Source organism: Scylla paramamosain, chromosome 5, assembly GCF_035594125.1.
Source record: "Scylla paramamosain isolate STU-SP2022 chromosome 5, ASM3559412v1, whole genome shotgun sequence".
Lineage (NCBI taxonomy): Eukaryota > Metazoa > Arthropoda > Malacostraca > Decapoda > Portunidae > Scylla > Scylla paramamosain.
In genome coordinates this window covers 15,714,192-15,771,691 of record NC_087155.1, presented here as the reverse complement: position 1 = coordinate 15,771,691, position 57,500 = coordinate 15,714,192, and the positions used below count along the sequence as shown (strand labels likewise).

General features: G+C 40.8%; 2 protein-coding genes and 1 long non-coding RNA gene across 3 annotated transcripts; 1 reads left to right on the top strand and 2 right to left on the bottom strand.

Moving 5' to 3' along the window:
* Positions 1-4,737: 4,737 nt before the first annotated feature.
* On the bottom strand, positions 4,738-6,414 carry LOC135100317 (uncharacterized). The gene is made up of 6 exons (XM_064003156.1): positions 6,323-6,414; positions 6,166-6,230; positions 5,801-5,869; positions 5,280-5,447; positions 5,035-5,166; positions 4,738-4,949 (listed from the first exon to the last, which is right to left on the bottom strand). Exons 2-6 carry the CDS (start codon positions 6,208-6,210, stop codon positions 4,839-4,841), a joined length of 525 nt encoding a protein of 174 aa, XP_063859226.1. The 5' UTR covers positions 6,211-6,230; positions 6,323-6,414; the 3' UTR covers positions 4,738-4,838.
* Positions 6,415-8,989: 2,575 nt separating this feature from the next.
* On the bottom strand, positions 8,990-10,748 carry LOC135100946 (elastin-like). The gene is made up of 4 exons (XM_064004565.1): positions 10,659-10,748; positions 9,656-10,288; positions 9,372-9,484; positions 8,990-9,239 (listed from the first exon to the last, which is right to left on the bottom strand). The coding sequence occupies exons 1-4, from the start codon at positions 10,746-10,748 to the stop codon at positions 9,128-9,130; spliced, it is 948 nt and encodes a 315-aa protein (XP_063860635.1). The 3' UTR covers positions 8,990-9,127.
* A 2,638-nt stretch (positions 10,749-13,386) lies between these two features.
* Positions 13,387-43,168, top strand: LOC135100316 (uncharacterized). The gene is made up of 4 exons (XR_010268603.1): positions 13,387-13,990; positions 35,015-35,089; positions 38,601-38,739; positions 42,057-43,168. It is a non-coding gene; the product is annotated as an uncharacterized LOC135100316 (long non-coding RNA).
* Positions 43,169-57,500: the final 14,332 nt, after the last annotated feature.

Below are 57,500 nucleotides of genomic sequence, written 5' to 3'. Positions count from 1 at the left end.
GAGTACCAGATATTTTATATGGAAAGGAAAACTAGTAGTGGTAGTGATAATAGTAGTAGTATTAGTGTATTAGTGGTAGTAGTAGTAGTAGTAGTAGTAGTAGTAGTAGCAGTAGTAGTGAAGACTAATGGTGAAAGAAATGTATTATAACAACAACACCCATCACCACCACTATCACCACCACAAGTAACCCCCAGCTCCCCCAACACACATACACACTCGCAAAAGAATGACGAACCCTCTTCAAAAAAAAAAGTAACCATCCATATAATATTAAAATAACATGTTTATGCGTCAGAGATTAAAACAGAAAGAGAAAAAAAAAGAAGCTTCGAGCCGGATTTCTGTTCGTGGAAACTCTATGTATGTACTCACCTTCCTCATATTACATTTTCCTTCTCCCATCCATAATACTCGAGGGAAATGTATCGGGCGCAGAGGTAATATAGCCAGCCAGTGGTTAGGCCGAGGAGGAAGAGGGAAAGGAGAAGGAGGACGGTTCAGGTCAGAGAGAGAGAGAGAGAGAGAGAGAGAGAGAGAGAGAGAGAGAGAGAGAGAGAGAGAGAGAGAGAGAGAGAGAGAGGTGATTAAGACCCCATAGGTGATCTACCTTATGTTCTGTTCTCGTATTTTCTTTCATTCCTGTTATTTGTCTCTCTCTCTCTCTCTCTCTCTCTCTCTCTCTCTCTCTCTCTAAATATCTATCTATTTCTATCCCCGTCATTACTGCAGAAGGAGAAGGAGGAGGAGGAGGAGGAGGAGGAGGAGGAGGAGGTGACAGTGGTTGTGGTAGCTGATTTTAGTCACCAAGTTTTCTGTTCCTGTTACTTGTTCTCATGAGAAAGAAAAGTGCAACTGGTAAAAGTGGTGGTGGTGGTGGTGGTGGTGGTGGTGCTGGTGCTGGTGCTGATGGTGACGATGAAGGGAATAATTGTGACTGTTATTGGTGGTGGTAGTGGTGGTGGTGGGGTTTGTGGTGGTTGAAGATAATGGTGATTGCAGCTTTGTGTGGTGTTTGTGTTATTTTATGCGTGAACGAGGCCAGTCAAAGGTACAGAAAGGGAAGAAGAAAAAAAAAAAGAGTAGCCATTTTGTTGTTCCTTTCTTCCCATAGTAAAGATAATGAACAGATAAACAAGTAGAATAAAATTTGAACCGTTTCAAGAGAGGAGTTTCGGGACACGCCACAAAATAAACCAGCGTTCATTGTAGCCCCTCTTCTCCGTTGATAATGAACACAAATGATAAATAAAGTAAATAAATAAGTAAAAAAACAAACTTGATCAGAAAAAAACGGTCAAGAAAAATACCCTATTTAGTTTTTTTAGAAATGTCCTGCGGCTCCTCTCTCCCGAAGCAGTTTAAATCATAGGTTGTCATAGGTGGCAACATAAGAACACGTATCACTTACTATTATTCCTCATCATACAAATGCGATGTCAGTTATTTTCAGCATTCACTTGAGACAGAATGACGTAAAATATTAATCACAGTAATGCCAAAGCGAGGCCAGCACGGCTATATAAAAAAGGGTGGCTGGATTAAAGAGAGAAACTGTGTGAGTGACATTCGTCGCCTCGTGATGAGTGAAGTGTTGGCGGCGTGAGGTGATGTGATGCTTGTCATTAGTGCAGCGGCCATTAGCGTGAGTTCTTGTCCTGCTTGTTCTTGTGTTGGTCTTTGATTGCTCGAGTGTTGTTGTTGTTGTTGTTGTTGGTAGTGATGGTGGTGGTGATGGTGGTGGTGGTGGTGATGATGATGATGATGATGATGTTGTTGTTGTTGTTGTTGTTGTTGTTGTTGATGTTGTTGTTGTTGTTGTTGTTGTGATGCTGGTGGTGGTGGTGGTGGTGGTGGTGGTGTGTTTCTTCTTCTTCTTCTTCTTCTTCTTCTTCTTCTTCTCCATCTTTTCTTCTTCTTCTTCTGCAACATCATCTATTCGACGCACATTCACTAAATCACTAAATTCACTCATCACGTGTATAGTACCACCATCACCACCACCGCCACCACCACCGCCACCGCCACCGCCATTATTATCCCCCCTTTATAAATCCACTGGAGAACAAAGCTTTCCCCCGCTAATACTTAAGGAGGATTAAGCCTGATATCACGCCACGCTGCCTTAAGACGTCTTGGCTGGCGGCTCAGCGTGAGGAGAGACAAAGCCCAAATTGTCCGCACTCAGCCAGTGATTCAGTCCGATCCTGGGTCCCCTTGGTGAGCTCAGAATGATAACGTGTGTATTAACGAGACGCTCTCATTGATTCCTTCACTGGTATGGTCATGCTCTGTAGCGGTGGGAGATATTGGTGATTGCTGCTTTTTGGTGTTGTGATTGTGTTATTGTATCGATAAGGGAAACCAGGCAAGACAATTTAGGGGAAAAAAAATTGTAGCTGTTTTGCCGTTCCTGCCGTTCCTTCCCTCGCCTCGAAAAGTGTTGGCTAACTAGATAACTACAAAGCTCTGTAAAAGAACAACTATTAGCATGCACACAGAAAAGAAAAAAACAGTATAATAGGAGGTTAATATCGTCTTTTCTAAGCTACAGAACTACATATTTAAGAAACCGTAATGTGAAAAGTGCCTGGGAGTTGTGGGTTAGTATGAGAAAACATTCTTACTTATTGCTCATCTGGAGGATCGAAGTTAGTGTATTTCTTGCGGATGGTCTAATTTTTTTTTCACCTTATTTTTTTGTTGTGTAATATGATGATTCTCTTCCTCTGCCTCTGCCTCCTCCTCCTCCTCTCACTGTTGTTGTTGTTGTTGTTGCTGCTGCTGCTGCTGTTGTTGTTGTTGCTTGTTTGTTTTTCTTCTTTTTTTTTTTCCTCGTCCTCTTCTTCCTCTTCCCTTTTCTTTCTTTCCTCCAAATAGTCTGTGAGGTGAAATAGCGCTGCTGCTTTTTTTTCTTTGTATTCTTTATGTTTCGTATTGATCCTCGTCCGCTTTCTCCTCCTCCTTCCGGTCTGTGCATTTCGACAGCACAAATTTATGCTAACAGTTATTTGTACAAAGCGACTCAGTAATGGAGACTTGTAGATATGAGAGAGAGAGAGAGAGAGAGAGAGAGAGAGAGAGAGAGAGAGAGAGAGAGAGAGAGAATTTTCTCATTTTATACCCTGCCTAGTTATTCATTACCTGTTAGATTTTTATGTAATCATTTATATTAGATTTCTTTTCTTTTTTATTCGGGTATTGAAATGTGACCTGTCCGGAAAACATATTCTTTTTCCGACATACTTATTACTTATCCATATCAGGTGCATATTTTTCATGTGATATTAATTACTATTCTTTCATTCATATTTTTTTTTATGATACTCTTTCTTTTCTACTTTTACTGATAAGAAAATGACACATGCTACTAGTGTGTGTGTGTGTGTGTGTGTGTGTGTATGTGTGTGAATGACCACATTAATCTTTCCTTCTCCAGACTACCACCGCGCTAATGCTCGGACAAAGAAACATGTGCATCATTATGAATTTGTAAACATTATAAAAGGCGATAAAATTTCACACTATGTTGGATAGCTTTGAGTCACTTTCACAGTTCACACACACACATGACGGACAGCTCTGTACAAACACTGCTGAATCACTGGATGTTACATTGATGGTGTGGAGATGAGTTAAAGGTCGACAATTTCTGTCAATGAAGAATACTTTTTTTTTTTTTTTATTGTACTACGATATTCTTTACTATATTATCCTTTATTTAATATTTCCAGTGTTTTTATTCGAAAGAGGCAACTAACAAGGGAATGAGTAGCGGCCATTCAACGTGAAAACTTACCGTTGTACCAAATAATTATAATCGAAGTACATTTTATCAGTTTGTCCTGTAAGGCTCCGTCCACACGACCGAACAGTTCCCGATGTGCACACCCTGAATGACCGTTTTCCGGGCAAAACTGACAGGCAAACCAATAGTTCCTTGCCAATGGTTGTGCTAAGACATCAGATAAAGTCGTCAGCCAGTAGTGACTCTTGCCATGCAGCAAGTCGTACACAGTGAACGGATAAGTCCGTTCGATAGCGTGGATGGATGGGACAGTGTACGAGTATATACGTTATCAGTAACTATCAAATGTTAATTATAATGCATTCATTATATATACGATGTAACTCCGGCTTAACATTCCTGTACCTGTACCAGTTAAATGCATTACCACCACATTCAACGTGGTGGCTTTAAAAATCAACATCCTGAATGTCTGCATTAGTTCAACTCGTTAGTTCAGTAGTCTCGGGACTAATTGTTGGTCGGTGTCCTGTAAAAAACAACACCACGGCAGTAACTTAGTAGCTATTCAACGGGCTTTAAACACCCAAGAAATATCTCGGTTATTACATGAAGTAAATTTATAACTAGCTATTCAACGGCCTTTAAACACACCCAAGAAATGTCTCGGTTATTACATAAAGTAAATTTATAACTACAGTCGAAATATCTCGGTTATTACATAAAGTAAATTTATATCTAAAGACTATAGTAAAAAGTGAACTTTTAAAGTCACAAAACATAAAAGTCCGGTATTCAGTTCACTAACTTCCGGTTTGGTTTAGAAAATACTATCGCAGCAGGAATTAACATACCTTTAGCGGCACTCGAGTGTTCATACACCGAAAACAGCATGCCTGAGTGGCACGAGAGGGTGTAGAACCTAGATGCTCCGAGGATTAAAGGAAATCTTAAATGTCCGTTACTCGGGGACTAAAGAAAACCTCAAATAAATGTCCGCTACCTTTATTATATAGATTTTTTATAGTTATATTTTTATCATTTATATTTTTTTCATTTGCATTTAATCAAAACCAGTTCTTTTTCCATCCTATTGGTAACCGTAAGTGGTGTGGGTGACAGTAACTGTTGTGAAGGAGTTCACAGTAGTGATGACACGCTGGACCAAGGTCTGGACGGAATGCACAGGAACAGTCCTGAACTGCGGAGCAATAGACAATCCGTTACTTATCGCCTCCTCATTTAATAATTCATTACATTCTTCTGTTGTGTGCACTAAACCTTACCTCATGGTTATATACGTGGTGACTGATCGTGTGGTACAACTCTTTCGTCTCGGTTTCTGTTACGAACGTCGTGAACACCGACACCGCTGTGCGTATTGAGTTCACCTGACTTGTCTGTGTCACCACCGAAATCTGAAATTTTATTTTTCATTAATAACTCATCAATGTTCATTCTAAGATGTCGATCAACGTTCAGTCGATTTCGGTATATACAAGTGAAAATGATAAGAACGATCAACACTTACGGGAGTCGAAGTAACGATGACAACGCTGGTTTTGGTGTAAGCATCGATAGGAACGTAAGAATACTCTGTGACGAGGTGAGTCACAGGTACCGGGTGGTTGACGACAGTGCTCACCCATACGTCAGAAGTCACGGGGATTCTGATGGTTTCAGTGGCCGTAATCGTAATCTGTAAAAAAAAGAAAACCGAAACACCGTAATTATTATAGGTGTATTGATGACCCAAAGATATCCGTATGAATGAATATAAAATACCTCATTGTGCAACCGATATTAACCAATGAGTAAGAAATTTAGTGATCCAAAAGCATTTGTTGACCCAGTGACCCAAAGATGATCGTATGAATGAATCCAAGACATCCTTACAGAGCAACCGATATTGACCATTGAGTAAGGAATAGAATAAATCGTTCTAATCTAATTAGCAATGACAAGTGGAATTTATTTTCTTTATAATTTATATTAGAATAATCTGAACGTCAAAATCTTCGCTTGTATACCGTAATAAAGATCGCAACTTACCGTCTCCGTTACAGTTACCACTACAGGTGGGACATACGGCGCATGACGCTCGTAACTCTGACCAGTGGCCTGTAGAGGGAAGAAAAAAACAGTAACTGACCAGTGGCCTATGGAGAGAAAGAAATCATAACTGACTAGTGGCCTGGGGAGAAAAAAAAGAAAATACTAAACACGATTCGGCATATTTCAGCCAAAATTACAAGTACGCTCGTACCTCTGAGCGGTGGCCTGTGAAAAAAAAAAATTTAAACAAGATTCGGTATGTTACAGCCAAAGTTACTGTGGAAAAAAATTTAAACAAAAATCGGTATGTTACAAAAAGTTACAAGTATAAAAACATTATAAGACCTAAATTCAATACATACGTGCGCCACAAACACCAATAACAAAGCAGAAACCACAGCGAACATGATGAGCGAAGGCTTGGATTCTGAAAACCAAAACAGAACACAACATGACAATAAAACACTAACAAAATCACAAAACACCACTATAAAACCTTCACAGAATTGCTACCCTCACCTTTCGGCGTCCAGGACCAGCTTCTTTCTGCTCTCCATGTTTCACCAGTCCGCCACGTCGCCTCGTCGGTCGAGCTGCTGGCGTTCGAGTTAGTCTCTTTGGCTTCACCTTATTTTTCCTCGTCCTGAACTTGATGAGAGAAGCGAGGATACAAGCATTTAATATTACGAAGATATAAGTTTGTCATCATATATTAGAATACCGATTTTTAAGATAAAATTGCATCCATTAACATATTACCTCAAACAACATTAGGAAACTTTCTGGAAAGCTATAGTTATCAGAAAGTTTAGGTGTTTAAATTGAAACTGGTTGAATGAATGCTGGTTTACGATGTGAATAGGTCATCCAGTTACCATCGTCCAGCCCTAACAAGCATTATCCATAAAAGTTACACCGAAGCCACTCTCTCTTTTCCACTGCACTAAGGAAGATTGCATTTCACCTCATGTGATGAGCAGTAACCAGTGACCAGTGACGCTTGTGTGTCCACCGTTACTCCTGTTTCCTTCTCCTCCTTCTCCTCCTCCTCCTCCTCCTCCTCCTCCTCTTCCTCCTCCTCCTCTCTTAGTAAGCTAGTTATCATCATGAACTACACCTAAATTTACATCACCACCAGTAATACAATTGTCACCACCATCATAATCAACACCACCTGCGAAACGAGCGCCACCACTCGTGGCCATAACAGTTGTTTGTTGCGAAACAAAAATAAAGTCTTAATTTCAGGTGATATAAAGAGCAAGCACGTTCAAGCAAGTGCTTGCACTCGCTCATTAAACAAATGTTACAGCTGCAGACAAACAAGTCTGTCGAGTTTCTCTGGATAGAGGTATATTTAACTGGAATAAAGCCGCTGCTATACATAAAATGTGTAAACGTTTCCATATATATTTATTTATTTCATTATTATTTTCATCATTTATTGATGCTCAGTTACTAAAATGACCGTCAGTGTTGTAAATTCCTTGTGTGCAACTATACACTTTGCACGTCAGTAAACAAGAAGCGTCTACCTTCATTGTGAAAGGTGTGAGAACTCGTTAACTTTCAGTAAACTGTAAACAGGTAGCCTTCACTGCTGGTGTGGTTATAGTCAGTCGCTCTAAACCGCTTGCAATGAATTTGGCTTTAATTCTTCCTGGAAGTTTTGTTTATGTCTGACCATTTTGTGCAAGTGTTTTGTATCAGGTACATTATCTAGCAAATGTGAATGAACTTTGCATCGGAGGAGTGAACATAAAAATATAAAAAAAATAAGGGAAGCTTCAAGAAGCGGTCAGACCGACACGTGGCAGTCTCTGCACGAACCATAGCTACCTGTTTCCACCTGTCATCCTCATCCATAAAGTTGTCTATTTTTTAAAACTCTCTAATGACTCAGGACTAATAACCTGATACTGAAGTGGGAAGTGGTAACGCTCTAATAACAAGCCATTATTGACCAAACCGACAGACATTCTTATCTATGTATCGGAATTCTATCATCTATAGAGAAGACGCGAGAAAAAAAAAAAAAAACGCGAATGGCCCCCTTCTATTTGTTGTCTGTTTTATAGCGTGACTGGAATAGTAAAGACGGAATACCGACAAAAAATTACCAATGATCGTTTAAGAATGGCTGCCATGTCCTTTCGAGACCGTGTTCACCCATGCACCAGTTAATCACATGCCCACTATAGGAATTTAATGATGGATTTAAATAATCAACGCGTTTTTTTTATAGCGTTAACTTTGCTGTATATCGTGGAACCTTTTCCGAAATATATCAAACCTCATTTTGCCATAAATGCAATAAGCTTTAGCACCTCACAATGCTCCACCGCCACATCCTCCCTTCGTCTAACCTGAGAGCAAGAAGCTTCACCTGCCTCTTAACCCACCATATTCTTCCTGCGTCTGTGCAAGTTATTACATTCCAATAAACCCGAGAATAGGAATGAAAAAGGTCGACATTTAGGAAACAAATTCAACCGACAGGAAGGGTCCGAGTGAAATGTTAACATTCAAGTGATTAACAGACTAGTGGTATTCAAATGTAGCAAAACTAGATTAACGTAGCTGTCAGGAGAAGGTTGATCTTATTGTAGCCTGCCTTGTACGCAGCTTTTTGTGAATTTCTAGCAGATACGCCGTGTTGGCTGTAGCTTCCCAGTGATCTGTTCCCAGTCCATCATTATAGCAAAATAAAAAAATAAATAAATAAAAAAATCTAGCCCCCCCCGCCAAAAAAAAAAAAAAAAGCGATCATTTAATTTCTCCATCGCATGAATTCCCGTAAGCACACCTTTAACAACTGATGCAAGTAATATAGGCCAATCCGATGGAAAGGTAACTTGTATGTAAGGCTATTGGCGTGTAGGTTGTTCTCGTGTTGCTTATCAAACTGTGTTCATGTGTTGCTTATCAAACCATCAGACACTACAGGCCCATTTTTGTTGTGCTCACGTGCTGCTTAACAAACCACCAAACACTACGGGCTCATTTATCTATACTTCTAGAAAAAATGTTTGTTCATCTCAATACGGTTCTCGAGAACCTCTCAAGTTATTCCTGTTTACTTTCACTTTAGTTTCTCGTAACTCAACATTAGATTTAAAAAATCTAGTTACTACTAAAGAAAACTGTACACACCATAGATAATTATGTATACATAAAACAGTCAAGAGGCATACATGGTTATATTATTGCAGGCTTACATAGTTGTATTACTCCAGGCTTATATAGTTCTATTGTTATCAACACTATTATTATTATCACTTATTACAATAGACTACACACAGCAGACTAGAATCGAAAAGTTATTTAATTATATCCACCATGAACATAAACAGTGCTTGTGGCAGTGTGGTAGCTCGTGACAGCCTCCACAGACGTGCTGATAACTGTTCTGATGACTGGAGACGTAACCGTCAAGCTGTAGATAAAATGTAAAGTTAGGGATATTCATATACTTGATGAACAATCAGAAGACCAGCTAGCTACACCAGAATGTGATTCGCTGTATACCAGAAAGTAATAATTTTGTATCAAGGTTAAACACACTTACATCCTCACATTAACTCTGAAGTCAGATTTAATTTCCGTGACAGTGACGTACGAAGAACGAACGACAACAGACGTGGTGATGGCGAGGGCGTGGTTAACGGGCGTGGGCACGACCTGGAGAAACGATAGCAGTTTTATCACCTTGCACAATACTTTTATCACCTTGCACAATACACACCGCGTATAACTAATAGTTCCACCCATAGCACTGTCATCCTATACAATGCGGAGCGCTTATCACTATTACAGAGAAATTGAATTAAAAATTTGTAAAATCGTACTCACCACTGTAGTGACTCTAGTCGTAGTGACTAACAAGAACTGCGTCCTGGTGACGGCCACGCTGTGCAAGACCAGGTCAGTCAGGGTCCGGAATTCGTCTCGAATGACAGTTTGGGTGAGAGTTGCTTGTTCCTGAATGACCCGGGAGGGAAATCCAGACCCTTTCTGGGGACCGACGCCGAACACACCAGCCTGCCCAGACACCTGACCGCCAGTGAAGGAGACGCCTTGTCCTCCGAGGAATGTTGCACCTTGCTGAGAAGGCAGCGAGATGAAACCCACCCTGCCATCGCCAGACACGCCACCGAAGCTAGAGAACGCACCCGGCACGACACCGGCAGCCCCCGGCACGACACCGGCAGTCCCCGGCACGACACCGGCAGCCCCCGGCACGACACCGGCAGCCCCAGACGTAGTAGTCACCCCAGGGAAAGTCCCACAACCATCAGCTTGATTAGACGCTGAACCAACACCCGGGAACTGACCAGCTCCACCTAGGTTACCACCTAGGACGAAAGTACCAGCCGGGGCGCCGCTGCTGCGGTCAACTACGCCAAAAGAAATAGGAACAGTCTGTGTGCTGCTACCAATATCAACTACACCGAAAGGACCAGCTGCTCCGGGTTGGTAGATCCCCTGAAATAGTGTAAAAGAAACGTAGTTTTATACACTAACTGCAGTATATAACTCGGAAGGATATTAAGACCAACCCTCCATCATTCCCTAGATTAATGACATATTACTTAATCGTCCAGTTCTTTGGTATGAAGGCATTACTTGATCATGAAAGGAATATGGAATACATAATTTTATAACCTATATAACCTAAAGCCACACTAACACCTCGTCCATTACTCACATCTTGCGATGAAGCAAGTTAGGAAAGCGCCAACCACAACAAAACGTTCCCCATACGTAACATCTGAAATACAGTTGAAAACTCCAATACACCCAAAAAAATGTTACGTTACTCCACTAACTATCAAGAGCACGAACAAACAAATACCCAGCAACCACAGCCTTTATAAGAACGAGGTTTGACTTCTGGAATGTCAGAACCTGAAGTAATTCTGAGCCTGCGCTCTGCCCTCGTCATTGCCTTCCTTCCCGCTCTTTTCTCTCCTCCCCACCTGCTTTTGCGTACGTCTGGCAGCGAAAATGTACAAGCAGGCAGTTAATCAGGTCATTACGAATATTTTCACACTACTGGGACGTGGTGCAGACAATCGGCTTTTCTTTAAAACTTAAAAACTGATGACGTTGAATCACTTAACGTATCTTTCTTAACACAAATTAATTATGAGCTTATTACTGTCAAAGAAAAGCCGTATTAGAATAACTGCATTAGAGTAGGAAGCCCTTCCATGAGAAATTAAAGTTACTTATTACCCAACGCAAGTCTAGAACTTCTCTTTGCAGCAGCACAATTGATAGTATCACAGAGGAATACTTATTATATTCCTGAAGCTGTGAATATGACGTGCGATTAAAACCTGTACCTTAATTGAGTTACAGATATTTAATGTAGTTGCACATATACCATTAAGCTAGGAAACGATTCACTGCAGGCACATTTCCAGCTTTCTTTCCCCCCTTTTGACTACAGTCCTGTGGTGTTGTGTTACTTGTGTCTGTCCAGTATGCACAGCTTGATGTGGAGGGACTGGCTTGTAATGTCTGCATGGGAGAAGATACGAGTAGCTGTCCTGTTTCTCAAGACTGGCAGTTATCTCATATAATTACCGGTCCATCCTTTGCACGCTGAACTGTTTGCAGAGGTGCTTTCTTAGTTCTGCCCCTCCCCCCATGCAAAATAGCTATCATCGGCCAGCCCCACTATGAGTACAATCGCTCTCGGTTTGTCTGTCCCTCCCTGATGAAAACATTGCTTAATTTCACTATTGTTTGTATTATTTATCTGTTGCTTGATGTGATGTGGATGTGCGTATCGTGTTGGGATCGTGCTGCTTGATGCGCTTACTTGTGAAATAATGGGTTTTCTTTTTCCTGTTTTTACAAGGATAAAAATATTACATACTAACGGTATTGTATCGAACTTTGGTCGAGCGAAATCACCAGATAAGGCCGTCTACCTGGTAGTTTGGCCGTTTTCTGCCGGTTAAGGATGGACGGCCCGTGTGTAAGATGACACTCAGACTGCCTGGTGTCCTTTGAAAACTGTCCTTATGAGAGAATAAATTGTTTTAAGAATACGGCCTTATAAAGCTCAGGGAGAGAGAGAGAGAGAGAGAGAGAGAGAGAGAGAGAGAGAGAGAGAGAGAGAGAGAGAGAGAGAGAGAGAGAGAACTAGAGGTTGTTGACAGCATTTATCGAAAACCTATAATTATTTTGGGCCTCGTCAAAGGTGCATATCCAAACAAGTCTTCCTTCCCGCGTGTTGTGTTTAGCTGTGGTAAGGAGGGAGGCCGCGAGCGAGGACAAGGGGAGGGGGAGAGGAAGATGAAAGAAACATCATGGAACACTGAACTTCATGGGAGATAAAAAGAAATAAAAGACACGAAGAGAGAGAGAGAGAGAGAGAGAGAGAGAGAGAGAGAGAGAGAGAGAGAGAGAGAGAGAGAGAGAGAGAGAACGTAGAAGCAAAGAAAAAAAAGCATCGTTAATGATTTCGTCATAGTTTCTCTTCCTCTAACGAAAAGAGTATTTATTATTTATACACAAGTCAGATAGACATTAAGAAACCGCTCCAACGTTGTCTTACATCGAGAGAAAAAAAAATAATGTAGAAACTAGAAAATGAAAGAAAAAACACATTGCATACAGTCTAAATTAAAGAAAAGCCTCATTACACACCCCTTACCTCAAATTAATCAATCAATCAATCAATCAATCAATCAATACAGTATCCAGTTAGTGCAATACTTAAAATAACTCATCATAATAACACGTAAGATCGACACAGTAAAAAAATCTCCAATGCTATCCACAAAAACAGTCCCCACATCGTTTAGGGAGAAAAAAATGTGAAATCTGGCGTCCAGATATTTGTCTCGGCGCGCTGGTGGTGCTTCGGTGACGCCAAGGAGGGCGAGGTGGTGGTGGGGAGGTGTAAGGGCGGCGTCGAGAGGCAAACAAACTCCCCTCCGGTGCGAGTGAGGCGTTCGGTTTCCTCTTTCCCGTCCGTGTCCGCAGCCAAGAGGAGATGAGAAAGGAGGGTGGCAGGAAAGGAAGGAGGGAGGGAAGGAGAAAGATAGGGAGGGAGGGAGTACGTGTCCGGTGGGGAGGTAGGAGAAAAGGAGGTGAGTGGAAGACGTACAATAACAGGTGGAGAGAGAGAGAGAGAGAGAGAGAGAGAGAGAGAGAGAGAGAGAGAGAGAGAATGTGTGAGCTCAAGATGACTCGTTTTCATGACATTTGTTGAATAGTAGTGCTGTTTCTTATTATTCTTATTCGCATTCTTATTTTTGTTCTTGTTCTTGTTCTTGTTCTTCCTGTTCTTGTTATTATTATCATTATTATTATTATTATTATTATTATTATTAGTAGTAGTAGTAGTAGTAGTAGTAGTAGTAGTAGTAGTTTGGTGCTCAAGTGACAGGTACGAATAAACGAAGTGTGTAGATTAATTACAGAAATATGCGTTAACTCTGGTATCACACCAATGTGGAGATGAACAAGGTAGAACACAATCACTAATCCACACCCAGCTTCATTCCATTACTCAGCCTGACGCTCTACCTACAGCAACAATCTCTCTCTCAACTTAAGCGAACTGTCTCGGGCACTGTTTCAATCGCAGTTCAGCCTTTACTATTATTTTATAATACAGGCGTCAGCGGTATTCTAGTTAAGACAGGAAAAAATATTATGGAGAAATGGTTCACATCCCATTTGTATAATCTATACGGTTTTTTCTCCCTCCTTTTGAAGAGGTGAAATCAGGTCGCTTCGAACCCTGACTCGAGACTTTAATGAAGGTTTGGTGTTGACGTCTTTCGATGTTGGCGCGGTTCAAGTGGTGGCTCTCTCTCTCTCTCTCTCTTCACGTTACCATGACTACACCAGTCTCAAAAATTTTAGTACATCCTTGACATCCTCTTGACATTACTCTTTTTCGCGTTTCGGATTTTCAGCGACCGGAGCCTGCACTCAAAAGCTTCAGTGAACTGCTCCATTAGCCAACGTGCGTCGTCCTCAGTGCAGCTGTGGTGGGGCCTTGCTTCCCTTGCTCTCCTCTCTCCGCGATGACTTCCTCATTCCTCTGCTGCCCGTCCCCCTCCCGACTGAATGAGTATCGGAAATCTGTATGGAGTGGTTTGTTTTGACTCCCCTCTCAACTATATCCACGCAAAGCACCTACGAGTATATTGCAACGACGTACGTATCATCGGCTCCTGCTCTACCTCCTCCTTTTCCTCTTCATTTCCTACTTCCTCGTCCTCTTCTAATTTTTCTTTTTTGCCATTTCTCCCGTGTCAAGGGTTTAAACTAGTCCGGATCTTCTCCAGCTACTCTGTTTCACCTCCTCGTTCGCCTCTTCCATTTCCGCTTCCTCTTCCTCTCCTTCGTTTTTCTTTTTTCGCCATTTCTCTCGTGTCAAGGGTTTAAGTCCGCATGATTCTTCTCCACTTCCACTGCTTCCCCGACTCTGAAATAGTAAATTTACTACCTGAAGACACGCAGATTTGGTACTAGCACTGTCACTGGACGATACTGCTAATTGCTGATTGCCCGACGCATTCTTGTCTATTTTAAAATCTACGAGAAATTGACTTTACATTCTTAACAATATCTTTATTTAATTATGTGTCGTCGGGTTATACATAAAGAAAATAGTCAGAAATCTTTGAGGCCGAAAACAATTACGATTGTAATAGTCGCCTTATCAACACTTAAACAGAAAATGTGAATATTGACATAGCTAAATTTTTTATTTAATAAGAAGTTATCGGATTGTACATGTATAGATAAACTGGTATCTTAGAATATGGAAACAATTGTGGTTGGAATAGTAGGTTTCCTTGCCACATTTGTAAAGAAAACGTAAATCCCTGTTCAGCCAATTAGCGAGTGAGAGCGTCGTCTACTGACAGTGTTACCATATTCACGTGTTCTTAGGTGATGAAATTGCTATAACAGGGTCACGTTGATGGAGTGTACTAGACTTATGGAGGTTAAATGTACTAAGTACTATCAAAGTTTTCCGTGGTTTTGGTTTAAAAATACACTCTCTTGCTTACATGATAAAGGTAAAGTGCCTCATATATCAATGTGTAGCTTTTTCTACTGGTGTTATTAATTCCTACGTGTAATAAATGGGGGAAAGAAGGCCGTAAGAGATACTTACCTCCGGAAGATGAATGTCAAGGAGTATTTAATGATGGCGCCGGTCGTATGTGTGCTGAGTGTGTACTTATGTAACCTTTCGTCCTTTTTGTTATACTAAGAATACTACGATAATCACGCAACATATAATTGCGTAAGATAACGTAACGTGACTTAATTTAGAGCCATGAGATTGTATTTATTTGTGTGCAGTTTTTCAGACCAGAATTTGTAATATATTTTCAGGTTATTATTATTTTTTTCTCTTTTCTTATATGACTTAACTGCGTGAATACTTTTTTTTCTGATTTTATATGTACACATACAGAAATATCTAGGATAGTGACTTTGCGTGAAAGCTGGAAAACCCGAAGACAAAGGGGTACAGAAACAAGGCGACGCGAGGGGAGCAGTACACGAGAGAGACAAAGGCGACAAGAATGAGGTGACGTGAGGCGAGCAGTATATGTGACATCCTCGCTGTGTTTATGAGGCAGCCAGGGATAGACAGGTATTGGATATTCGTCTGGTTAGGCCTACAGAAGGTCCACAAATATTCCACCACTCGCCTGTGTCAACTATTCACAATCCCTCCCTCCATCCCTCCCCCTTCCCTATCCATTTCCTTCACCTCTTCCATCCCAATGTGTCATCTACTGAGAGAACGAGGCGATAAGTCCAGTGCTTCATATTCACTGGTTCACTCGATACGCGCGGTTCACGAGTAGGATTTAAATCAATGATCCGAGCATCACGTCACTTGTTCCTTCGTTGACGTTACGATGAAGTGTCAAGTCTCAGTGTCTGTGTGTTAGTGCGGGAATGTGTGAAGTGTGTCGTGACTCGTGCCCTTTTATCTCTGAATGGGGTTAAGTAGAGTTCAAGAATTGTTTGTCATCGTAGCACAGACCTCCGTGGTCATGCTTCTTCCTAACGGCTGAGTTGAGCAGTTTATCGAGCGTCTGTATTTTGTAAGTATTTTTTTTTCTTTATAGCATATTAGTAGTTTCAAATAATACATGCACTATTATTATTTTTTTTCTTGTCTTTGACTTTAGTGAGGTATAGGATTTTTTTAATTAATACAATTTTTTTTTTTTTTTTTTTTGCTTTCGTTTAGTGAGATATAAAACTTTGGAATATTTGTGTGTTATATTGAGTGAAAATGCAATAAAACATTATTTCTCTCCCATCAAGATATAATTGTGAGAGTTTAATGACCAATCATTGTATTTTATATCAGAAGCCTATTCTTTTTTTTTTTTTTTTTTTTTTCTCCGGACGCTGTCACTGTACACGCACTGAAATGGTAGGAATAATTTTGATACTTTAACAAGTTGTTTCTCAAGAAAGCTATGAGGCAACACAAGTCTTTTATAATAAGACCCGCGTGGCTGCTGCAAACATGACCGCCTGGTGCTCGGGGGTTGATGGAAGGTCTTGACAGAGTGACAAGGAGAAAAATTGCCGTCATTTTTCAACACGATAATTGTGTCCGGGTTTTGACTTAGATGCGACTCGGCCAGCCTGTACCGATGGTGCCTCGTCACGCCAAGTATACACATATCTTAGTGCACAGAAATACTTAAGAAAACATGAGTAGTTTACGTGCACCATTCATTCCCGCGATATTATTAGAAAAGGTATCAGGTGTTTACTCCTCCAGAGGCCTTGTTATGGGTCAGGCTTCCCTCTGGTACCTCCCTGGCAGCCGGTGAGAGGCAATACGTAGGAAGACGAGCAGGTGTAAGGGCTCTCCTTCATCTTCAGTTTGGACTATTTTCGGAACGTGTTGTTGTAGTGTTGCGTTGTTTACCCACGTTTGTAAGGTAAAAATACGTCAGCCATAAGAAAGTGACAATTTTCTTTAATGAGGAATTCAAATTAAACATTTGTGCCGATGTTTTTTTTCTTTTTCTTATTTGAAATACGTTTTCATTGTATTTGTATGGAAAGTAATTCAGTCATGAGTAAATTGTAATCGTATTAAGGAGTACAATCTAAACAGCTTTATTATTGTAGATTTTTTTTATTTCGTGTGTTTCTCCATATATTTGTGGCTATAGCTAAAATACGACTTAACTCAGTCATGAGCAAAGGATAATCGTATCAATTAAGGAAAGCAAATTAGACAGCTTTGTCATTGGGATTTTAAGATTTCAAAGACGTATGGTTGAAATAAAACTTAATGCAATCATGAGTAATGGGTGATCATATTAATTAAGGAGTGTGAATTTAACGGCTGGATTACTTTATTAAATTCGTGTGTTGTAGCTTTCAGAAGAATAAATGTAGCATACTGTTGGGTGTTTGTGGCCATGACGGCTGAACTGAGGCGATAAATTATCGCGTGTTAGCCATTCCTGACACAAAATGGAATAATCAGTTTCATTATAAAAACCGCTATTAAATCTTTCTTTGATGGTTAGCCAGACAGCCAACCAGTCAGTCAGTCAGCCAGTCAGTCAGACATACAAGCAGTCAGTCAGCAAGTCAGTCAGATAGACAGGCAGTCATAGTTATAGTTAGTTACGTAGTTATACCCAATTGTAGTTGGTACATTTGTATTAGTTATAGTTACTGTTACTTATTGTTAGTTACTTCTGGTTAGATACTAGGTAGGTAGCTATTTTCTTTTTATTTACTTATTTATATATTTATTTATTTATTGCATTTTTGTTGAGAACCGTATGGAGATTATTTCTTCATTTGATTTCCACAGTCTTACACACAGACAAGAAGCTTCTTAGGCCTGCACGAGGCGCCCGCAGAGATGCTGAAAAGGCAGGGAAATTTATAAGGCTCATTAGTGCGGTATATAAAAGAAATGGAGAGATTATTCAGCAAATTACACCGATCAATTTTTCCCTCCCATACGCTGACTCCATACAAAAGCCCTATCAGCCCTTAGGTCATACGGTTCTCGTGTGTGTGTGTGTGTGTATTAGGAGGAGCTCTTCACTTCGTTGTTTATCATCTGAAATTTGTCGGTGGATGATGAACGAATTAAGTGAATGATACTAGTTAATTAACGGTTTGAAAATATATAAAAAGTGCGACAAAGATAATACAAAGATAATACAGTCAATTCATAGACTGATAGCCACACTCACAAACCTTGCTTCTTCCTTGTCCACCTGGAAGTGCCAAGGAGGGGAAGCGCAGCAAGGAAGTTTATTAAAGTATCGGATGCAGAGGTTAACCAGAAAGGAGGCAAGATGTTTTGTGTACTTTTTGAGAAACTCCAGTCATTGCAGTCGCGATCGAAAGTCGAGTAACATGCAACTTTCACTTAGTTTAAAGTGATTTCCTTCAGTTAAGTCTCCTTCAAGTAACCCGATGAGTGACTGTTTTTTGGCAGATCAAAGGTCGTGAGATTGAAAACGATAACAGTGGAAGCGAGTGTGGCAGGTTACTCGACTTCTGACAGAGACTGCAGTTTGAAGTAAAATAGCCCGTTGATATATAGACATATTTTATGAGCACACGCTGTCCACGTACAGATCATATGTACATTTAAAAGGCGTGACCTATACGTGGATATAGATATTTTATGAAACATGGCTTGTAATTTATCCATGTAAAGGTCACACATTCAAAGTTCATAAGCCTTACTATCGTGTGATGGATAGTTTGTAGTCGTAGTGTACATATTTTCCATTAAAGAGTTCGTGCATTGAAAGATCAACAATAGATAGGTAAGTATTTTATTGACTGCCTCTTCCAAATCATCCATTACAAATTGGCATTTTCAGAAAAAAAAAAAAGTCAACGGAAAGATCTAGCGGACTTGCCCGTCACTGCAAAAAAGGTTAAGTAGAAAAGAGATCCAAAGATACATTTTACTGACATCAGCTTAACCATTCATACATTCAGTGGGCAAGGAACTTTCAACAAAGAGTTCTAGTAGTAAGACAGGTCCATAGGTAGGTTAAGCAACAGAGTAGTCCATAGAAAGGTTAAATAGTAAAGTAATCGATAGAAATATTTTACTGTAATCAACTCAAAAATATCCGTTATAAGTTGATACGTTCAAAGCGCAAAAGATAATCAGCAGTCACGTAGCAGCTTTTCGTGTCACAGTAAGGAAGATTAAGTGTTAAAGTACTCCTTAAGTACATGCATTTTACTGACCATCTCAAACATATTCATTATAGGTTGATCCCTTCAAAGAGGGAGACATTCGCGTCGGGGCAAGGAAAGCTAAAGTGACGCAGAAGCTGCGTCGTTCATTAGTTGTCCTCTTGACCTTTGGCTCAGCGCGTGTGAGTGTCTCGTTAAATTGTTCTCGTATTTAGAATCGACCCATTAATTAAAGATGCGGAGTTGATTGGAAATAATAGGCTCAAGGACGCCCATTATAGTAATGCGACACGAAAGTATTGATCCTCCTGCCAAAGAACTTAACTTCCTCATTCAAGTCCATAAACTTAGACTCCCAGAATAGTGTGTTTCGAGCTTTTCCTGTAATGCTTCAGTTATCTTGTTTAAAAGTTACTCATGTTTCGTTTTAGGAATAGTAGCATCCTTTTTTTCCCCTTATTGGTCATTCGAGTTGATAATGCTGTTGCGGCTTACCCAATCAATACGTTAATCAATCAGTCGGTCAATCAATCGGTCAGTCAGTCAATCAATCAGTCAGTCAGTCAGTCAGTCAGTCAGTCAGTTATCTATGCCGTCCACGCCTCGCTATCTAAATTACGCCGTATCAGAAAAAGTAAAATAAATATTTACAAGGGAAATATTAAATCCTTTTCATAAACTCTTACCACGGGCAGAAAATATTGAAGGCTATTTCCAGTTCTGTGACGGTAAAGTTTTCCAGGAATGATGCGGCATGGCCTCGCGACGCGGCAGTGAAGGTTGGCACTTTTTATCGAGCCTCGCCTACGTACAGTGCGACGAAAAAAGCAGCGATTTCCTGTTGCTCTACGAGGGTCTTTGGTGTTCAGAGTGTTGTGGTGCATAACGCAAAACCTGTCACTGTATTTCTACGTAAATCAACAATACCCTGTAAGCAGCCAACCATAGTTTTTCTTTCGTGTTTAAACAAAGTGTTCAGATGTTTAAGTATTACATGTGCTCCCCGGTGCTGCTCACAAAATAGAATAAAATTTCTCCGGGGATACAGAAGTCGCTAGCACGTCATCAGAAGCAGGCCAAGAACTTACCGGAATTCCGCCCCTCACCCCGTCGTCCATCCCAGAGCCAGCCAATTAACCTCAGCCTAACGTCAACATGGGTTCATTAAGTTGATTAGCGACATGGTGCATTACGTAACACTCCGTGTTCCTGGCGCTCTTTGGTCTTTTAAATATTTAGTGGTACGTCTCTCTGGCGCGCCCCCGTCATTAACGAGACTCCTGGCCGGACACGCGCTTCGTTTGAGGGTGTCATTACGACACGAAGGGGCAGCGTCACTCCCGCTAGCAGGTTGACATTCAGCTTTTTCTCTCCCGCGCCATCAGATTTATCGTGTGGATCGTCAACGCTCGGTTGAACTTGGTAGTCTCTGCTAAACTTCCCAGTCTGTATGTAAGGAGCTCACTCACCTACACCGCTCTGCTCGTGTGTAGTGCACCTGACCCTGACGACTCGGTGATTAAGGCGCATGGACTTGTTAGTGTTATTAGAGAATGACAACTTGCTGTATATCTTCAAAGCTGCTGGCTGGTTCAATAGTTGACTGACTGACACCGAGTTGGTTGGAGCTGCCGTTAATTTTTTTTTTTATTGATTTTACATCCAGTTTCTTTAAGTTTATCAGGGCTAGGACGGTGCCTCCTAACCAGATCTTTGGATATGGCATTTGAGAATCGTTACCCAAGTGGACGCCCTTCCCATCTTCGGACCATGGTCAAGATTCGAACCCATGAGCCAGAAGAAACCTTGGACTTTTTTTTACCTCTCTCTCCTTTCGGCTTTCGTAGAATCGAAGCAGTTATTTACGCTTTTCATGTGAGCAAAAGAAACATTCCTCAACATCATATTTTTCCATGGTGAAGTTGATAGAAGAGAAGGAAAAGAAACATAAGCCAGGACGGAGATCCTTCTTTCAATTCCCCTCCAGCGTGTGCCTCACAAAGCCACCGTCTGAGCCTGGCCGGTGAAAGTCAAGAGTCGCACAAGATGAGGCGAAAGCGACTTAATCTTGAGGTGAAAGGAACTATATCAGAGAGCTGGGAGTCCTGAAAGATTTGTAGTGGGACCATTCAAACATGTGCTGGGGTTGCTACTGTTATGTGATACTGTTTGGTGGACACCCGACAGACAGACATACGAGTACCTAGATGAGAGAGGTGAATGGAGAGGTAACATCAACGAACAGAACAAACTAGGAATAGAATAAAGCTGAGATCAAAACAATTAGAAAGCTATATGAGTACAGACGAATTTAAGTGTACAGATGAGAGAGACAGACAGACAGACAGACAGACAGATAGACAGACAGACAGACAGAGGACTCAAAACTCTACAAGAACAAAGTATTAAGCGTTCCTAGCCGAAGCAATCCTTCTGGTGGCTCGGATTAATCACTTTTTTTTTCTGCAGGACCATAATTACTAAGTTACGGGCAGGTGCACTGAAGGCAAGGAGAGGAGAGGGACGGGAAGATGAAGGCCCAGCGAGAGAAGGCGGGGAGATGAAAGCGGGAGGAGAAAGAGGGCAGATGAAGGAGGGGAAAATGTTAGGGGTAGAGGAAAGAACATCTGGAGGAAGAACGGGAGGAAAGAGGAGTGAGAAGATTATATAGGAAGATGAGATGAGAAAATAAGGAGGAAGTAAGAGAATAGGGAGGAAAGATGGAAAGGAAGACGACACTTAGAGAGTAGGAGGAGGAGCGGGAGAAGGAGGAACGAGAGGATAGAATAATGAGGTAGAAACATATAAAAGAGATAGGAGAAGCAAGAAGATGTAGAGGAGAAACAAAGAAGAGAAAATAAGGAGGGAAGAAAGTGGAGAGGAAATGGAAGGCAGGGTAAAGGACATCGAGGGAGCAGTAGAGAAGGAGAAAGAAGAGAAGAAAGAAAAGGAGAACGGAAAGGCTAGATAGAAATATACAGAAAAGAAAAGAGGAGGAAGCTAGGAAGGGAGAGAAGAACCGTAAGTGAGTGAGAGGAAGAGGAGGAGGAAAGACTAAAAGACGTAAAAAAAAGAAACATAATGAAGTCTGGAATGATGAGAGGAAATGAAGAAGGAAATGGAAAAGTGCAAGAAAAAGTCGGAATAGGGATAATGAGTGAGGCTTGGAGTCAGCAAATAGGAGTGGAAAAGAGAGAAACATGGAATGGAAAGAATCAAAAGATGCAAGAAAATTGGAGCACTGGTAACGAGTGAAGCTTGATGCCAGAAATAAAAAAAAATGGGAAGGAAAAAATACGGAATAGGTACCAGTAGCGTAGAGAGACTGGAGGAAAAGGAAGGTGAGAACGAGAACAAAAAGTAAAGAGGGAAGGAAAAGGAGATGAAAAGGAAGAATGAATGAGAAAGGTACCAGTAATGTAGAAAAAAATAAAGAAAAGCAAGGTGAGGACAAAAAGGTAAAAAATGAAGGGAGAAAGTACCAGTAATACAGAGAAACTAGGGAATAAACGAGGAGGTGAGAGCAAAGAGAGAAAGAATAAATAAGAGAGGTAACAGTAATGCAGAAAAAAAAAGAAAAATCGAGGTGAGGAGGTCAAAGAGGAAAAGAAAATAGTGGAGGAGGAAAGAGGGGATGTTTGAGCGGCACCCTTGGGGCTGTCCCCTCGACTCGCCTCATTAGACACTGATTGGGGGATTACCTTCACACCTAACAGGTAACGTAACGAAATACAAGAGAGAGAGAGAGAGAGAGAGAGAGAGAGAGAGAGAGAGAGAGAGAGAGAGAGAGAGAGAGAGAGAGAGAGAGAGAGACTTATATATAATTGCCTGTTGTTTGTAACGAATAATATATGTTTTCTTTTCATATTCTTTATTTTCCTTTTTCTATATGTGTGTGTGTGTGTGTGTGTGTGTGTGTGTGTGTGTGTGTGTGTGCTTGCGTGCGTATTTTCAGTTTGTAATGGTTATAATTATCTATATGCGTCATCCTTCATTTTTTTTTATCTTTCCTCCCTCCCCTTTTTCCTCCCCAACTAATCTCCAACACAAAACATTGTCAAACGAATCGCACATAAATGAGGTATCATGATTGCCATTATCATCATCAAGCAGTGCTATTTTTTGTCACGTGTTTTACTATAACTCTTATATTGATGCTGCTCACGTGCTCTCATCAGTGTAATTGCACCTTGAGTGGAGCCATGGAAGCAGCACAAAGGAACACGATGGTCCACCGTCCTGCTCTTAATCACCAAGTCCATAATACGATTTGTTCCTCCCACCTCTCCCCACTCGCGTCTCGTGGAGCGTTGACCTGAGAGAGAGAGAGAGAGAGAGAGAGAGAGAGAGAGAGAGAGAGAGAGAGAGAGAGAGAGAGAGAGAGAGAGAGAGAGAGAGAGAGAGAGTGTGTGTTTGTGAGTGAGTGAGTGAGTGAGTGAGTGTGTGTGGAAGAGACAACAGAAAAGAATATGGAAGGCACAAAAAATTAAGATGGAACTGAGTAAATGTTAATGATGATGGCAGCTATCTGCCATCCACTTCATTCGTTATAGTTCTGCTCTTATTCCTTTCACTGGTAAACTCTGCAACTCTACTATTACTGCTATTGTCTCCCTTTAACATTTAGGTATCTGGGGAGAGCTGTTTAAGTGGACCTTCAGAAATAAAAAAAAAGAATAGATTAATGTTTTTAAAATAACGTAACTATATAAGAGACTGTATACAAAAATAAGTGTTTAAAAAGTTGCGTACCTCATTATATATAAGCAAAAGTATCTAACAGTGAAAGCTTCAAGGGAGCAATTTCCAAACATCTTTAAAAGCCAAATTGATCAACCTTTTTCAACACTTTTCTTTATAAGCCTTCAGTGAGTGACTGTAGGATATATATATATATATATATATATATATATATATATATATATATATATATATATATATATATATATATATATATATATATATATATATATATATATATATAAAAACAAAGTGGCTGGAGAGTTATATGTGTTAAATAAAATTGTCTAGCAGTAAGAGAGTTAAGACAGCAGTTTCCAGACACCTCCAAAAGACAAAATGACCAAACCTTTACAGGATTCTTTCCATACAAACTTTTCGTGAGTGGCAATTAAGCGCCTATTTTATTTTCTCCCATTTTTGTTAGCACTTGGTTGGCCTCCCTTTCATGTGCAAATCAAAAAACAAACCTTTCTTGTCCTTGGTTCCCTCTCACTTTCCCTCCATCGCTTCATATCTAACATCCATTTCCCTCTCCTTGTATCTTTTCCTTCCTCCTTTTCCCTTTAAAAAATTACGAACGGGATAACTTTCCTCCTTTCATTTGATTCCCTTGTTCCTTCTTCAATCCCATTAGTTCCTCCTTCCACTAGTATTCTCCTTAACCTTCGACTTCAATCCTCTTCTGGCCTACTCCCTATAATTCATCATTGTTTCTTTGTACCATTTCCATTCACCAATATAAGGAGTCCCTCTCTGTTTACACATTATTGCGTTTTAAGAGGAAACTTTGTGTTGATTGTGCAAAACTGACACTAATATTAATTTCTTTTGACAGTACACTTTCTTTGATTAACAGTGCCTCTCCGTGTGCTAGTGACTCTATTCGACGGCCACTGACCCTAAAAAAAAAAAAAAAAAGCAGAAATTAACTGTAAAACAAAAAAAATAATTAAAAAACGATAGAAATAACTTTAAAACAACAGAAATTGATTCTAAAACAACAGAAATTGACTAAAACAACAGAAATTGACTAAAACAACAGAAAATTACCTAAAAAAACAACAAGTGACTGTATACTTGGCTGAAACCAACTCGATAAACAAAACACTGATTAAACAACTGGCACTGACTAAAAAAAAAAAAAAAAAAAAAAACACGCACTGAAACTTGAACTTCCAAAGACTCCTAATGACCAAACGCGTCACCCACGTATCTTAGTTATTAAGTCCTGGGGAAGGCAGTAGGCACATCCACTCCCTAAGAGGAATTTTTTCGGCAGAACCGTAATTAAGTTCTAAGCAGCAGAGGCGACGGAAGATGAAAGCGAGGGAGACGGGATGAAAGATGGAGGCTAAGAGGGGAAGAAATTTTAAAAAGAGGAGGAAAGAGAAATGGGGGAAAAATGGAAAGAGCGTGTGCCGGGAGTAGGGAGGAAAAAAAAAGAGGGCTGTGAAGAACTTTACAAAGAGAGAAAGGAATAAAATGTTAGAAAAGGAGAGAAAGAAAAAAGAAAGAAAGAAAGAAAGCAGAAGAGGAGGATGATGGAGGAAAGTAGAAAGGAGGAGGAGGAAGGAAGAAAAGAACGAAGGAGGAAGTGGTGATATAAGGAAGTGGTTGGGGAGAGCGATAACGAAAAAAAAAACAACTCAGAAGAAGGAAAGCAGTGGTAAAAAGAAGAAAATGAGATAAAACGAAGGACAAAAATAGAACATAGATAAAAAAGAAAATAGGAAAGAAGAGACATAACAGGAGAGGTGAGAAGAACGATTATAAAAATAGAAGAGCTGGGATGAAAAAAAAACAAAGTATGATAAGGATTAAGGATAAAAAAATGAGAAAGCAGAAATGAAAATAAAGAAAATAGAAAAAGGAAGAGTCATGTGTTGTGAGGAGGAAATGGAAAAAATGGAAATGGACAAATGGACAAAAATGGAAAGAAAAATTGGCAAATGAGAGAAAAGGGACTTAGGACCCACGGGAGAGGATGAGAAAGAGCTGGAAAATAGAAAAAAAAATAATGAAGTCCTGGAGGAGAAGAAGCAGTGAAGAAAAATGTTAAGTGATAAGAAAAGGGGAGAAGAGGGAAGAGAAGTGAAATTAACATAGTCATTGGGTTTAAAAGGAGCAAATAAGAATGGAAAGAAAAAATGAATAGTCGGTGGGAATCTGAGGACGAGGAGGAAGAGGAGAAGAAAAAAAAGTTAAGACTGAAGAAAACATTGTTGTCGAAAAAAAAAGAATAAATGGATCAAAAATTAAAGTAAGCGTAGAAAGTGGACGTAAAAGAAAGAAATATGAATGATGGGCTAAAAAAAGAGAGTTGGCGTGAAAATGAGGACGAGAAGAAATAGAGAAAAGAGAAGTAGGTGGGAAATTGAAGAGAAGAAAAAGGAGGAAAGAAAAAAAAGCGAGAAAATAAAGAAGAGGAAGAAGAGGGGAGAAAAAAGAAAAGATGAGAAAGTGAGGACGAGGAGGAAGAGGAAAGAGAAAAAAATAGTAGGTGTGAAGATGAGGAGGAGGAGGAGTAGGAGGAGGGAGAAAAAAAATAAGAAGGGCTGTTATAGGGGCACCCCTAGGCCCGTCCCATCACGCTGCCTCATTAGATCCTGATTGGGGGATTACCTTCACACACATCCAACAGGTGATATTACACTATATTTTTTTCCTCCATTTATTTTCTCTCTTCCTCCGTCGCCTCCCGCAGCCTCCTTCCCCAGAGAGTGCTGTGAAAAAAAGACCTGAACTTTTTTTAGATATTAGAACGTTATTGTTACAGTCCTGCACATACTGGTGTTATTAGTACTGGTATTGGTTTACGCTCTACTGTTCATACGCTAAAGTGAGATATAATATACAACTTTGAGGAGCACTTCTAGCAACAGCCGTGACGCAATCTGGCGCTAACTTGACGTTAACGCGACACACGAGCGGGACTGGCCGCATTTCAAGTGCTTATTTCTCGCCAGACTGCGCTCAGGCAACACAGCGTCCCCTGATTCAGCTACTAACTGTTTTAGTCTGTGGATAAGTAACATAAGTAAAGAATCAAGATGTCTGTGACGTCACGATTGTATAGACTTCTAAGAAAAAATAATTACAGGAGGCTATTTTGAGCTTAAGATGAGCTTAAGACTTTCGCATGGCGTATTCATATGACGTCTGTGTTCTGACAGTCCATAGAGGACGTATTTTTGCGCTAAATATCCCGATCTGTAATAACACAGACCTTGACACAGCATCACAAAGGGACAAGCTGATCCGCTTTGCCTCTTGATCGCCGAGTCCCTAATGCGATTTGTCCCGCCCACCATGTTCCATGCGGTCCGGTGTGACATACTCGTATTCCTGACCTGTGTGGAGGAGAGCTGCTGGGCTGTGGCAAGGGTATCTGCTCAACCCTGTGCTAACACTGCTCCTACTCCACGTCTCGCTCCAGTAACTTGCTGACACGAATTTTTTTTTTATTTGTTTATTTATTTATTTATTTATTTATTTATTTATTTTGGGGAGATGGTGTTCACGTCCGGATTCCCTGGTGTATTAGAGGTAGTACGGTGTGTCCTAACGAAGGACTTTGGTTTCAGCATTTGAGAACCGTTACCCAGAGTGGATGACTTTTTAACCTCGGACGTGGCTAGGATTCGAGTTCGTGGGCTTGAGAACCTTTTGGGCCACCAAAGCGCTCCACTGTACCGCGGCGACCACTGTTTAGAAGATAACAGTGTACCCTTAAAAAAAAAAAAGAGACGTACAACACTATGTACACTATCATGAGTGTTGGTGTCTCTTGAGGGGGTAAAAACTTTTAGTAATTATATAATATGTTTTCACTTCTCATTTGGACGATTAGAAAGAGTGGAGGAGGTGAGAACTAAAAGGGATAGAGATGAGTGTTGGTTGTGATGGTGGTAGTGGTGATGGTGATGATGATTGTGATAATAATGGTGATGACTATCTCTCCTGTACCTACATACAAAAAAATATGTAATACTGTTAATCCATTCTTTCTCTCAGCTTCCCTCCATTCCACCTCTATCCATTCTCCTTCTACTCTCCATCAAGTACATTAGTTCCTCCCTCTCCTTCAGCCTTTCCCTCTGCTACAGTAATCCCATCTTTTCTTTCTTTAAAAAGTGACAGTTTTCTCCCCTTCCTCTACTTCATCCTCTCACTTACACCACCATTTAGTTCCCTTCCTCCTCCCCTCAACATCCTAAGTATTCCTGTCATTCTTGCAATTTTTAACTATTCCCTAAATGTCCGTTGGTTCTGTGTACCTCTTTCTCTAACCCACACGAGAATTCCCTTTTAATCTTAATTTTCCTTTAAATAAACAGTGGCACTGACTCTACGTAAACGTCTGACACTGATTCTAAACATTTAATTTACTCCTAATGCTTGGCACGTACTCTAAATAGCTGATTCTGACTCTTAAAAACACCTCATACTAAATTTAAGTGCTTGATACTGACTTACACTCTTCATACTGACTCTTAAATACCATACACAGACACTGACTAAACATTTGATACTGACTTTAAACACTTAATGGGTTGTAAACAGTTGACACTCACGAAACTATATATACCAACCTTATTATTATTTAGGGTCCTCAGCCGGAGTCATTCATGTGGTCGCTCTAGGCAGGAGGGTAATTGTCAAGTTAAGGCAGGTGCAGTGAAGGCGACGAGAGGAGAAGGGAGGGAATAAGAAGATGAAGATGGTGATGGCACAGATGATGGTGATGGTTATTCCTGTGATGGTTATTTCCCCTCCATCTATATGCAAACAATGAACGCAGCTCTCTTTACTCCACCTTTCCTCTCATCCCTCTCCACACCTTCCTCTAACTCTCACTCCTTTCTTTTATATTTTTGTACTATTCTTTCCCTCTCTTCCCCTTTGAGCGTACAATACTTCCTCTGTTCCCCTTTGAGAGAGAAAAAAACACGAAGAGGATAATTATCTTCCCTTCCTTTCCCTTTACATGGTCATTTACTTCCCTCCTTCCTTCTCCTTGAATCCCATTAGCTCCTCTATCCCTTTACATCCTTCCTGACGTTCATCTATTATCTACCCTCGAATCCCCGTAGCCTCTGTTCACCTCCTCCATTCACCTATACAAGGCCGACTCTCCTGCTCTACCTCCCTTTATATAATCGCCTGACGCTATCTCTAAACGGCCTCAACAGAACCCTTTAATTTTCTCCCCACATTGCAATGATTGATTGAAGCTGGAGGAGAGGGAGAGGGAGAGGAAAAGAAATAGAAAGAACATGAAAGTATAAGGGAAGCTCCAAGAAGCCATTAGACCTAAACGGGGCAGTTCCTCTATGAAACATGACTACATATTTCCATCTCTCATCCCCATTTGTGTGTGTGTGAGAGAGAGGGAGATAGATAGATAGATAGAGAGAGAGAGAGAGAGAGAGAGAGAGAGAGAGAGAGAGAGAGAGAGAGTGAGTCTTGTATATTTCCTAATATATATATTTTTTTCTTTTCCTGCTCTTGTCCGTGAACAAAATTACTCTGCCTGTATGTCCGTAAGTTTGTCTGTCCCGTTTTCTACGTCCGTGAATCCGTTTTCCTTACACACCTCATTTGCGTCGGTGTCTCTTTATTTTACCTCTCCGTCCGTGTTTTCGTCCATGCCCGTGGCCCTCTCCGTTCGTGTCTTGGCGTGCCTACACATTCTGGTACATTCGTATACGTGTCTTCCCTCAGTCCGTGTTTTCGTCCGTGTTCGTATGTCCGTGTCCGTGCCCCTCTCCGTCCGTCCGTGTCTTGGCGTGTGTTCTCGCGACCCTACAATTAACTTGGTTGTCACGGTGCCCGCACGTCGGAATTTTAATTAGGCCTTTGAAATTATGTCGAAAATTAAGTTGCTCTCATCATTATTGTTCACCTCTTCCTCCTCCCCCTTGGCCTCACTCCCTCTCTTGCCCTCGTTGTTGTTGTTTTTGTTGTTGTTGTTGTTGGTAGTGGTAGTGGTGGTGGTATTGGTGTTAGTGTTGGTGTTGGAGGTGGTGGTAATGTTGTGTGTTGTCGTTGTTGGTTGCCATTGTCTGTCTGTGTGTGTGTGCCCGCGTGCGTATGCCGTAGAAGAGAATAATTCACATTTGTATTATATTGATCAGTGAAAAGCGTTCTCTCTCTCTCTCTCTCTCTCTCTAATTTGCGAACATTTTCCCGCGGCACTCTTGTACAAAGTGGCACCGTTCTGCGTTCCGTGTCTCAATGGAGGGGAAGATGTAATCCACTTAGGATGGCTGGCCAAGGAGAAGGTAAGCGGCTTTAACTTCTAAACGGCCTCTCATTATTCTCTCCTCTTCCTTTACTGCCCCTTCATCATCCTTCTCCTCCTCTTCCTCCTCCTTCTCGTTGTCCATGTCCTAATCTTCGTCCTTGTTATTAATTTTTCGTCTTCCCTTTTGTTTCTGTTTTGGTGTTCTTTTGTTTTTGTCTTTTTTTTTTGTCATTTTTTTTTTTATCATTACCAGTATCACTATCTTCACCATGCTCTTGTTTTTGTTATTTTCTTGTTATTCTTGCTTTTGATCTTGATATTCTCGTATTTCCGTTTTTACTTCTCCCTTACGAATAATTCTTGTCCTTTCCGTACTCCTCCTCCTCCTGGTACTTCTCCTCCTCCTCCAGCCTTTCATCCTTCTACTAGACAACGTAACAAGGTTGACAAGTATTTTTGATTCCTAATTTCCTTGCACCTCAACGAGCAGAAGGATTTCGCCTAACAAACTTGAGAGCCAATCGAAATTGTTATTATGTCTGTTGCCTCCCTGCTGTCAGTAGGTCCGCGTCTCTCAGTCGATGGGAAGCATAACGAGGCTGCCAATCATTTCCTTCTAAATCCTCGTGTGGAATGTTATAGAGTCATGTAGAGTGGTGTCCTGAGCGAATGGTTCCTTCATTGTATCCCTTTTTGTGGCTCTATGTAAATTCTCAACTGTCGTGCCTTGATATGGATGTATGTGGCCAACTGTGATCTACCTAAGATATCCTTTTCCAAGAGGAGCCGATGAGGGTAAGAGTGTGAATGATGTGCTTATGAGCGTGTGCTGCGTTGTCTGGACCACCAGGTTTTCATTCCAGTTCATAAGAAATTTTCACTTAAGTAAATATCCATATTATAACTATCCCCTAACCTTAAGGCATAACCCTCCATTCCCTAACCCAATGTAACATAACCTTCCTTGGCCTAATCCAATTCATTATGAGGAATTTTTTTATGAGATTTTGTGTGTAATTTTTACATGGGAACTTTACCTTTGAGATTAAAAATATTTCTATATTATTAGCTGGAGAAACACGTTTGAGAACCCGTCTAATCATCTCTGTGGTCTTTGAAAATAGTCGTGGTGAGAGAGCAGAGCGCTTCAGAATCGGAGCCCAAGACACAGCGTCATTGCGAGTTGTATCATTAAATGCCTTGGTCTTTTATCAGGACTTATCGGGACTATTTTCAAAGGCCACAGAAATGACTAGTCGAGTTTCAGCCGTTTTTTTTTTTTTATTTTCATTGATGATTAAGAATGTTTGTTATTGGGAGTTGTATTACCTAAAGCCTTAAACTTTCATCAGGAGTATTTTCAGAGGGCACAGAAATCATTAGTCAAGTTCTCATAGTTTTTTCCCCATTGATGATGACTAATGCTTAGTAAACTATCAATTGAATAATAGAAATTGCAACCACTAAGGCCTATATTATCAAAAACCTTGGACTTTTATCAGAACTATTTTCAAACGCCATAGGAATGACTACTCGAAATCTCATGGCCTTATCCCTCCTTGATGACTGAAGAATCTTTACTAAACTATCACCAGAATCATAAAAATACTCATCAAAACTTCAAGAACACCCACTAAAGTCTGTTAGAACTCGCTAAGATATGACGACAAAAGTTTTAAAGAATTTGGTCCTACGTACATCTCACTCTTAAAGGTGCTGAGCTGAGAGAGAAAGACATTCAATCATCCTTAAACTCTCATATTCCTTCCCTTCATCACCTTCCTCTTACACCAATACATTTCCAGCACACGAGCAGTTTTTCACCACCGCAGAATACACCCAACACGCACATCACTACCAAAAGTAAGAATATACACATCTTTAATCACCCTCGACTGTGTCCTTGTGACTCTTCATGTGGTGGAGCTTCGAGCATCGTGATATGAAAACTCCCTTCTAGCAATGCATCTTCCCAAGTCATCACCGGAGCCATGAATCACAGCCCACTGACACTCAAGGAGGGTCAGGTAGTGAAGGCTGGCGGGAGGGCGAGGGGATATGCTGGAGGAAAAGGAACGAAGAAAGAAAGGAAGAAAGGATGGAAAAAGGAAAGTACAGATGATGAGAGGAGACGAGTTCTGAAAGAGGTTATGACTGGCTGGGAAGAAAGGTACAAGGAGGAGGAGGAGGAGGAGGAGCAGCAGCAGCAGGAGGAGGAGGAGGAGGCTACTGGGGGAGAGGAAGAAGGAAAGAATGAGGAACACGATAAAGGGAAGGAGAAGTAAGATAAGCTGGAGGAAGTACCGAGAGAGGAGAGAAGGAAAAATGAATGAAGGGAGGAAGGAAGCAATGAGAGGGACGAGGAAGAGAAAGATAGATAGACAAGGAGTAACAGAAGAAAGGGAGGTTACTGGAAGAGAAGGAATGATGGAGGACGATTAAGAAGAGAAAAGAAGAGAGAAGAAGAGATGAAGATAAGGAGGATGATTAGAAAACAGGAAGAAAAGAAAGAGGAAGAGTCCGAAAAAGAAAGAAGAGCGTGAGGCGAAGCAACAAAATGGTCAAGACAGAGGAGAGAGGGAGAGCAGGTGGAGGGAATTGGCAGAGGAAAGGGTAGGGAGTTGAGAAGGAGGCGGCGGCGGAGGAGGCGGGAGACGCAGTAGGGTTCATATCTTATGTAAGCGTTGGGGTAGGTCTTGGGATTTTGGCTCGAGGTAAAGGGAAAGAGAAGAGGGAAAGAGGGAAAGGGAAAGAGAGAGCTTAGGTATGCTTCAGTAAGCACTTGTAGTCTCCACGCCTTTCCTTCTACCTATCATTTCTGCTACCTGGCACCCATTCAAGAGTACACACGCTCACTCGACTTACAGGACATTCTCTGAGTTAAAAGCTGGTTATCCATACACGCTTTGAACTTCCATAAGGTCTGTTTTCAAAAGCCATAGATGTTTGGTTGGGTTTCCATGGAATTTTCTATAGTAGATAATAAGGAATCCGTGATAAAATTTTAGTAGAAATGGGAAACACACTAGAAAATTCAGTTATCTTCCACTAAGGTCTGTTAAAATTCTCGAAGTAAGACAGGAAGCGTTTCAGAATAAGGCCCAGTCTTTCAAGGGTTCAGGTACTCAGTAAATGATGCTCTCTCTTAAGAGGTGTATATATATTGAGTCAATGGATCAAAATTGTTTGCTAATAATGCATTCAGTAGGTAAGGACAGAATTAGTGAGTGATATGAGATGACGAGGAGGAGGAGGAGGAGGAGGAGAAGAAGGAGGAGGAGGAGGAGGAGGAGGAGGAGGAGGAGGAGGAGGAGAAGGAGGAGGAGGTGGCGGAAAAAGGAAACCAGGATGAAAGAGAAAAGGTGAACAAGAAAAGAGATGATAATGAGGAAAAGAAGAACAGAGGAGAAAGTGGTAGAATAAATGAAAGATGAAAACAATAGAAGGAAGAGAAGAAGAAAAAAAATGACGGTGATGATGATCATAACAGTTGGAAAATGAGGTAGAAGAAAAGAAGGTTGATGAACAAGAAGAAAAGGAGGAAGAAAAAGACGAGAAACTGATGTGGAAGAGATGAAAAGAGGAGGTAGAAGAAGAATGTGAAGACGAAGAAAATAAAAAAAAACAGACAGGAGTTACATCAGAAACAGGATATTGAAGATAAAAAGAGAAGGAGTGAAAGGTGAAGAAGTGAAAGGGGGAAGAAAAAAAATAAGAAGCTAAAAAAGACGACAAGATTCTAAGTCCCCGTCAGCGTCAACGAGTTTGATCCGGTTGCACGGGAAACCAGAGCACTGATAATATCTTACATGGCAACTCAGGACAGACGGTGGCCTTGGACACACTCACATTCACGCTTTTAGTATAAATTTCACAGCTGAGTGGTAAGGAAATATTTTTCACGCGTGGATTCCCGAGTTGACGTCCGTAAGTTGCTGTTACATACGTGGCTTTCCATATCACTTTCCAATGCGCACTAAACCGCCTATTACTGGTGACGAAGTGGCGTCTGTATCGAGGTTCTTCATTTTCCCTCATCGCTTCCCCTTCCCTCCATCTTCCCTTTCATCTCTCTTGTAGGTCAGAGGAAGATGTAATATTCATAAAATCGCCCTCATTAATCTGGCCTTCAAAGCATATTTTGCGGTACTGGCTCTAATTGAACCAGGTGAGAAGAGAGAGAGAGAGAGAGAGAGAGAGAGAGAGAGAGAGAGAGAGAGAGAGAGAGAGAGAGAGAGAGAGAGAGAGAGAGAGAGGGAGGGTGGGGCAATCATTATATATAAGAGTAATATGTAATAAGAAGGAAAGCTGGTAGATGACGTCACTTTTATTTATCTTTTACTTATCGGTTTGTACGTCCTGGTCCTCCAAACGAATGAGGTCCTAGACGGTGCACCTTAATGAAAGACTTCAATGTTTGGTAGTGGATGTCCCTCCTATCCTCGGACTTTGGTTTTGGCTTCTTGGAAAGAATGTCCTTCCTCATCTCGGTCATTGGCCAAGGTTTGAAGCTGCGCGTTACCAATCTACCAAGGCGGCCCTAAAAAATATTTCCATTTTTATTTTCTCAGAAGTATCCCATTCCACTCCTTCCCTATTTTCTCCGGACCTCTCTTTTTTTTTTTTCTCCATTCTCCATAAATTTTCAGAGTTTTTTTTTTTTAGCATTTCCTGAGTTCCCCTTCGCTCTTTTTTTTTTTTATTACCTTTCATATATTTTCGCCCTGCCATGCATTCCTATCCTACGTTATCTTTTAATTCTTAACTTTTCACGTTTTCATTATGATCTTCAGAGTGATGGTGGCTCCACTTCTTTCTTCTTTTTCTGTTCTTTCTCTTTTTTTATGCATTCTCTGTTTTCATATATTTTCTTTTATTTGCTTTAAGGATTATGATGATATGTACTCACCCAGCATCCACCCACCCTTGATATTCTTTCCCTCCGGCCTCTTTATTTTTATTTTTTTCCTTTTTTTCTAATTTTTATGTTTTTCACCGTTTAGAATTGTGAGCGTGCGTGCGCTTTGCATACACCACTTCATTTCTCCCGTGTCCGTCTGCAGCCAGGATTGTCTTCTGTAATTATGATTCTTTACGTTATATTTGTAATGCTGATCTGAGGCTTTCCTTGGGGAGAGAGAGAGAGAGAGAGAGAGAGAGAGAGAGAGAGAGAGAGAGAGAGAGAGAGAGAGAGAGAGAGAGAGAGAGAGAGAGAGAGAATTCTACTCATCACAGTTCTTGATGCGGTACCATAACTGAGATGAAAAATTGATGAAAGTAAGATTAGTAAGCATAAGAATAATCCACGAGAAAAAATAAAAGCAGTCTTAGGAATGAAAGATGATGCTTTGCACGTCTGTTAATTATTACTCTCGCTTTTTTTCATATATTCAGTTCACTTCCTACTTTTCGATCAACTATTTTCTTTTTTTTTACCTTAGCTCTCCGAATATTTGCTTACTAGCTGAATCGTGTACAGTTTTCATTCTCCTATTAAATAACTATTTTTTGTCTCCCTTTTAGGTTACAAACTCGTCAGAACCAAAAGGAGACAAATAAGCTACTGTCATCGCCTTGTCGCTCTTACCATATTAGCATCTAGATTAGGTGTGTGTGTGTATGTGTGTGTGTGTGTGTGTGTGTGTGTGTGTGTGTGTGTGTGTATGCATCTTGCAGTGAATGGCCACTCAACGGATCTGCTGGATTGGCCCTTCAGCATTTTTTTTTTTTTTGTACTTAACCTATGAATGCTTTTTAGTTATGAATTCAAGTTAGACATGCTTAAAACACTAAGATAAACTGGTCTTACTTCTGAGAGGTAACTTGGCTCTCCATAAAACAGTCACGGCGCCATAACTCTTTCAATAACTATGATTTAAGAAGAAATGTTGGCGTGAAAAATTACGGTACATGTCACCGACGGAGTGAGGTGGTGCCTGGTGCCTGGGCTCCGTCAGCCAGTCAAGCGATTCTCGGCGTTTCTTATGTTTCCAGCACTTACTTTTATTAAATATCTTACCCTTGCACCATTAACCCTTATTGTTTGTGCCGTAATGCGTATCGTGTCTTCAGTATAATTATTTCCGTGGTAAGAAAAAGCAGCCCCTGACAGACACTCCTTTGTCTAATCTGTTAAGAGTTGAAATCCATCAGTTTTGTGAAATATACACCTATCTGAGTGTTAATAGATTATTCTGAAGCGTAAGTGGATGAGTTGTTGCGTGTGATGACAGAAATAATTATTTGTTATATTTATGCAAAAAGTAAGTTTTGACAAAGCGAGTTATATGATGTGGAAAAATATCGGACGTAGATACATCGCCTCCAACATCTGTTATCGAAATACGAAATTGAGTGGAAAAATATTAGTATTAACATATGCGCCGTAATTGGAGTGAGTGATGAAAAGTTAACAATCATGATTATCGATACATTTGCAATTATTAGAAAGTCATGTCACTGAAGTGTTATATGACAAAAAAGAAAAGTAAATAAATAAATAAACATATCCATAGCAATATACAGTTGTGGTCTATAATATTGATTTAAATATCAGAATGTTATGCCATTGAAGTGTAAAATGGTAAAAAAAGTAAACAAGTGAAATTGGTAAATGCATAAATCATAAACAGGTAAATGCATCCACAATAATGTACAGTTGTGGTCTATATTATTGGTCTAACGAAGCGATCAATGCATTTTAAAATTTTTGAATCGAAATCACTGGACTGTAAAATTGTAAAAAGATAGCAGTTTTCGTAAATAAGTAAACACATTCGCAGTAATACTATGGATTATAATGTTAAAAAAATGGACCTATGAATACCTAAATATTTTACTGTCTGTGGTTACCACGTATGTTTTACGGACTAAGCAGCAGCAATCCATCGTTGTGTTTTTAATCCTTTCCCTAAATGACCCATACACACGTGCTTATGATCCATTGTTTTCAACGCTGCAGCAGCACTGGCTAAACGTTATGAGGTCTCACTAAAACAATTTTCAAAGATCACAGGGACCATCAGTCGGGCTTTCATTGCAATTTTTTCCATTAATAGTGCAGAACCTTTATTAAACTATCACTATAATAATTAAAAAAATATTGACAGGTACCAAATGAGAACTACCACTATAACTTTCTGAAACTGGTCAAGATAAGACGCGGAGATGTTTCAGAATACGGTTCACTGTCATACAGTGCAGTTATAGATATTTGTTCAATTTTCCAACTAGTGGGTCATCAAAATTCAGTTTGGAAAATCCACATATGGTTCTGTAATGCGTGAGTAATGTATTTGTGAAAAGGCTTTTTAGGCTGGAGTGTTAGAGAGAGAGAGAGAGAGAGAGAGAGAGAGAGAGAGAGAGAGAGAGAGAGAGAGAGAGAGAGAGAGAGAGAGAGAGAGAGAGAGAGAGAGAGACCAATCATAATTCCATTAAGGGATTCTCGACAACAAGAATTTCAACAATTGTTTTCTTTATATGAATTTTCGATAATTGTGAATGTAGCGGCAAGAACTGAAGGTTTTGGTGGAGTAGGTGGTGCTGAACGTTTTGTTAGGATTATAAATGAGAAGCAACAGAAAAAAAAGTGGGAAAATGAAGTGAATGCTGTTAGTCCGGCCACATACTTCCCTGTTGGAGTCACGGATGGTTACCTTTGAAATATACTCGCCTAGCATCCCAGCATTCCACGTGAGCCCAGTGTGTGATGTACCGTTACGCTTAACCCTTTTACCGCTTTGTTTGTCTTTGGTTAGCATTCAGAGTATTGTAAAAAATAACTATGAATTAGTAAAGAGAGAGAATAGAAGGTTAATTTTCTATTTTAACGATCATTAGTTTTGTAAAATTAATAACTTGCATAATTTTACAAAAAAAGAGAGAAATAATTAAGTGAATTTTGTCTTTTCTAGGGTACAGAAGTGTTTAAGAGACTGTAGTACAAATATAAGTGTTGGAGAAGGTGAAAGTGATTATGAAAATATAAAAAAATGCCCAGCGCTGACAAGGTTAAGCTTAATGATTGCACTTAACATTAGTTTGGAGCGACAGGAAATTGTTTGACACTGTCGGTTTGTTGAATTTTAATTACGTAGGTCAGGGATGTTTTTTTAATATGTCAAGGAGACTCAGCAAGGGCACAGAAGATATTGAAAATATCGCTCTAATTAAAAGTCGAGACAACGTAAAAAATATTGGCTAATCCAGTTCCGGAAGTGCCTTGACACACACACACACACACACACACACACACACACACACACACACACACACACACACACACACACACACACACACACACACAGACAGACACACACTTAGCCACCCACACACACCTCAAACGCCTCCACTTAATTTTCCTTCGTCCTCAGAGTGGAATTTAAGGGATGACTCTAATAAAGGTCAAAGATTAACAATGGTGGCCCGCACGTATTTCTGACAACCATCTTCCGTCTGTGTTTGTAGTAGTAGTAGTAGTAGTAGTAGTAGTAGTAGTAGTAGTAGCAGCAGTAGGCAGAAGCAGTTCCCAACCACCTTCAAATATCGAGACCTTATTTAATTATGAAACTGTTTTCTTTATCACTCCAGGCAGCGGTCGCGTGTTGGTAGTGAGATGAAACAGACAGCTACGTACCCAGGCCACATGTTGAATACTACCGTGGAAAGAGAGACTTACCTTTCACGGGCCATCAGTAACTCCACCTACTCGGCCTCCACAGCGGAATAGGTGGCCACGCTAACTGACTTTACGCCTACGTTGGCTATTACTCTCACTATTAAGGGCGTGCCTACCGTAATTGAATTTCTGAGAGAGAGAGAGAGAGAGAGAGAGAGAGAGGAGAGAGAGAGAGAGAGAGAGAGGGGGGGGTATTTTCTTGTTTACTTACTTTTATTGCCAGAATGACAGAAAATTATTTAAGAATATAATAGTAAAACCAGTAATTCTAAGGAGCTTTTTGGTATCTTCAATGCTTATCTAATTTTTTTTTTTACTTATGAAGCCCACTAATGACAAAAGTTAAATAAATAGATAAAAGAAATGAAAAAAAAAATATGCCCGCCTGCTAAATTTTCACACCACAAGGTAAGGAGTCTAGTTTCATCTGTAAACGGAATTTTCTACTAAAAAAAAAAAAAAAAAGCGAAAGATCTCCCTGCCCGAGCTCCTGTCTTTATACCACGGTACTATATTGGCCGTATCCAGGCAGCGGCATCTCACCCTTTCTCATTCCTGGCTCCCTCCTTCCCTTTCCCTACACACACAGGTAATTTCCAGCCACCAAGTGAGATAACCAATGGGAAGGAAGGCAGGCTCGTATCCTTGCTTCCTGATTGGTTGACGAAGAATAGGTGGGTGGCAAACCTGTCCCTGAAAACAAAGACAATAGAGGAAAATCAGTAGAATAAATAAATAAGTAAATAAATAAATAACATAAAAAGAAGGAAATGGAGTAAGGAAATCGAACGAAAACGCGAAATATGAATACTAAGTGGAAAAAAACTGGTATGAGTGAAATAATAGGAAACGCTTTTACTCTTTGTTTTAGGGAGGCTGGCTAACAGAAAAATTCAATAAAAAGATAATTATCAGGAAGCCATTCTCAAAATCGAAAAGGGAAGAACATCGGAAAGAAAGGCCAGTGTATTTTCAGATGTATTTATAAATGTTAAAATTATTGATGACACTCGGTTTGTTTTGTCATCACCACTTTTATCTTGTTTCATCACGAATACGTATCCTCTCGTTGTGTCAGGATCACTGTTTGTTGTTGCCACGAATACTTTTCTCTTGTTTTATCACGAACACATTTATATTATTTAGTCACGGTTACCTGCCCTCTTATTTTGTCATGCTTACTTTTCTCTCGTTTTGTCACGATTATATTTTCTCCTTAGTCATGATCACTTTCTCTTATTTTGTCGCGCTTACTTTTCTCTCGTTTTGTCACGATTATATTTTTTCTTTAGTCATGATCGCTTTCTCTTACTTTGTCCCGCTTATTTTTTCTTGTTTTTTTTTTCACGATTACATTTTCTCCTTAGTCACGATTACTTTCTCTTATTTTGTCACGCTTAAATTCTCTCGTTTTGTCACGGTTACTTCCTCTCATCATCCACAACACTGAAATATCGTCGATACTGCATGTTCCTGTGTTCCTGTGACAATAGACACCCCCTCCCTCGCTTTTTAGCTTTCACGCCAGCCTGCTCTCCCTTATCACAAAGCGGCACTGTGATTAAAAACACAGCGCCATCTACAAAGACCCGCCGCATTTAAAGTATAAAGCCGTGGACCTGTCAATCCTATTAGGGGCTCTGAGCTCGAAAGCGGGTCAGACACCTCCACTGGATCCATCTTGTTATATTATTGTACCTGGATGGAACAGACACACACACACACACACACACACTCTCTCTCTCTCTCACCCTCTCGTCTCCTGATAAGCGATTGAGATGCATAACTTGAGACACTGCTACTCAAGGGGTCTTGTATGCAGCTCTCGAAGCCGCTTAAATGAAGTTATTAGGCTGTCTTGTGCAGTTCTGAAGGACTGGACTGCTTCGCGATGAGACCTGACTGTCTTGAGGAACTTCTGCGTCTCTCTCTCTCTCTCTGTGTGTGTGTGTGTGTGTGTGTGTGTGTGCGTGTGTCTCGGCGTTGGATAATGTTGAGACAAGGAGGATGCCGCTGCCTAGATACGGCGGCTAATACAGTATGAAGAGAGGAGGAACCTACTGTTCGCGCAGGTCTTTTTATGCTCCGGTGTAATTCTTGCCAATATTGCCTCACCCGTAGAGAGAGAGAGAGAGGGAGAGTGAAAAAGAGAAAGAGGTATAGGAAAAAAACACAGACACAGTGGCGGACAGCGGACGAAGACGGATATTGACAGACGGAGACGAGAAAACAGATTTGAATGAAAGAGGGAGAGATGGGCAGAAAAATGGTTAAGTAATACAATTTAGATGTTTTGGAGTTAGAAATTTCACAGCATCACTAAGGGAATTGGAGGGATGTTATTGTGCATTTGGGAAGACAACTTGAAAACATGTAGGAGGAGGAAGAGGCTGGAGAGGCGAGACAGGAGGATAGAGAGGCGTTGGGAAGAGAGGAGGACACGGGATTTCTTATCAGTTTCCCCTCTCTGGCGTCGGACGAAATAGCGAAAAAAAAGTAAAAGAGTGCGTGTGATTGCCTCGAACGATAGAACCTTCGATACAATACAGATGTAGAAGAGAGGGGAGGGAAGGGACGTAGGAAGGGGAGAGAGAGAGAGAGAGAGAGAGAGAGAGAGAGAGAGAGAGAGAGAGAGAGAGAGAGAGAGAGAGAGAGAGAGAGAGTGGAGAAAAAGCGGAGAGAGTGAGAGATGAATAGAGGGAAGGTGTGAAGAGATGACTTAATACAATAGAAAACCTGGTACTCTCTCTCTCTCTCTCTCTCTCTCTCTCTCTCTCTCTCTCTCTCTCTCTCTCTCTCTCTCTCTCTCTCTCTCTCTCTCTCAGTAGGTATGTAGTAATCAGCACTAATGACCCTTTTTATTGCTGTAAAAGTGAGAGAATGGCAGATGATTGGTAGGAAAAGGGAATCACCGGGTTGTCTGGTGCTGTATTGGCCGTGGGCGTAGATGGCGTGGGAGACTGGGAAGGTGTATGGAGGCGTTGTCCTGATAGGATGTAGCGTTGTGGTAGAGAGAGAGAGAGAGAGAGAGAGAGAGAGAGAGAGAGAGAGAGAGAGAGAGAGAGAGAGAGAGAGAGAGAGAGAGAGAGAGAGAGAGTATAAGACCATAAGAAAATAAGGGAAGCTGCAAGAAGCCACCAAGTGCACTCATTATAGCCCCTGAATAAGGCATGCTATTGTGTTTCCACGTATCCCTAACCATAACTTTATCTAATGTCATTTTAAAGCTTCCTGTTAAACCGCATTATAAATCTGGTTGTGTATTGTATTCCATTCATCTACCACTATATTTCAGAATCAATTACGTCCTATTTCTCTTTTAATCTAACTGTATCATGCTTGAACGCCTTGCTCTATCTTGATTACAGATCCTGAAAGTTTTGCTTACACTGGAGTGTGTAGTACGAAGGAAGACATGGAAAGGATTGCAGGATGATTTTTATGGACAGTGTGAAAGATGGATGGTGGATGGCGCGGGTATGGAAGTGTGAGGGACGGGAAGGTGGTGAGTGAGGTGCGGTGGCTGGGAGGAGCGGAGGTTGGCTATGTGGCGTTGGTGTGGACAGGATGCAAGGGGAGGCGCGTGACCCGTAATACTAACTAAATTTATAATTCTATGTAAAAATTAAACTGGACCGATGCAAAAAGTGCTGCCAATAAAACTTTACTGAATAGAGCCACTTAACTAGTTTTTTGCTCTCTCTCTCTCTCTCTCTCTCTCTCTCTCTCTCTCTCTCTCTCTCTCTCTCTCTCTCTCTCTCTCTCTCTCTCTCTCTCTCTCTCTCTGATTGAAATGAAGCGATTATATATAATGTGTATGCAGACCCAATACAGATCTAATTGATGTATCAATGCAACAAATTCAATAGCAGCGGAATGGTCAGATATAATTTTCAGCCCATTTGTCTCCATCGAATCGTGCTGATATATAATGAGAAATGGACAGTGACTTTTTAATGGTATCTTTCGTATTGATTCACTAAGGTACTTTAAAGCATTATGTATTTGTGTATTTACTTCCGTGTGTGTGTGTGTGTGTGTGTGTGTGTGTGTGTGTGTGTGTGTGTGTGTGTGTGTGTGTGTGTGTGTGTGTGTGTGTCTTTCCCTCATTGGATTCGTATATACCGTAAATATTAATGAGAAAGTGTATTTATGCAGTATACGTATATGTATGGTATGTGCATATGTATTTACGTATGTATCTGTTTATCTGCCTTTGTCTTGTTTTTCTGTCTGTCTGTCCGTTTACTTATGTATGTATGCATGTATGTATGTATGTATGTATGTATGTATTTTTTTTTTCATGTAATAGGGGCACTGAAAGAAAAAAAAAAGACCCACTGAGATACTAATCATCCAAAATTGGAGGACGTCTTGTCTTGTCTGTTTGATTACCTGTCTGTCTGTATATATGTATGCATGTGTAAGTATATATAAGTATGCATGGCTTTGTCCTGCAGTGGCCTCATGTAGACTGACAAAAAATGTATAAACGCATAATACCAGTATGTAAGGAATTTTTTTTCCAATATCCGGTTCGTTGCGTAATGGCGGAAAGGAAGGAGCATGTGGGCGGGTCTGGGCGGGACTGGGCGGGGCTGGCCGAGCACTGATCCCTTACAACCCTGCACAACCAGACCAGGGCTAATTGTTTCTACCTCACACGAGCAAACAGGTATATCGGCTTCTTTCCGTGAGTGCACGTGAAAAAAAAAAGCCATGATATTCCATTACGATAAACATACAGGCCATGTAATTCTGTAAAACGACACGGATGACCAGAATGAGGTCTTGTATTGCTTCCGCGTTCAAATTTAGCGGTGGTGAGAGTAAAATAAAAATAAATCAACAATTGCTCACATCATAAGTCTGTATTCTTTAAACGCTTTCGCTTCTCTCAATGACTATTTTTAAACCTACAAGCACTTACCTGGTATCATTAGTTCGTATTTGCTATTGCCCCTCATGAGGAAAACAGTCAAAAGCCAAGGATGTTTAGTCGGGTTTCCATAATGTTTTTCCCACTGGTAGCGTGAAATCCTTCTTAATACAATCTCTGCTACTTGTCCATAATCACCTCCAGGTTTTAAGATACTTATTTCTTATTATGGTCTATTTACTATTTCAGTAGCATAAATATATAGAATTAATCTTCCCTTCCCTCCTTTTTTTCATAATCATCTCCAGGTTTTAAGACAGTTATTTCTTGTTCTGGTCCATTTATTAGTTCAGTAGCATAAATATAGAACATTAATCTTCCCTTCACCACCCTTTTTTCTTCTTCGAGTCCATGCAAGCTAGATTCCTTGGGGTGGTGGTAATGCTGACAAAGGACAACTATAGAAGTATATTCTAGGCTACTAAGCCAATAGGACAGTACAAGAAATTAGTGTCTAAGAAGCTGGAAGTGACTTTAGTGAAATCTTAACAGTTAAAACGTTAATTACAAACCACTCTGAGGCATTTATTTTATATTCTACAGCCACATTTAAATATTACACTGGTTGAAATACTGGGAATACGGTTCGTTGGATCCCATTTTCTTTCTTGTGTTGTGAGTACGTATAAAGATTTTGTGCAATGGTTTTAGTGTTATGAGTTCTTGTATATCGCAGGGAATCAATAAAAAAGCACCAATAACCTCCACTACAGTTAAAAGTAACGGAGGAAAAAGCGCTGAAACTTTTGAGAACACGGCTTGTAATCTCATACCACTATTTCGATAGATGACTGAAAAAAAAAAAAACACAAAAGTGGTGTTTACCTAGACAGAGAAAATAGCTGGGACATGTAGAGAGAATGCCATAACACACAAATATGGAGAGGTGGCAGGAGTAAGACCCAGAGGAAGGGCAAGAACTACATGGAGAAGAGGATTAGTGTAGGAAGATAATTGACGCTTTTGGTGAGAGATAGTGAAAGCATAGTAAGGATTAAGAACACTGAGAGCCCCCACCTTGCAACTGCTGGACGGAAACTAGAACAAGTAATTAAGTCGGTGTTTACCTATAGAACGGAGGCACTAAGTCAGCAGTCTCCGTTTTCTTTCTCTCATTTTAGTTCTGTAGTATTCCAAGGGCTCTTTGTGAGGGTTGATGGAGCCTCCGTCAGCTGGCCACTTCCCACAATGCACCTTGTCGCTCCCTACTCTTCTATAATAGCGCTATCCGTGTTTCTCTCTCTCTCTCTCTCTCTCTCTCTCTCGTCTCTCTCTCTCTCTCTCTCTCTCTCTCTCTCTCTCTCTCTCTCTCTCTCTCTCTCTCTCTCTCTCTCTCTCTCTCTCTCTCTCTCTCTCTCTCTCTCTCTCATCTCTCTCTCTTCATGGGTTGTCAATAGTACCTTAGCGTCGCTTCGAGAGAGAGAGAGAGAGAGAGAGAGAGAGAGAGAGAGAGAGAGAGAGAGAGAGAGAGAGAGAGGAGAAAATCAAGGCTTTCCTCCGTGTTTGCCTTGGGAGATTCCAGGAAGACAGTATAAGAAAAAGTAGAGGATAAGATGAGGGCGGGGTATTGTGAGTCTTGGGAAACATAATACTGGGAGGCGAGAAGAGAAGAGAGAAGAAGAGAGGAGACGTGAGGAAAGGGGAGGAGCTTGGGAAAAACGCACGAGAGAGGAGGAGAAAGACCGCGTCGAGATGAGAAAGAAAAGGAGAAAGAGAGGGAGAATTTATCGAATCTCACTACAATAGCCAGCGAGGTAATGTAGTTTAGTGTCAGTAGTGTTGGTTGGCTTGGCACACAAGCAGAGTTTGGATATTTGGTTTTGGAGGAGACTGTGTGGCGTGTTGGTGCTGTTCTTATTCTTCTTGTTCTTGCTCTTCTTTTCTTTTTAGTTTTTTTTTTTCTATTTTCAATTCTTCTTCGTTTTCTGTTGTATTTTCTTTCTTTTTCTTTTCCCTTTTCCTTTTTCTTTCTTTTTCTTCTCATTCGTACTTGAAGTAATCTTTGTGTGTGTGTTTGTGTGTGTGTGTGTGTGTGTGTGTGTGTGTGTGTGTGTGTGTGTGTGTGTGTGTGTGTGTGTGTGTGTGTCCTCAGCAACTAAACCCACCACATCGATTCAGACAGCGAGTTGTGTGGCGTTTTATGCATCCCAGCTTTTTCCTCTCTGTGGCAAAGTACAGTTATTACTACTGTTCCTAAAAAAGTAACTGCATACTTTTTACAACGTATGCGTATTGGTATGAAAATTAAACGTATTGAACCACTCTGGTGAAGCAAAACTCTCGTGTATACCGTAACTGCTTACCTATCCCATTTTCATACACAATGGGTAACATAGATTATACAAAATTGAGGGAAAAAGAGAAACCAGTGCTCACTTTTCGTACAACACAAAGGAGGAATAGAAGAGAATCCTAGCAGATTTGTTGTTATTATCATTGTATTGCTATTACTGTATTAGGTATTCACTCTTTTTTTTCCCCCCTCATTTTTCTCCTCTTTGTTTTTAATCCACCTTGATGTGATGTTAGGTGAATGTGAATGTTAGTGAAGTATATTTAATCATCTCACAAATTCGCTATAACAGTCTTAAAAGAGAGACATTTAATAGTTAAAGTGAAAGAGAGGGCAATGGGAGGGAAGGAAGAAGGAAGGGGAAGGGTAAAGAAAGGTAATGATGAGCGGAGGAAGAGAGGAATTGAGTGGAATTGAGTGGAGGAGTAGGAAATTGATTCTATATAGTCTTTGGTTAATATCGAGGTTAATCCGGTCCAGCGAGACCCAGCCGACCTCTATCTGATCGACCCGGTGCTAATCTTAATTGTCTTCTATGAGGAGCGCAGCGGCTCAGGCGGCAGCGCTGACTATAGGCCATATTCTTAAACGCTTCTGCTCCCTATTCCAGCTATTTACAAAAGGCTGTAGTTGAAGTTGCACCGGTTTTAAAGAGTGTCTTTTTTCTATAGTTCTAGTGACAGATTAACAAGATTTCTACCTTACTCACATCAGAAACACTCTTAAGAAACCGGCTAATCATCCCTAGGTTTTGAAAATACTCGTAGTCGCGTTGAGAGAGCGAAGCGTTTCAGAATGCGGGCTTATGTGAAAAGGAGGAAGTTCACGTTCGAATTGTGGTTTACAGATTGGATTTTTCACTGGTGACTGCCGCTCCAAGACTCATCCAGCTTTAAAAGGGTAAGGGTCAGCGGTGCCTGGGAAGGTTAAAGGCGGTGGAGAAAAGGAGCTGGTCACCCTATCTCATATCCCCCTTGTCCTAGGGTTGTGTGGAGCTTTCAATACATCGTCTACGTTGCCTGAGTATTGCCTTTATTGTTATTTTTCTCTCCATAATCATTTACAACTTTTATATGCGTATTTTATTACCACAGTCTCTTGAATATTTCCCAAGCGTGAAAAAATACAATATTAGCTTTCTACTCTCTCTTCTTCTGTGTGTTCTTGGAAATATATATTTTTAATAGAGCTCTTAATGTTAAGCAAATTCGGTCCTAGCTATAAAAGGGTAATTTAAACTCGCATAATAATTTTAAGTGTTAATGTCTGGGTATACTGTAATGTCTTTTCCATGTGAATTGGTGCAAACTATTTTTTTTTTTTTTTTACAGACTGTGAGAGACAGAATTCTGACTGAACAAACTCGATCATAACTATAAAAGGATTACTTAACCTTTTATATAACCATTCCAAATATTTATTTCTGGGTGTACTCAAATGTCTTTTTTTTCCTGTACATCCATGCAAATTATTATTATTTTCATACAGAGGCAGACACAGAGCACTGAATGTTAACAAAAATACGATCACTGCAGTAAAAGGATTAGTTAACTTGTTATATAAGCATTCCCAGCGTTTATTTATAGGCGTACTGCGATGTCCTCTGAGCACACACCAGCTGCCCGCACACTCACTCATCTTATCCCAGGCTAATAAGCCGTAAGATTAATAACAGCAGCACCCAACTCATCCTTTACTCCCCGCTGCTGCATCCACGCTGAGACTAGTACCACGACCTCCCTTCTCTCTTTGACCGAAACTAAAAATAGAGATCTTTCTTGAACAGTCTTTCCGTAATTAATAGAACTGTTTGGACGATCGAAGAGGAGAAGGAAAAGGAGGAGAGAGGGAAAATGAAAAAGCATGAGAAAAACAAGATGAGATGAGATGAGAATGGAACACAAGAGTTTTGAAGTAACAGGCAACCAAATTCTTGTTGATAATGACGAGGTTCTTTACCTGACTTGTGTATTCAGTCCATACTTGTTTATGTTGACAAGTGTATAAGAAGGCGGAATTGGGAGAGGAGGAGAAGGAGAACGAGAGATGAAAGAAGGAAATAACAAAAGAGAGAGAAGGATTAAAAAAAGATGGCATAAGGAAGATCAAAAAATTATTGGAAGAGGAGAAGGAAGAGGAAGATGAGGAGGAGTATTACAAACGGCAACAGACCTTTAAGTTCTTGTTCGACCATTTGATATTACTTCTAAACCAAATGATTCTCGTCGTTTAAAGTAAATGATCGTTTGATAGAAGACTCTTCCCCACCAAGGCATTTCCTCCAACCCATGTTTTCATGATAGGAAACGATATCATAAAAAAAAAAAAAAAAAAATAATGGGAAGAGTCGGATGTTTTAGACAAATTTTGCCGTGTTTTAGTTTAATATGAAAGAGTTTTAATGCTTACTTTATCCGTAATGTGCTGTGTGTGGGCGGAGACAAATTCATCATGTCTTCTCGAACGCTGTAGCCTTTGTTCATTCTAAGAACAGGTATGGAAGATGAGCCAAAGAGTTACAACTTTGTAATCCAAGAACCTTGTTGGCAACTCCGCCAAGACGCCCAAAGCCAGCGCGGCGAGGCACCAGAAGAGGAGAGCCTTTGAGTTCGTATATGGAAAAGACAAGAAGTAACAGTCTCAAGCTTGATGGAGTTCAATTTTAAAAAGAAATAGGAAGAAATTGATCCATGAATACGAAAGTAAGGGTGGCGAATGACTGGAATAGACTTATGATCAGGTTGTTAGTGCAAAGCCAACAGGGAGCTTTTGAAGGAAGACCAGATAGTTTTACGGTTTTGCATGATAAGTAGGAATACATATGTGTGTTTTCTACATAAACTGGCACGTGTAGACCTGCTGGATTCTTGCAACTTTCCTTATGTTATTGTATCTTAACCTCGTCTAACTACTAAGGAAGCGTTTGACCAGCGGAGGGTTCATTTTGCGATCAGGAACCACCGTGGCGTGTGCGGAGTGTAGTGTTTTCCCAGTGTGGAGGTGTGTGTGTGTGGTATAGGAGGCTCGCATCTATTTCTAGCGTGTAATAGAATGCCGGGCGGTGTACGAGGATCTGTAGTCATAGCGTCACCACGACGAGGGAACGCTTATGATCTATGTATGTGTGTACGTAGATAGATATTAGTATATGCAATGTTTTATCTAGAGGCATAAAACATTGAATTGGGGTAAATCAAATTGTACTTGCATGACCGGCAGCTTGTTAGTGTTCATCTGACTTTTCTCAATTTGGGTTCGATCACGGCGACTAGTCTCCAAAACTTTTTCCTTCATTAGCAAGGTCGCGGAGGACGATAGAGACGTGGTGTAGTCATGGTAGACACCTCACCTATCTATCTGCCCCTTGATATGTTCCCTCTGTATCCACTCAGTGTTCCCTTGGTTTCGTGTCTTGTTAAGTGACATGAAGCCCGGTGAGAAATGGGCGACATCCGGCACTCAGCTCGCCAGGCCTCGTGACGGCAGCTCTACCCTCACGGCCACCCTTGGTCTTGCACTTCTTGGAGGGTGTCTTCCTGGGAGGTGCCTCGTGATCCGATAACTAGTTCGCCCTCTGTGAACCCAAACGCATGAAGTGTAGAGAGGTTCGATGACAACTCCCTAGGAAAAATGTTTAAGAAAGGAGAGAGAGAAAACAAAGAAATTTTGTATATTAAGTAGGGAAAAAGGGACAAAAGAGGAAATACGAACTGAAATAACAAGAGAGAAAGCAAAGAGTAAAAAAATGAACAGGAAGCAGGAATTAAAATAAGAAAAAATATAATGAACAAACCCTGTACATTATACGAAGGAAAAAAAAAAAAAAGATCAGTTCTAATTAAAATAAGAGCGCCATCGTAAAAAAAAAATATCATGAGGGAATCCCTGTTGCTAAGGCTGCGCTTTCAGACACACACCAGACCTGACATGACTAATGTGCGTGGAGGGAAGGACTGGGAGGCAGGAACGTTACTGATGCCCTCACGGTTGTCTTGTTTCCATGAGAGTGAGGCGAGCTGGAGAGGATCAGGGAAGGTAAGGGAGGAGAAGGAAGGAGCAGAACGGAGCAGGATTGAAGTAGTGTGAGGTGACCTAGGCTGGGAAGGGTGGGCCGGGCTGGGCTGGGCTGGGCTGGGCTGGGCTGGGCTGGGCTGAGCTGGGCTGGGCTGGGGCCACCGACTAAGGAGTCACCTTCTACCTCCCAGTCCGGTTGGTAAGATTAGGGGGAAGCGGAACTCGAGACCCACGTCAGTCAATAAGACGAGGCGTTGACGTCACGGCAAGAGTTACCTGGCCGGCGCTCAATAAGGGAAAGCTCGCCAGGCACTCACCTTCCTCATCGTTCCAATATCAACACAATGAACGTTGGTCAGAGCCTAGCAACTTCAGTACTACATCATCAGTTTTATTAAGGTGATTATTTTTGTAAGGTTTTGTCCTGGTATCAACACAATTATCGTTGGCTGTAGCTTAACTTGACTCCTTCAGTACAGCAGCATTGATTTTATTCTCAATATCAACATAGTATTTTATTAAGGTTATAATCTATTTTGTTATGAATGGGTCAAGATATTATCACTAGTTATTTTCCTACTGCAATTATATTTTGTAATTTAATAGACTCAGTAATCAAGATGATAGTGCCGAATCATTAGGAAGCTATGAAAGAAGATTAAATAAATTCATGTAGAAGGATGGTGGGTGGAAATAAGTAGGTATATTTTATGCAGGGACTTCCACGTGATGGCGTGATGGCTTCTTGCAGCTTCCCTTATTCTTTTATTCTCTTATGTTCTTTAGTCTGAATAACAATTGGTGGTTGCAGAAAGTTTAAAAATTGTAGAAAGTAAAGACAGTTTTAGATAAGCCAATGGAGACCAAAATTTTCTCCATGTTTGCCGAACTCTCAATTCCCACTAAGCGTTTCCTGGACCACTTCTATAACTTTGGATTTCTGGGAACACTCCACGCTGAGCGGCGGCTACACTCTTCCCTTACTGCTGGGCTGCCAAACACCTCATGTAACTGAATAGCCAGGAAAGTTATCTCTCGATGGATTAGATTACTTACTCTCTCTCTCTCTCTCTCTCTCTCTCTCTCTCTCTCTCTCTCTCTCTCTCTCTCTCTCTCTCTCTCTGTCTGTCTCATATTCCCGCTCCATTTTCAATTTTTCTTCTACCAGTTTCTATCCCTGCTATTTTGCTCTCCTAGCCCCTCGTCGAACTCTCTCCTCACTCACTCTACTCCTCTTTCCTCCCACTCTCGACTTTCCTTGAAAACAGGTGGAAACGACCTCTGGAAATGTCTGCTGCTGACTGGAACCTGGAAGAGTAGCGACACGTCCTGGTCATTATTTTAATCTTCAATTAAAGAAAAAAAGGGAAAAAATTTGGAATAGTGAAAACTTCCATAACTGTGTGTGAGTGTGGGTGTGTGGTGCATGATTATTAATTAAGGAAAGATATTAACTATTTTTAACCACGTGTCATGAAAGGGAAGTCTTGTGAGACAGGAATGAATATTTTGGAAGGTCACAAAGAATTCTGAGGAAGATAAATCAAGCCACACGCAATTAAATCTCTCTCTCTCTCTCTCTCTCTCTCTCTCTCTCTCTCTCTCTCTCTCTCTCTCTCTCTCTCTCTCTCTCTCTCTCTCTCTCTCTCTCTCTCTCTCTCTCTCTCTGTCCATTACTTTTACTCCACGCTCCCTCTAATCCAGTTCGCATTTCCCTTCCCTCCTGTTCTTCCTCTCTTCACTAACCTTGCATTGTATTCTGTTATCCTCCCCCTGCTTTCTCTCTCTCCTTATTTTCGCTTCATTTCTCTCCCCTCTTATTTCCCCTCTTCTCCCTTCGTATTCAGTCTGCCATCTCCCCTTTACCTTTCCCTCTTCCAGTACATCATATTATTTTTATCCCACATTTTGATTTCCCCCTCCCATCACTACTTATATTCCATGCTTTCTTATTCATATCCTCTCATCGTCCTCCTCTTCCTCTTCCCTTGGTTTCTCTCCTATACTCATTTCGATTCCTCCGCCGTTGCAGACTCGCTGGTAAAAAGTATTAGAAACGAAGATTAATGTGTGATGTTTCGCCCTGACTAGCATATATACAGCCTCTCTCTCTCTCTCTCTCTCTCTCTCTCTCTCTCTCTCTCTCTCTCTCTCTCTCTCTCTCTCTCTCTCTCTCTCTCTCGCTCTCGCTCTTTCTCGCTCTTGCTCCCTGGTTCTGTTCCTTTGCTGGTTATTCGGTAAATTCCGTGCAGTAACAATGGTTTCCACGGGGATTGCTAGGATTGAGGAGTAGATCCACTCTCGTTGCGTTTTATGAGGAGGGACAAAATTTAAGTCTCTCATGAAATACTTGAAAGTTTGTGGGATATTGTGGTGGTTTTAGTTTAGTTTTTTTATTTTTTATTTTTTTTTACTGTGTCTCTGTTTGTGTCTGTCTATTCCTCTGTCTGTCTGCATGTTTGTTTTCCTGTATATGTATATATATTTTTTTATTCATACGGTTTTATATGTATACCGATTCATATCAATTACTATACATCAATTTGCAACATTTTACAGATTAAAAACAACATAATTAGTATTCCCTATCCAGAAGCGCTCTCTCTCTCTCTCTCTCTCTCTCTCTCTCTCTCTCTCTCTCTCTCTCTCTCTCTCTCTCTCTCTCTCTCTCTCTCTCTCTCTCTCTCTCTCTCTCACAGAGACACACCCACACACACACACACACACACACACACACACACACACACACACACACACACACACACAAACACGCACACGCACACTGTTTCAGAAGGTATGTGTGTGTGTGTGTGTGTGTGTGTGTGTGTGTGTGTGTGTGTGTGTGTGTGTGTGTGTGTTCTGCGTATGTATGTGTGTACAGCCTCCGCCTTTACTCATCCTATACAGCAATGATTTTCCCGGCAGAGTATGAGCACCACTAAGGCCGCGTAACATCGTCTCTATCTATACCTTATATATCTATACCAAGACCACGGAAGCGCCTCTCCCCCTTCCAAGAAAAGCTCACCTTGGCCTCCTTCCATAATGCACGGGGAGAGAATAAGACTAATAGCGAGAAGGAAGGAGGAGGAGGATGCGCTGGGATACAAAGAGGGAATCTGATACAGCTATTTAAGCGGTATAATGATAGAGGGGGATATTGGAAAGATCTTTAGGGTTGGTAGTATGGACTGGACTGTATTTGGTTTGGAATCGATAAATACACAGTTAAAAAAGAAAAAACAAGGGATAAGGAAAAATTAGTTATAAAATTTAGTGGTAGATGACAGGAGTAGACTGAGTGATCAGGTTGAAAGTGCTGAGTTAATAAAGAGTTTTAAAAGAGTGGCTAGATTTATGGATAAGAAGATATACTGATACAGGTATAAGATAATTAAAATATAAGAAGATAAAGTGAAGCTGCATAACCTATCATTTCCATATGAAGCAGTTGCTGTATGTACATACATTTCTATACTGGGACCACCACGTGTAGACCTAGTAGCTTCTTGCAGCTTCCTTTATGTTCTTGTTACAATAAGAAAGAAAAGATGTACTGACTGATCAACTGGCATGCTGGTCCCGTAACAAAGGGGTCATGTGGTGTGGAGGAAAGAAATGACATCTCGAATTTCACTGTTTTAAGAGGCAATTAAAAATAAGAGTAAATTTTCTCGAGCAATTTATCGTAATGAACATGTGCTTTAGTTCAGGTCTCCCATTACGTCATGTGATGAGACGCCGCTGAAGAAACGAGTCAAATTGCTGGATGAAGTTTCACGAGAAAGTTTGTAGCGCGGCTGGAAATAAAGGCAGCCTATTTCTGTGCCGCTGCATTTTTCCTGCTTTCTCTTTCTGCGCAACAGGAATCAGGCCAAGGGCTGCTTAAAAGAAAACGAGAATGAAAAGGGAAGTTCATTCCCAGACAAAAAGCTGGTACAAGAACGAGGTCACGAGCTGCTTAAGAGAAACGAAAAAGTAAGAAAATGTATTCTGCTTCAAGGCAAAAAAAAGAAAAAAAAATGAAAAGACTTAACATAAATTAGATCAAGAACTTCTTACGAGCAAAATACAAACGGAAAAAGGAAATTCGCTCCTACGAGAAATATTTGGAATATGAAGTAGGCCAAGAATTGAAAAAGAAAACGAAAAATGCAAAAATAAAACTCCTCTTTACGCCCGCACCACTCCTCCTCCCCGGCCTCCTACCCCAAAAAAATAAAAGAGGAAAAGATAAGAGGTCGGCACACAAGCAAGAAGTCCAGTTTAGTTCATGAGGAGCCCTGACACTCCCCTCTTGAGAGTGTCTCGGAGAATTGGAGGAGGTCGCAGAGAGGAGGAGGTTGCTACTGCTGCACTCCACTCCTCTGCCGCTAACACAGTTGGAGATGTCATGTTAGACAGTCCCCTTGAACTCGTCCTTGCTATTCTGGGCTACAGAGGGAATGAATTTTTATACCTTGCCTTGTGCACACTCACAGTGTAGTGTATTCATTGTCTAGTCTCGTGGAGGAAATGAACACGCTATATAAACACATATAAACACACATAAAGCCGAAGTTATACTAGCCTTCCTCTCCTCTCGGGTAGCCAAGGTCACAGCTCCTCTGTGTATGTTTTATCTAGTCTCGTGGAGGAAGTGCACACGCTATATAAACAGTATGAACACACGAAGGCCGAAGACGTTAGCCTTCCTCTCCTGTTGGGTAGCTAAGATCACTTCTTGGTTTACTTCTATGCTCAGTTATCGGAAGCTAAACGTACGCTACGAAAAAAAAAAAAAAAAAAACAATACACCCCACCAGGGATTGAAACTAAGCACCTCTCTCCTGTAAGGCGAGAATAATAATTAAGATACGACATAGCTACTTGAATATGAGAAGCATTACAATACAGAAGAAACAGGCAGACAAAGAGACACTCACTCATCTGCCGAAGCTGTTCTTTATCCTCCAGAATCCGGGAAGGTCTTGGGTTATCATTTCTCATTTAAAATATATTTCACGTGGAAGGAAAGGCTCAGGTAAAAAGTTCAGTGTTGATTTTAATAACAGAAGGCGGAGGATGGATGCACGGGCTAGGGGGGAGAAAAACTGAGAGGATGAGAGGCTAAGACAGGCGCCGAGAGGGAATGGGGAGAGAGGAGAGGAGAGAGGGACTGGAAAAGAGAGAAAAAAGTAAGAGTAACGAAGGGGAGGGTGGATGGGAGCGGATGGAAGGGACTGCAAGAGAAAAAAATATGAAGAGAGAGGAAAGAGAAGAGAGACAACTGTTGTGAAGGGTAGCAGAGAAGTGACGGAGGGGAAGACAATGGACGCTGGGGAAAAAAAAAGTGAAAAAAAGTGCAGACAAGGATATGGTGTGAGAGGAAGAAGAAAACACAAAGAAACACAAAATCAAGGTCCTTACTGTCCTGTTTGTGAGAAATACACTATCTAGCATACAGTAGGAGAAAAAGGGATTACAAAAGCAGAAGAGGAGGGAAGAGGTAGGAGGAGGAGGAGGGAGGAGGTGGAGGGAGGAGGAGGATGAGGAGGAGGAGGAGGAGGAGGAGGAGGAGGAAGGAAGAGGAAGAGGAGGAAAGTGAGATTGAGAAGGTGTCGAGGAAATCAAAAGAGAAGTGGGACAAAACATAAAAGGAAGATGTAAGTAAAGAAAAAATATGGAAGAAGCAACATAAATGAAGAGGAGGAGGAGGAAGAGGAAGAGGAGGAGGCGAAAGAAGAACAAGAAGTAGAACAAGAAGAACAAGAAGAACAAAAAAGGGAAAGAGGAATAGAAGAGGAAGAGATAAGACATAAAGGAAGAAGAGAGAAGGAAGATGATATGTTGTAGAAGGAGGAAGAGGAGGAGGAGAAGGAAGAGGAAGAGGAAGAGGAAGAGGAGGAGGAGGAGCATAAGGTAATGTGATGCTGTGGCAATGCCCTTCACCTGTCTATGATTCTTAATTAACTTGGAGCGTCCCTCACTGCTCTCCTCTACTCCTCCTCCTCCTCTTCTCTACTTCCTCTCTTCCTTCCCTTTTTCCCTCTCTTCCTTCCCCTTATTCCTCTCTTCCTACCTCTCCCTCCTCTCTCCTTCGCCCCTCATCTCCTTTCTCTCATTCTCCTTCCTCTCCTCCTTCCTTTCTTCACTCCTCTCCTTCCACTTCTTCCCACTTCTTGTTTTTTTTCTTTTCTTCTCCTTTTCCCATTTTTTCATTTCTTGTCTCCTTTCTATCCTTTCCCGCTTTCCTTTCTCTCTTTCTTCCTCTTTTCCTTCTTCTTCCTTCTTATTCTTCCTTCATTCTCCTCTTTCCTATCTTCACCCTTCAATCTTTTCTTGTTTCCTCTCTCTCTCCCTCTCTTCTTTTATCTTTCTCCTCCTCTGTCTCCTTATTTATCTTTCTCCTCATCTCATTTTCTCTCTCTCTTCTTCTTCCCTCCTCCTCCTCCTCCTCCTCCTCCTCCTCCTCCTCCTCCTCTCTCCTCTTCCTCCTCCTCCTCCTCTCCTTCTCTCCTTTCCTCTCCTCTCTTCTTTCCTCTCTTTCTCCTCTTCTGTCTTCTCCTCCTTGTCCTCCATTCGTCTCCTGTCTCCATTTCTCTCCTATTTTCTTTCCTCATTTTTATTCCTTACACTCTCTTCCCTCTCACTTCCCTTGCATCTCCTTATCCCTCGCTTCCTTCCTGAGATTCGTCTTTCTCTCTATTTCTTTTTCTTTTTTTTTTCTCCTTCCTTGCCCGATTTTTTTTTTTTTATTTCTTACCTCTTTTGTTTTGGTATCCGTTCCCTTCCCATTTTCTTTTCCTTTCTTCTCCTTCCCTTTACTTTTCTTCCTCTTTCATGATGCTAAATGTAGATGATTGAGGTCGTCTCTTCTTCCTCCTCCTTGTCACTCCTTTCCATCTTACCTTCTTCCTTTTCTTTTTTCTTCCGTTCTGTACTTTTCCATCTCTGTTCCTACGTTTTCTTCCTTTTCTCCTCCCTCTTTTATTTCTTCTTATGTCCTATCCTACCTAACCTCCCTTTCTCATTCCTTTATTTATTTCTATCCTAACCTTCCTTTTTTCTGATTGTCTATTCTTCTTTAACTTTTCTATTTTACTCCTTGAATCCTTCCTACCATAGCCTTCTTTATTCCCTATCTTGCCTAACCTACCTTTCTCATTCCTTCCTTCTGTACACCACCCTTCCTCGTCTCCTTATCCTCTATCCTATCTCTACCTTTTCTCCACACTCGTCCCAATCTTCTATCTTATCCCGTTTATTCCAATCCCTAATAATTTTTTATAGCACTCCTTCTAATCAATAATTATCATCTTTTAATCTTCCTTCGTCACTTTTACCCCCTATTTTCTAGCCCATATCTTTTCCTTGTCCTCTGTCGTGTCTATATTATCCCTTAATAACTTCCCTATCACTCCTTGTTAGTCACTAATACTCATCCCATCTTCTGATGTTCACGTCCCCAGTTCCCGTAAACCTTTGCTCTGGGCGGGTCCTGAAAGCGATACAGGAAGACAAAATATTCATAGCTTGCCACCTCTTTACTTTGGCTCATGGTAAGGCTTAGGTTCAAGTGATGCT

What these genes read in the sequence shown, in the direction of transcription:
- LOC135100317 (XM_064003156.1), bottom strand. Translation starts at nt 6,210, where the DNA reads ATGTTCGCTGTGGTTTCTGCTTTGTTATTGGTGTTTGTGGCGCAC. An exon ending in TGGTAACTGTAACGGAGACG is followed by an intron (nt 5,448 to 5,800) that starts GTAAGTTGCGAT and finishes TTTTTTTTACAG; the next exon opens with ATTACGATTACGGCCACTGA. An exon ending in TCATCGTTACTTCGACTCCC is followed by an intron (nt 5,167 to 5,279) that starts GTAAGTGTTGAT and finishes ATAAAATTTCAG; the next exon opens with ATTTCGGTGGTGACACAGAC.
- LOC135100946 (XM_064004565.1), bottom strand. Translation starts at nt 10,748, where the DNA reads ATGACGAGGGCAGAGCGCAGGCTCAGAATTACTTCAGGTTCTGACATT. An exon ending in ATAAAGGCTGTGGTTGCTGG is followed by an intron (nt 10,289 to 10,658) that starts GTATTTGTTTGT and finishes ACACTATTTCAG; the next exon opens with GGGATCTACCAACCCGGAGC. An exon ending in CGACTAGAGTCACTACAGTG is followed by an intron (nt 9,485 to 9,655) that starts GTGAGTACGATT and finishes TCGTTTCTCCAG; the next exon opens with GTCGTGCCCACGCCCGTTAA.